At 35.3% G+C, this 72,089-nt stretch overlaps 4 protein-coding genes across 6 annotated transcripts in view; 1 reads left to right on the top strand and 3 right to left on the bottom strand.

Moving 5' to 3' along the window:
- Positions 1-1,782, bottom strand: part of LOC108991999 (probable methyltransferase PMT27) — a 4,031-nt gene extending 2,249 nt beyond the window's left edge. The window contains exons 1-2 of the mRNA XM_018966433.2: positions 263-1,782; positions 1-116 (exon numbers count right to left, since the gene is read on the bottom strand). The exon at positions 1-116 is cut by the window's left edge and continues 34 nt beyond it. Coding sequence (XP_018821978.1) covers positions 1-116; positions 263-1,585 — 1,439 coding nt within the window. The 5' untranslated portion in view covers positions 1,586-1,782. The remainder of the gene's footprint in view (positions 117-262) is intronic.
- Positions 1,783-29,503: 27,721 nt separating this feature from the next.
- On the top strand, positions 29,504-35,183 carry LOC108992063 (protein SHI RELATED SEQUENCE 1-like). 3 transcript variants are annotated; one of them, XM_018966514.2, is made up of 3 exons: positions 29,504-30,848; positions 31,339-31,692; positions 34,907-35,183. In XM_018966514.2, exons 1-3 carry the CDS (start codon positions 30,221-30,223, stop codon positions 34,921-34,923), a joined length of 999 nt encoding a protein of 332 aa, XP_018822059.1. In that variant the 5' UTR covers positions 29,504-30,220; the 3' UTR covers positions 34,924-35,183. The 3 variants fall into 3 exon arrangements, with proteins under 3 accessions (XP_018822059.1, XP_035551292.1, XP_018822058.1); XM_035695399.1 differs by lacking the exon at positions 34,907-35,183 and adding an exon at positions 31,993-32,620; XM_018966513.2 differs by lacking the exon at positions 34,907-35,183 and having other exon boundaries at positions 31,339-31,951.
- A 6,548-nt stretch (positions 35,184-41,731) lies between these two features.
- Positions 41,732-49,568, bottom strand: LOC108992033. The gene is made up of 13 exons (XM_018966475.2): positions 49,336-49,568; positions 49,008-49,166; positions 48,430-48,678; positions 48,222-48,341; positions 47,023-47,103; positions 46,259-46,354; positions 45,868-45,963; positions 45,598-45,651; positions 45,315-45,518; positions 43,878-44,003; positions 43,463-43,528; positions 42,834-43,133; positions 41,732-42,457 (listed from the first exon to the last, which is right to left on the bottom strand). The coding sequence occupies exons 1-13, from the start codon at positions 49,396-49,398 to the stop codon at positions 41,981-41,983; spliced, it is 2,091 nt and encodes a 696-aa protein (XP_018822020.1). The 5' UTR covers positions 49,399-49,568; the 3' UTR covers positions 41,732-41,980.
- Positions 49,569-64,870: 15,302 nt separating this feature from the next.
- LOC108992002 (purple acid phosphatase 5-like) lies at positions 64,871-68,718 on the bottom strand. Its single transcript, XM_018966436.2, has 8 exons — positions 68,417-68,718; positions 68,044-68,253; positions 67,833-67,944; positions 67,485-67,711; positions 66,072-66,210; positions 65,725-65,945; positions 65,491-65,612; positions 64,871-65,386 (listed from the first exon to the last, which is right to left on the bottom strand). The coding sequence occupies exons 1-8, from the start codon at positions 68,591-68,593 to the stop codon at positions 65,197-65,199; spliced, it is 1,398 nt and encodes a 465-aa protein (XP_018821981.2). The 5' UTR covers positions 68,594-68,718; the 3' UTR covers positions 64,871-65,196.
- Positions 68,719-72,089: the final 3,371 nt, after the last annotated feature.

The raw sequence follows: 72,089 nt of genomic DNA, 5'->3' as shown, positions 1-72,089 counted from the left end.
TGTATGAATTGGGTCCCACCACCTGGAAAAGTCAAGAACTCACCCATTACCTTAACCCAGTTTTGGTGCCCCTTTACCTCCGCAAGCTTCACATGTGGTACGTTGTGGTACCAAATCTGCTAGACCACGAGTATATAAAATAGAGTAACATTCCAACCAAAACAAAGAACTTTGAGAGAACAATCTCATTCTTCATGTTATTGAGAGGAAAACAAATTTTGATAAACCCAACCAAGCGGTTCAAATTCATTAATCACCATACCTTGTCTCTGCTTTTAGGCCACAAGATGGGCCTTTTGTACCCCTCCGGAAGTGTAACTAAGCACGTGGGTCCCTCCTCGGGACAGTGCCTCTCTCGATGCTCGAAGTGTCCAGTTGTGCGCAATTTTCTCAGAGCTTTCTCATTGTCCAAACAGGGTATGTAATCAGGACCGGCCGTGACGTTACATAGCTGCCACGTGTACCCGTAAATGCTCCCCATGACGCCCGATCCTTCCTTGCGTCTCTCTTTCTCGTTCTCCGACTGGGCTGCCTGAGTCGACCACGACTTCTTTGACTCCTTCGACTCTTGTGGAATCACTGTATTCCCCCCACCGGGGAATGAGTCGCCCGAGTTTGAATCTGCGGGCTTACCTTCAGTGTTATTCTCCTCTCTGGCTTCTTGGTTGGCGTCATTCCCTTGTTGTTGCTGATCTTCTTGAGTTCCTGCTTTGTTTTGTTGAGATTCTTGATCCTCTTCTGCTTCCTGGGATTGTGGGTGTTCATCATTAGTCACATCTTGAAATTCTTGCTGTTTTTGTTGTTTCTGTCGAGTCTCGGAGTTTTCTTCATTTTTTACAATTTCTTCTTCTTGTTGTTTTTGTAGTTGTTGATCTTCATCATTCTTAGAATCTTGGGTGTTTCCACGGTTTTCATCTTCACGTAGTTGTTGTTGTAGACGTGGTTCTTGATCTCGATTTGATATCCGACTCTGAAACTCCCGAGGATTTTCATCTTGGCTTACAACATATTGATGTTGTTGTTCCGTACCATGCTGTTGATCTTCACCTAGCTTTTGGTTCTCTGATTCTTGAGAATAAGCCTTAGCGTCCTCATCAACCTTTTGATTTTCTGCGTTTTCTTCATCACTAGTTTGCTGGCTTTCCTCAGATATCTGCTTCTCGTTTTCTTTTTGCCTTTCCTCATGCTCTTCAGCAGATTCTTTTACACGTGAAGTCTCTTCATGTTTATCATTTATACCATCATCACCATCCTCCATGTTCGGGTCCTTGGCATTCCCAATCAAGGAGGACTCTGACTTCTGATCTTGCTTAGACTTTCTATCATTGTTAGATTCCTCATCAAACTTGATGGCATCATCGGGGAGATCACCGGGATTATCTTCAAAAGCAGGGGGATCTTTTTTAACGTTGGATTTAGTGGTTGCAGTGCGACTGCTGGTTTGACGAGGAGCTACAGAGTTGGAGGTTAACATCCATATAGCCAAAACACACAGTGCTAAAAACACCACTGTTGTTATTGTCGATGCGTATGAAGTTGATGATGAGGATGAACGTTTGCTACTTCGAGACTTTCCTGGTGCCATAATCTCAGTTAGTGAGAGGCAGAGACAGAGAATGCAATTAAAGAGGGTGTTTTGGGCTCCACTCGTGAAGGAAGATGGAACGTCTACAAATGCAATGTTGAGAGAGAGAGAGAGAAGTTTGGGTTATGTCGGTTGAGGAACATTAATGGGAAATTCCTTTGTAGAGACGGGAGAAACATTCCAAGTTGGAATGTCTCAAGATCCACAGGAGTCGGAGAAGGGAATTTGTTAAAAGGAAAACCAGCTACGATGGTACTGTAGAATAAGAAAAGCATTTTTCTAAGCTTGACAGCCCACTTTCTTTTGCTGGGCGAGCCCAATAGCCCACATTCTTCAGCCTACTCAACCTAAGGCATGGGCTCAAAATTTTAATCTGAGCTAGAGCAGTTTCTTTTTTTTTTGTTTTGGTCCCCCTGGCTCTAGTTAGGACTTAGCTGCAAGAAGAACATCATGAATATTGGGCCTCCAATATTGATTTTGTTAACAAACAAAAAAAAGCTAACAATTCCCACTTGAATATAAAGAATTACTGAAAATCTTCCTAAACATTTCTGGAAGCTCTGAAGAATTCTGAATCTTTTCTATTCCTAAAGATTGAATCTAAATCCTATCTATCGCATAGCCTAAGTTGTTCCAACTCAATAAAGAATATAAAGCCAAGGTTCTTTAGACCATATGGCATATGACTTGGTATCCAAATGGGAGAATCAGGTTCGAACTCCATACTCGTATAAAAAATAAAAAATAAAAAGGAATATAAAAGTCTCACCAACCTTCATATTAATAATTCATTTTGGTTCCTTTTTCTTTCATTTTCAATTGATCAAGAGGTTATATTAGATTTTGAATCTACCTCCATAAATCCCACTTAACCTTAAAGGTTAGTCAAGTTTTCAACAACAAATTCAATTACTAATCATATAGAGTATGCGGGTTATAAGATTTAGAACATCGAGAGATATATTATTCTTCATTTTAGATTTTATCATCTCCGATCACACTTATCATGTAATAATTTTTTAAGTAACTATTACTTATGAGATTAACATATGAAGTCATTTAAAATATGTCCCGTCAACGAATATGATTAATAGTGAAAAACCTTAAAGACGAAATGTAGCATTATTCTTTAAATTATGACGAAAATTATAGATATATGGAGGGGAAAAAGGCATTTGTATTCTTCATGGTAGCTAGCATTATTGCGAGCATCTAATAAAATAATCAAAGGAGTTACATTTACAAAAGAAAAGTGTGATGATGTTGCCATATTACTATTTTGGGCGGTGCATCGCTTTCACCATGAGAAGAAACTTTGGTACATTTTGGGTGGTTATTTCTACTTTGCTTGTCCAATCGAGGCAGCTTCAAAATGATGAAAATTCCAAAGGAACACATCCACCATGTTACCCACACTACATTTTTACATTATCCTTTTCCTTTTATGCTTAAAATAATAATTTCTTTTTCGTGACAAGGAACATATAATAATACTCATAATATATATAGGAGTACTAGACATGATCTCAAGTTTTCTAGAGAAGAGTTGACATGTAGATAATAGCAAACATGAAAAGAAAAAAAAAATAAAAAATAAAGAGAAAAAGATCATCATTTTAGACCTTTAGTCATGAAATGATAGGAGCATTAAACTTTTAGAACTATAATAATCAACAATTTCCACAAAGTTATATTCTCTTGGGAAGAATTTTGGGGGGAGGGGGTAAATGTCAGTCCTTTTGTGTCTATATGGCTATATCTATGTTTGAGTGACCATTCTTTATATATATATATATATATATATATATATATATATGCTTTGTGACCGAATCATGAACTAAATTTATGGCAATGAAGATCATGTACGTAGATACTAAAGTTTGTGTTAGGTTTCAGTCTTGTTTAAGCATTTGGTCATGTCGAGGCTAGCTCTCTCCTCTCTCCTTTCTAGCTACTTGGCATCTGTCTCCCCTTTCATGTTAGAAGCGTGAGGAAAAGTAGCATGCATGTAGACAAGAAGAATATAGGCAAAAGTTCTTCCTTTCTTTGTTCCTTTCTCTTTTTTTTCCCCCCTCGTACTCCCTCTTCTTTAAAACAAAACCAATGGGAATTGCCACTCCAATGTTACAACATCATGTAATGTTCTTTTTTTTGGTCTAGAAAGAATAAAGTATGCTTGTATTTATTTATAGGTCTAAGATCCTCTTGGAGATATTTTAAATAGTATCAACTAAAACCCATTTAGTGTTACAGAAGACATGCACTCGATCGAGTCTTTCATAGCATTCAACATGCATGAGGCCTAGTAAATATGTTTTTTTAGAGCAAATATTATAGGTAGTACTATAGCCACACTCCAAAAATCCTTCCCTCCTCTTCCACAACTCTTATACTACTTGTCCAATGATAAGCCTACCAATTCATCGCTAGCTTAAAATTAGTTGATTTTAGGAAAGATATATTCAAATCTTCTGTGGATTCCATATCGCACTCTGGAAATCTATTTTCAAAAGAAAAATCATATTCACAACACTATCTACATTGCTAACATGGCTATACTTGATTTCTAAAAGAATTTACTTTGAACTTCTTTTGATCAAATCTTACCATGTTAGCAGTGTATCGGGTACGCCTTCTACGCCGACTAGCAAGTAAAATGATTTTTTTAAGAATGGATATAAATAGTTGTATTGTGGACACATCCTAACAAATAAGAAGCCAAGTATTTTTGTGTGTGAGAGAGATACACAACATTATATATAGCCTACAATTCATATTATTAAGAAAAGAGAAATGATACTTGCAGTCTTGAGTGTGCAAGTACCGTATAATCGTTTTGAAAAAAGTGAATAAATATGGAACCCACATGAAAAGAAATTAATTTTTTAATAGTAAATCTTACTCTTTTTCAAAACGACTGTACGGTATTTACGCATTCCACGACTATATGTAGCATTACTCTAAAAGAAAAACTCTAATTATAATTATAGATTAATTGACACTATACGGTGACCGGACTTTAATGTCCGATGACGAAGGAATCAACATTAATTTGGTATATATATATATATATATATATATATATATATTTGGAACCATTTTTGTGTGATAATACTGTAGCTTAGGCTCAATGCAATACGTCTATTTATCAATATTCTCCAATTAATTTAATTCCCATCCCCTCAATGTAATTTTAAAATGTTTTTACCTGAATGAATTATTTTTTGGCACGTGCTTTGACGACTGATTCCTGGGTTCTCAAATATCTTTTGAGAAAGTCAGAATATATGCGAGCTAACGTTAAATTCCCTAGAGCAATAACAAGATCATGATTAGCTTGGTTTGAACTTCAAATATTAATTAATTAGAATTACCTCTTTTTTTTTTTAGAGAAAGGTTACTTAATTTATGTTAATATCTCAGACGAGATGATTGTGAATACAATGAAGATAATCCTTTACATAAATTGAGTCATCAGACAGGTCTAGAGAACTCTTAGCCAGGCAGTGTGCCACTGCATTGGCTTTTCTAGATACATGACAAACAGACCAAGAAAGGTAAGTCACTCACCGTAAGTGCCTAGTAATTTCTTGATGTCTTGAAAAATCAACCCCACAGTACTCCAGTCTTCAGTTGAACCATTTATGTCACTTATCATTTGCTTTGAGTCCCCTTCGAAGATGACACTAGTAAGTCCAATCTCAATGCCAAATTGCATTGCTCTCAAGGCAACTAATGCTTCTCCCAGAAGCCAAGTTGCACTGTTACCTCTAAATGATATATGTTGTAAAAATCAATATGCATATATATATATTATATATAGAAGCCACTAAAATCTATGGTAATTTTCATTATAAAAATTTCTTCTCATCAGCCATTATTGATCACCACCCCACACTTCATATTCTATAAAAAAACTATAGGTGTGGGGTGTGTGAGTAAATAGTAGCTGATGCATAAGATTCCTCATTTCCAAACTATCTATTCTTATTTTTCTGATATTTTCCTTTCAGTTTTCTTTTTCTCCATTTCCTTAATTGTTCTAGACTGCAAATTGTCTTGATCCAACGTGGAGACAGACAATAATTTATGTACCTTCGATTCATGACTTGATGTTTTTATGAGATAATTAAAACGCTTTAGTAAATATTGAGCTAGTTTTCTCTGGTCTCATACACAATATATACACTTTACTATATATGTGAACCAAACATGTCAATCACTACAATAGAAGTGTTTTTACAAGACAAGATTTTTATTAATTTGTCGCAAAAAAAAAAAAAAAAGTTCATTTTAGCTGCGATCAACAATAAAAATATTTATGTGTTATCTAGTGTGTTCTAAATACTTGCGTTAATCGTACATCATATTCGTGTTGAGTTTTATATGGTTGTGGCAGAAATTTTGAGTCAAGTCATGCTAAAAGCGAGCTGGGAGCACATGATAATGAAGATCATGAAGATCTACAATAATGCATGACTAACATCATCAAAATTGATGGATAAACCTGCCCCCGAACCCCACCTTGAGCTAGCTAGCTAGCAGTCATGATCTGGTCCTCACAAAAATAATTAGACGAGAGAAAAATGAAGTCGGTTCCAAGTTATTATACCCATGTGCAGATCACTATTATTAAGGCATTATGGTAGAGCTATTATTAGTGAATTAGGTGCAAAGACGAGTAAGTCAATGCCACTAAATTAACCTTTTTAGTATATATATATATATATGAACACTAGCTAGTGTGGGGATTCATGAGAAGGGTCGAATGAATATCTACTTCTCATAAATCCCCACACCCATAACTCATGAATCTACACTCATAATTCATGAATATGCGGCTATTTAATATAATTAGATTATATGAGATGAGATAAGACGAGCTAAGAAGTCTTGTAAAAGTGAACGAGACTTATGTATATAAACACATTATATACTGTCTGATGTATTTAGTATAATACAAATATTTTTTCATACCACTTTGATGTGTTAGCTAGGTCTCCACATCAGTAAAACATTTAGCGTGAACAGAACGCATATAAATTTATTCTTTATAAAAATTATTTACACGTAGGTGACTAATTGTATGTATAATCAATGTGAGAAAAAGATCACTTAGGTATATAAATGATAAAGCTATACTATTCTTACACAACTTTTATACAATTATGCAATAAGTTAATAGTTTTCTTATTATTTTACTTGGACTTTGATTTTGATCATGTGTTTAAATTTTTTTTTTTTTTTAAATAGTTGTGAATTAATTGTAACGGTATAATTTCTATAGCTAGGGAACTGATGATAAGGTCACGTACCGCGTACATGCACCTAGCTAGTTAACTGATGACCAGTCATTTTGGTCCTTACACAGATCGTGACATTAAAGAGTAGTACTACATGATGAACCTTTAATCTATAGTGTACTTGCCTTCCCATGACATTATATATATATTCGTAGCCACATCCACTGAAGTTCTTTTGTTCATGACATGGACAAGTCAATGATTCCAATATTTTTATACAATCTTGATCTTAATATCGGGTCAATATCATTCACCGTTTGGTAGCGAGCTCTCTCTCTCTCTCTCAAATAAGGAAATACCAAAGATACAATTAATGGCTGCAAGTTCTTTTTTCTTTTCTTTGTTGGTGGGGTGGGGGAGGGCGGCGGGTTATTCTTGATGCAATTGTGTTAGATGTTAGTGAATTATCCCATAAAATTAAAAGAAATGATATTTACAGTTATAAGATATACAAGTCTTACATATTGCATTTAAAAAAAGTAAATAAATCTAAGATTCACATGGAAGAAATCATTTTTTTTAAGAGGAGTGCTACACCCACAAAAGGATTACCTAAAAGTAATCTCACAAATTGACGTGATTTCATGTGAGCCATCAGATCTGCAATACAATAAAAATAACTTTATAATTTGACAAATCATATCAAGACACGTCAGTTTGTAGGATTATTTTTGTGTAATTATTTTGTAGCTAGAATATTTCTCTTTTTTTAATGGTGAATCTCATTTTTTTTAAAAGAAGTATGTGGACCGAACTTGAGCACTAGCGAGGACTCTATCTATCTAGCATTATTCAAAAGTAAATCCTAATTAATGTGTGATTGCTTTTACAATATGGTAAGTAAACTATTATGCGCACATTATATGATCGCTAAACTATCACTTGCCTTTTGTTTAATATAATTAACATTATTCAATTAGTATTGTGTGACACAATTTTAAAGTATAAATTTTAAAAAATGTGCACAATATAATTTCTTAGTAGTTTAAGAATATATTGTGTCGAAAGTGATATTAATTTCTAAATACCATATTTCAAAATAGATGACATTTTGAAAACAAAAATTTTATGTACAGTCACTTTTACGTACTCTATACGTACTCTGCTAATGTGATTGGTAGCGTCATTTTTTTAATATAAAATAAATGTTGAGTTCCGCCATATTAATAGAGTACACAATAAATACACAAAAATAATTGTATATAACATAATCTTTTTGAAAAACGATACCATGAAAGCCATGGTCCTCTAAGAGAGCTACCATGTGGGCGAGGCTCCCTTCACTTGATGGCCATGAGAGACATGATCATATCTCCCAAGACCAATTTCTTTTTTTCTTTTTTTGAGTAGGTGATAATAATTATATTATATCTTTTTTATTTTATCATTTTACATATATTAAATGTGTTTGGGGTGTTAGATATTTTCCCTCTTTTATATATTTTGTTTACCTCTTTTAATTTTCTTTCTTTCCTTTTTGTAGGAGGAAATAAACTCAAAATTTTTCCTGATTTCTACGCATTCTAAAAGTCGAGGGCTCACAAGAAGAAGACACAATAAGGAGCCCGTTGACTAATGATATATATAGTTGTTATACAGTAAATAATGCAAAAAATAAACAATAATAATAATAATAATAATGACTTTGTGTAGGTATATTCTTACCCCACATCTGCAAGAATGTAGGATATGGGCCATTGTCGACGCTTAAAAAAACAGAACACTGGGTCCGCATACACTTTTTGGGCTCCATTTTAGGCAGAGGGAATAGGGATTCATCAAAAGCTGTTGCAAAGTACTTGCGTGTTGGACAACCTTCAACTTCATCATATAATTGGCACGCACTCAGCCTGGATCCTATGCAGGAAGAAGATACTTAATTAGACCGCTACGTTTAGATGTTAAGATGATTTTAAATGATCTGTAAATAATAATAAAAAAAATAATTTATAAATAATAATGAAATAATCTGAGACTACGTACCTCACTTAACAAACACAGCAGTAACAGCTTCCAATCTCTCCAACTGTTTAATCCTACCCCAGCTAGCTTCTTCTTCATAGACATTATTTACAGACTCTACGGTACTAAATAGTTTTTATAAACTGTGTGGATCCCAATATTAAATACAGTAAGAACAAATTGACAATGATTCTTCATGTCATAGGGGTGGGATGTAGCAGTAGTAATGCTTATTCACTTGCTTTACCCCCCATTTTTTAGGAAAATGATTTGTGCAGGGTATCTTTAGAGTGCGTAAAGTCTTTTGAAAAAAAAAATAAAAGTAAACCTGCATAAAATAATAATAAAAGAAATTCATTTTTTTTTTATATATAGTAGATATATCCCACATTTTTTAAAAGAATTTGCATGAAACTTACACACCAAAAATCTATATTCTCATTTGGATATAAAAACAGTTTTATCTCATCTCAACTTATTATTATAATTTTTTTAAATTTTTACATAAAATATAATAACTAATTTATTTTTTTTAAATATCAAAACAATAATAATATTATAAAATAATATTCTAATAATATTTTATTTAACTTTTAAATTTTATCTAAAATCATCTCATCTCATCTCGTCACACTTTTCAAACGGAAACTCTATTTTTATGTTGACGATATATGTAAGAATTCACGAGTCTCACAGTTTGGTCAATACTGGCCGCTATATGTGATAGAAACATTAATTGAAGTATGGGTTGGTAAGGGGGAATGAGTTTGAAGATAATATAAGCAAAGTGATCATAAAAAAGAGAAAAATGAATGTGATATTATGTGGGAATAGTTAGTCAAATAAGACGAGAATATAGGTGAGCAGACAAAGTTTGATTATTCAAATACAATTTGCTAAAAAACAAACTAGTGTTCAAAATTACCATAAAGCTGATTGAGTTTAATTTTTAAGCCTTCCCAACTTAAAACTCAATTTTCTTTGCTATTAACCTAAAAATATCGGAAGACTTGACTTGTTACATTAATTTTCCTGGCAAAGCTTATAAATTTGGAGCTCAAATTACTCCATTCCTTAGTATATAAAACAATAAAACATTAACTTTAAGAAACTATATATTATTTCAAGAGTGGGGGAATTTTTTCTTATTTAATTTTTAACAAATTGTCACTAAACCAGTGAAAAAAAAAGAAGAAAATTAGGACAAAAAAGAAAACACTGAAGACTGGTTTGACATGGTCCTACCTAAAAAATTTAAAAGAAAAGGACAAGGAAAGATGGGTCCAAAAATAACTACAGTGCATACGTGATCTTACTAAGTTCCAACTAATTTCCCTGCAGAGACCAGAGAATTGGGATCTCTTTATATCATCATGGATCCAGAATCCAGACACCAAAACAATTCTCTCTCTCTCTCCTCTCTCTCTCTCTCTCTCTCACTGCTCTGCTCTCTGGAACTAACTGATGAGAGGGGGAATGTAATCTGAGTTTTTGGCTTAGGTAGGAGGCAACCAAATCTTTTGCAACTTATGTTTGACTAACCCAACATCACATGCTTGCCTGCTTCTCCCCCCACATTTATTACCATGACAATGACTTCCCTTCGTCTTTTACGACAACTTCACACCCCCCCAATATATTATTCTCTCTCTGTCTCTCGTGGAAAAGAACATAGATCTCGTGTTAATGACCTAGTTGAGCACTCCATGAATTTTATCATCCTGTTGTGTGGACGGGCACCTTTTGCCCTAGCTCTGTATTAGGGTTTGCCAGATATAGAAGTTGATAACAACATGAAACTGTGAAGTAATTGGCAAAAAATAATATATGTATATATATATATAATATGTTCTCAATACTGCCTCTGCCCCTGTGTGAGTGAGGCTGTGACCCAAGATTGGGGAGTTAGTTAACGTTGGGATTTGTGGTTTCTTGGGGTTGCCCTAAATTCTAATCTCTCTCCCTGTTCAAGTTCACAGCTCTAAAGCAACCTAAAGCGGCCCATTCTTCAGAGTCACAGGTATATATAATATATATATATATATATGTAAAGACAATAAGAAAAAATAAAAGAAAAAGTAGCGTTGGTTCTTCAGTTCTCTCTCTTTTTCTCCCTTGTGAAAAAGTTATCATCACTCTGTGAACCATAAAAGCTGATATGAGGTGGTAGTCAACCATGGGAACAAACACAGGGCTCGAGAATGACAGACACAGGTACAACAATTATTGGGACTCGCACACATCATTCACTCACTCCTCTTTCTCTCAGCCAGCCATGAAAACGCAAAAAAACAAACAAGGAAACTGTAGCACTTTTTTCACTGTTTGGAGCCCTTGGCCGGGTTTTGTCTTCCAATTCTTCCTTAAAGCGCGTGGCAGAGAACTTTCACCATTGCAGACATCCAATCAGTTTTGTTCGTTTTCATTCATCCAAAAATACTACCAGTGATGGGTTATAGCAAAGGAAAATAATAGTAAAGTATTTATTCTGGTGGGACTGATTGGAACTTCAAAAAGTTTTCTCTACTCTCCTACTAAAATTATACACTCATCATCTTTTTCCTTCTAATAAAAAGCAATCGTGTTTGTTTTTATGACAATTATTCCGTACTTGTTGTAATTCTCACTAAACAAATGCATTAACAATGATCTCACATGTTGTTTATGCCCTACCATACCTCGATTATACCAGACATGTAACTTTTTAGAATTGTATTTTGTCGGATTTAGACTTGTTCAAAGAAATAAGAGTGAGATATTTTGTTTAACGAGAGTCTCGTTTATTTTTATAAATAAAATAAATTTAAAATAATTATAATAATTAAATAAAATAAATTATAAAAACAAATTACATCACTTAGAAGTATAGCGAGAATATTAATTCATTTCGAGCTGTCTTGTCGAGGCATTTACTGTGTGGCATTTGCTGAATGCATGACTACCATGTGCAAGTTTTTAAGCTCCCTGCAAAGATTCTATATTATTATACACATTTTTTTTTGTTTTATTCTTCTTCTTTAATAGCAAAAATGATCTACCAATTGATCAAAGTGGAAATTCTACCTGCTATAGCCTATAGTCTCCTTGTTCAAAGCTTTTAACTAAGATAAAAGATCATACCACGTAATAACGGAAAGGTCAACTATATATAGATATCTTATTATTGTTACAAGATCCAATGCAATGGTTGTTCATGAGTTGGTTATATATGCAAGTATATTATTGTTATGCTTAAGTAGAGTAAAATGGATTATCTTGCTAAACCTACATTAACTCACTCTCGTAACATTCCTATGTTTGACATAGACAGGAAACTTGATCTAGCCATATTTGGATATATATTTTAAAATGACTAATTAATGATATAATTGGAGTCATAATAACATTAGATGCTCGATTAGTTCATAGTACGAAAATTGAATACAAAACATTAAATAATGTTATTTTTAGATTCAATATATAGTTGAATCTCTCTGGCCTCATTAGACTTGGTTAAACTATGTCCGATCTCATCCTCCTCCCCTTTAAGTTGAATCTCTCGTCATTAAACTAGGTTAACTATATGTCTACCATCCTCCTCTACTTAGTTACGATAACATAGGGGTCACTTAATTAGCTAGAGATTTTTGGACCGAACTTTATAGTCTAAAGTAGGAGAGAGATAATCAAATAAAGTAAACTCTATAGTTTTTATAATTGTCTGATTGGGTTTCTAAAGACAACATGATTAAAATACTAAGAATTTTATTTTACGTGTGTATCTCTCTACCATTTTAATCCATAGAATTTGATCAAAAACTCAATTCCACTTACGTACCTATCCTCCAGTATGATCTGTCGTGAAAACATTAATATATAGAAATTTTTTTCATTTTCACTACAAGAAAAACGAGTATTTATGATTTTTCTTGTAATGAAAATGACTATTTACGAGAAAAACAGATTCATTTTAACCGAAAAAAAATCATTTTACTAAAAATAACTGATTGTAAATAAATAGTTTTTTGTGCGAGATCGGTTTAAATCAGCAAGTAGAAAAAAATAATCTCAAAGCAATATCTGACAAGTTAGTACGTCTTTTACTTTATATTTGTTGTCTTTCTTGTGTATATATTGTATCAAGACAGGTTTAATATATGGATCTCATCAGCAACCGAAAGTAAAAACTTGTGCAGCGAAGTAAATAACATATTTAATTCCATGTATCCATATAAGTTACATGCCCTTAATTTGACTTATCTTCGCGTTTAAACTTTAATTAACCACCTTATAACTAAGGTTACGTACGTATAAATAAAGAGACTCCGGTCCTCTCACATGTTTATCATTTTACTAGTCCTAGTAGCACATCGGACTCTCTGTGTAGATCATGCATGTACCGGTAATATTGATATTTGGAGGAGAAAAAGATCAGCGTGGATTTTCTAACAATCACAATTAAAGCGCGCGCACACATATTATATAACAATTAATAAATGAATAACATAAGAAATCTTTATTGATAAAATGAAAAATAAAACAATTTTAGGCCTTCGGCCTCTTCTAGAGTATATATATATAATCATCCATATGCATGGAAAGATCTTTAATTGATCATAAAAAATAAAATAAAAAAGAGAATATCTTCTTATCGATACATCTAATGTAGGGCGGAGAACAATCACCATTATACACCTGCCTCGTAACCCACCCATTACACCCAAGATGCGTCTGCATCACACCGCACCGCACCGATGTTTCTTCTCTCTCCCACCCTCGTCTATCGAAGCCAGTTCTAATTCCCCAGCCCTCACCCACCCTCGTCTCTCTCTCATCGAACCCACGAAGCCAGCTCCCTCCCCTCCCCACACCCATTATTGGAAAGATAGGTCTTGCTGTTGGAGTGCTAACCTTTTTAGTTTTGACCTCAAGATTTTTAGTCGAAAAATCACTACACAATAAGATCACAGATTGGTCTGCCAATGATGCACTCAAACTTCTAAATTACTTTGCTATTTCAGTGACTATACTAGTTGTTGCAGTTCCTGAGGGACTCCCTCTTGCAGTGACACAAGTATTGCCTTTGCAATAAAAAAACTCACGAGTGATAAGGCACTTGTGAGACATCTCTCTGTATGTGAGACAATGGGTTCTGCTAGTTGTATTTGCACGGACAAAACTGGAACATTGACAACAAATCATATGGTGGTGAATAAAATATGGATATGCGAAAAATCTGTTGAAATAAATAGTAGAGACAATGAGGATGTGCTGAAGACCTCAATATCTGAGAGAGTTTTTAACCTTGTAGAACATAGTTAGAGCATCTCAACCCAACAAAACCCGTGAACTGCAGCTGTTAATTTGCAACAAATTTGCAATGTAAAACAGGGGTTGGTCAATTTCAATCAGGCAAATAGAACCATGGAAGAATGACAAGGAAAGTTAACAAACCATGGAGGACGACGGTGGCGCCTACGTCGGACTGCGTGGTGGCGGTGGGTGGGTGGTTAGGTGGCGTCAAAAGCACTGCTGCGTGGTGGTTGTGGCTACTGCATCGGATTGGATGGCTGCCATTGGCATTGGTATGGTTGTGGCGTCGGGCTGCTGGTGTGGGAATGGCGGGGGGGCGATGGATGAGAGAGAGCAATGGGTAGCGAGAGAGAAGGGAAAAGACAAAGGGTATTTTGGGTGTTTTGATGTAGTCATCCTCATTGTGTTACAATGTACATTGATGGTGTGTCAATACCTTATTAGCTGCTAATCTAAAGGCAAAACCAATCATGACCGCTCCAAAGCAGTTCTCGATAAAAAAAATCCTTCACGACAATTGATTAGCAGAATCGATGGTCCATTAACAATAAATATTCAATATAATAACACCTTAAAATGTGATAATATTCCTAATTTGACTCTTTAATTGGATAGGGAAAAAACGATTCAAAAACCAGCTGTAACATTGAAAGTTGACAATGACACCTTAACCTTATTCTAAATACAAATAATTGAATCCCCCTCTCCATGTATAAAAAAAGAAAAATACAAAGGAAAATTCACCCTAAAGAGTTTACTTTCATTTCACCAAAAATCAAAAAGTTATTCTCCATATTGTCCTTTGTCAACCGATTCATATACATTTTTAATTTTAATTTCATTTTCCTCAAATTACAAGTAAACTCCTAATTTAATCTGATGTCGCCAATCAACTGTACAATTCGATATTCAAACAAGAAAAATACTATAGATACAAAGGAATCCCACAAACTAGAGTGGCACGCAAGTTTTTTTTTTTTTTCATTTTACTTCCCCCACCCCCTTTCCCCACCCCTTCAGCTGATTGAGAGAAGAGAGAGAGAGAGATCGATCTCGTACCTAAGACGGGGTGAAGGGCGGCAGCAGTGAAGACGGCGTTCTGACGGGGTGAAGAGCGAATTCGGCGAGGAGTGAGGAAGGTGATGGTTGTGGTGAGGGGCGAGGAAGGTGAAGGGTGCTATAGAGAGAGAGAGAGAGAGAGAGAGAGAGAGAGAGAGAGAGAGGAAGTTGACTGGGCTGCAGTGAAGAGTGACATTGGCAAGGGGGGGAGGAAGATTCGACTACGGTGTGGGGCTGTGATGGCGACATCGGTAAAGGGTTGGGAAAGGGATAGGGAAAGGGGAGGAAGGGAGAGGCACCGGGAGAAGGGGAGATGGGAGAAAAAGAGAGGGAAAAAATGGACACGTGGCATACTAACAGTGTGCAACATCAGTTTGTAAGATCCCTTTGTGTCTCTCTAGCAGCTCTCTTCAAACAAAGGTGCAAGAAATTGCACCGTCAAAATCAAACAAAATCTACCCGTTTTTAATATTTCACTGTTCGGTTTGTGGAGATTGTTTTAATTTTTATGGAGGTCCAATTTGATGATCCAACTCGACAAAAATTCATCACGATGTTTTGGTGGATTTTGAATGAGACTTGGGCCATGTTCGCTTCGGCTTGGTTTAATAAATGTTTTTTACCCGGTTTGTGTGTCAAGAAATACTAGATAGAAAGTTCGATTGGCACTCGCTCAACATGTCACTCGAGCAAAAATCAGGTAGAAAATTTGCAGCGAACATCATAATAGAGTTCATTTGAGCAAATAACCCATTTATCGTGAAATATGAATTTTTGACGTACAATCCTATAAATATGTAATAATGAATAGTATGACCTGTTTGGAATAATATATTTCGCTTCAAAGTGTATTTTGTCATTCTTTAAAATAATAAGATCCTTTGCAGGTTACGTACTATATCCATGTCTTGCATATATAACGTACGTAATCCATGTCTCTAAATTTCCAAAAGATAGGTTATTACTGGCAATATTGACAAGAACTCACTCCTGCTAGTCCTTTTATATTCTCCATTTTTTTTAAATGAACAAATCTGACATTAATTAATTAGTATGTCTTTGACAATAACCAACTGATGCGATGCCATGCCATGCGATTGAATTATTGAAAGAAGTACGTACCTTATAAATTTACTGTGCTGTGATGCCTTTTTTTGTTTCATTCTGATGAGGCAGTGAACCGACTTATTTAGGGTTTACGTGGAAGATGAGAGACCGCGCGCGACAATATATTAGTGACGCATTTGTTGTAGTTCTTATGGCTTGTCACCGTTTGTGAAAAGAAATTAGTGATTTGCTCATTCATTCATCATTCATCTGCTGAATTAACTCAAAGTTCATGTGACGCATGAATGAGAGCGATGGATTCATGAGTCCATTAGAGCGATCGATCGAGCTAGCTGCTCGACGCATGGATATTGATCATGATGATCTGTACGTAGGACCATCCTAGCTAGCTAGCTAGTTAGTGTAAGTTTTTTCTTGCTTAATTTATTAATATTGTTGAGATTAAAACCTTATATACTTGACTTTCAGCAACAGTAGTGTTGTACTCCTTTTTATTTTTGCTGCTGTTTCTCGTGACTCACTAATTGAGGCGTTTGGTGGTCCTAAAACTACTGTACTTTAGATGATCAACTGTAGTTTGATTGATCAACAGTAATTTGATTGTTATAACAGTAGTTTTAGGTCAAACATTGTTTGGCAAAACACACACCAACACCAATTATGGCAAGAGTGGGGTCATTATGCCGCCACATTCTTATAGTTGGCGGTTTGCCCAACAGTTTTTTTTTAAAAATTTTTTAAATTTTTTTAATATATTTAAATATTTTTAAAAAATAAAAAAAAATATATCAATACACTTAAAATTATTTTCTTAATCATTAAGTAAAAAAAATTTGACCAGCAGTCAAGTGGAGCGATCAAAGTGGGGCAGTAGAATAGTTTTTCCCTTATGGCAAACATAAAAAAGAAAGCAAGATCAAGCACACACGACACATAATATACGTAGTTCGACTCTTCCCATAGATATAGTCCTCAATCTGCATCTTCCATTACCTAAACTCAATTAAACGGATCAAAATTCTTGATTCCTGTGCTTTCACTTTGTCTCCAATCATCGTTCTCCTTCAGATCTGACCTTGGCTCTTGATACCAGGTGTTGGACAAAACACATGCCAATGATAGCAAACAAATAACAGCAAGCACGATCAAGCACATGCGAAACACAATATACGTGGTTCAGCAACTTGCATATGTCTACAAAGCTGCAAAAATCTTATTAACCAGAGGATATTACACTCACTCTCTCTAAACTCACCCTCTCTCAACTCACTCTCTCTAGGGATTTCACTCTCTCACACAATATGTACTCATTTGACTATTTTTCTCTCTAAAAATATGCAAAAAATCGTATGCAATAAGTTAAATATGATACATTTATAGTAAACGGTGCTAGAAACCCTAATATGGCACAAAATACATCATTCACTCAAATAGCATGTCGAGTGCATCTTGAGGAGCGAACAACCAATGAATATTAGCTCAAGCAGGGTGTCAATCGTGGCTTAAGCAAACATTAGGATTTGTGTCTCACTCGAGCACTAAGTTGAGTTATAGTCAAGCAAAATCACTATTTCTCAAGTTTTCAACTCGAAAACCAGTTTCCACCCCAACAAACATGAAAAAAAAAGAGTTATTTATGGTTGTTTTGATAATGGATTAATATTTTTTATTTAGTTATTGGCCTCTCAAGTGAGAGAGAGTGGCACATGAAGTGTGTCAGCTTACAACATTTAGTTATGCTTGTATAAATATTTTGGATATTGTTAAATAAATAATAAATTATGTAGGATTCAGTAGGTCGCTCTCAATGTGGGAATAACGTCTGGCCGGTCGATCTGCTATCCTCCAAATAACAGCTCTCCAATGGGTGAATTGCCAAGTTGGACCTCTCATATCAGCTCTCATGTGTCCGCACATCAGACGATAAAGAAACAAAAAAAACATTTCCCCTCCCCCCCTCTCCAGAAATCTCAAGAGCCCCTCTTACACGAAAACAAAAGACCCCTACGCCCAGGACCAGAACCTCGAATAGTCGTATTGAAAAGCACGAAGGGAAAATGAATAAGCTCACTGGACTTGAGTCTCGCTAGAAACCAAAAAAAATTAATGAAATAACTAAGTCCTCTTTGATGTCAAAGCTTCGTGGGAAAATGAAGACAGGGCCACAAAGACTTGGGAGAACAAGAATTGGAAGTGGTGCCTGTGAGGCATAGTGATCACAAAATTAAGTAATAATTGAATTCCTGATAGACATAGATGAAAGTAGGCATAAGTTTAATTCAATTCCAAATACCCATCAATCTTGATTGTCAATTTCAGAAAGGCCAAAGCTTCACAAAATCAACCAAAAATATCAAAATGGACCAAACCAAAACTACCTTCCTACCCCTTAAAAGAAATAAATGAAGTACTTTGATGAACAAAAAAATATGACGCCGAAGTTAAAAAATCCCTCACCGCAAAATCTCATTCCTTCGACCGATACCAGATGGTAAATTACCGTGAAAAAGAAGAAAAAAATATTGCCAAAGAGGGTGAAAAACTAAAGATTGCTGAGATGACAGAGAAAAAAAAAAGGTTTTGAAACCCTAAAATGAACACTTTCCCTTGTCTCTCTCGCTATCTCTCTCCCCCCTCTCCGCCAACACTGCAAAAACCAACTCAAACGATGCAACTTGGTGGCTAAATGACTGTTGTGTTCTCCTGCAGTACGAACCTTAGTGGGCAATAGAACTTGGTGTGGCGACACCGTTGTGCGGTTGTGGCAACGACGAAACTTGTGTCATGCGACGGTCTAGAATTTGCGAGGGGCTCCAAATTTCACAGATACGGAGAGGAACAAAGACAGACTGCATGACTCTTGATTCTATCCGGTGTGATGACTCTTATAATTTTTGTGTAAAATTGCTGACATGGCAGGATTTTATTAGAGGCTGTTAAAGCCTCTGTAACAGATAGACCGTTCCAAAACGTTTTTCTTCAACATTACTTAATATAGCATCTAATGATCGTGAAATAAGTGAAATATAATAAATAATTTTTTAATATCATTAAATATAATAATAAAATAATAAATAAAAAGATGATGGTAGAAAATATTAATATTCACTTATCAATTCATATAATTTGAAATCATCTCAATATACAAGTGGAGCGTAAAAATAATCATAATCTTTATTTTAGATTTTAGTTTTTTATTTATAAATAAATCTTTACATCAACTTATTGTTGGCTGCAGCCGCAACACACCTTACGTGTAAACCAGCTGATACGCTACGGACCTGCTCAGTGATGTGGTACAGTGAGCTGCTCGGTGTGTAGAAGAAAAAAAAAAGAAAACTATCATACAGAGGAAAAAAAAAATCAGCTCAAGTTTACTACGGCTGATGTGTTACAATAGACTATTCTATAGCTTTACTCTTTATTTATTGACATAATCTATTTTAAATTAAATAAATCAACTTATCATCCTCCAAACATCCGAAGGTAACAAAAGGATTCGTCGAATTCTTACAGGCGATATGGTCTTTTTCTCATTTGATCTGCAGTGATTTGGGTTTTTTTTTTTAATATAAAAGAAGAAAATGCCACCTACAGCATGTTGTCGTGTCATGACGTGACTGGGTGCAATTACTAAACAGAAGCCCAGACATGAACTTGGCTGTGCGCCAGTGTTTTCCAGGCATAGATGTGTAGGTTTCTCACGCGCTTTTGAAATGCAGAATTTCGTCGATCGAAATGCAGTCAGGAAAAGCAAGTAGGCTAAGAAGAAAAGAATGGGAGAATGAAAGAAGGGAGGATTTAGGGATTATTTGCAAAATCTCTTGCGAGTATTCTTTGGGGTTTTGTATTTGGTACATAAATTTTAGCGAAGTTACAATTAGGTGTCTTGATTCCTTTACCTATGCTTTGTTTGGTTAACAAGGTGTTTATCATATGTTTTCAAAATTTATTATAATTTTTTTTTCCAAAAATACTCAAATAGAAAATATTTTTTAATTTTAAATATTCAAAATTTTCATTTAATCCTTACTTAATCATTATCCAAACACAAAATTTAATACAATTTTCTCCCACAAAAAATTATACAATTTTTATAAATTTTAAAATAAAAATAATATTAAAAAGTTATATTCAAACAATTTTTTAACTTTATAATATTTTTATTCAACTTTTCTCTCTCATTTTTCAAAACCTAATAAAATATTATAATTCCAACAATTTCCACTACTATTCACAAACTATTTTAATATTGTTCACGTAATTCTGAAATATTCTAAGCAAGGGTGTAATTGATTTGGTCTGGTCAGTCTTGGAGGAGAATCTCAGACCGGACCAATTTTTTCAGTCCACCAAAAGGCCAGACCGGACAAGTCCCAGAAGGACTTTGGACTGCTTTGATTCGGTCTGATCAATCTTATCAGGGTATTTCGATTCGAGTCATTTTTCTTTTTTCTTTTTTCTTTTTTTCTTTTATCCAGTTTTTGGATAAAAAAAGACTATATGAAATGATAAAAAAAAAAAAAAAAAAAAATCAAATGAGGGATGTAATCTAAGTTGTATATTTAAGTATAATAAATCAATAATGCTAATAGTATGTGTCCTATCAGCAATTAATAGTTAATACTTTGTCTTAAAATTCTTAACCTTTGATTTTTATATAATCTAAGTATAAACAATTAGGTTGGAATAGAATTAAATAATTACTTATAATTAGTTAGAAAAAAATCACATAATTACTTGCTTTTAATGTATATAACTACCTAAGAAAATTATAAATATCATATAAAAAATTATTTAAAAACTTACATATTAAATTTTGTCATGTCCGGGGTGAAAAATTCTTACTCCAAGACCGGATCAAAACTGATTAGTCCGATTGATTTTCTCAGTCCTAAGGAGAAATTTTACACCCTTAGTTCTAAGTGTCAAAATGGGATAATGATATATCTACAACTACTTTACAATTAGTTTATAATTCATTTTAAATCAACTAATGTAATTGTGACACTTCATTAAAAGATCATTTTAATTTTACTTAACTACCATTCATTTTAAATATAATAGTAAACTAGTTGTAGACTAATTATAGGCTTATCATTTTTCGTCAAAATGAGTCCTACTTCTTACCATAAAATTATTATATGTCTCGCGCGAAGGACTCAAAACTCTTGCATGTAGTATTTTATTTTCACATCAGTACCCATAAAAAAATGATAATAACTTGATAATTTTTATTAGATCTTTAAAAAAATAAAACCCACCCCTTCATACGTTGGTAGCGGTGGCTCTCCTAAAGGATTGGTGGATGTGTATGCCCAATGATGAAACTTGTCAAATAGTTGTTCTCAAAGCATCACACTAAGAGTAATGTTACATACAGTTATAGAGTGCGTAAGTATCGCGTAATCATTTTGAAAAAAAAGTGAGATTCACTATTAAAAAATTAAACTTTTTTTTTTTCATGTAAGTGTTTACTCATTTTTTTAAAAGGATTACGCGACGTTTATGCAATTCACGATATCATTTCTCTCCCATTAATAATACCACCCCATTAAAATGTGGCTCAAGACACCGTACCGGCTATAGGCGTGGCTATTAGGGCTGTACAACAAATCGAAAAACCGACCTAGACCGACTCAGACCGGTCGCCGGAGCTCGGAACTGGCCGAAACCGGTGAAGAATAGGTCGGCGTGTGGCAGAAAATAGTGTAAATCGATATCGGCCTGTTCGGCGTCGGTTCGAACCTGGTTCAAACCGCTGAATTGGCCGATTAAATAAATGTTATTTTTTTTTATATATTTTGTATTCAAAATGACGCCGTTCCACTTAAGTTTAATTGGAACTTCATCGTTTTAAGTCTGTAGTTGTGTTTTAACATAACTGAAACGACGCCGTTTAGTATTAAACCAAACGGCGTCGTTTTATTCATAACGTATTAAAAAAAAATTAAGTAGAATGACGCATTTTGGTCTTAAACGGCGTCGTTTTGAAATTAGGTCGTCTTCTTCCTCGGGCGTATTCTTCCCAGTAACGCGATCACATTTTTCATCCCCTCTCTCTCTCTCTCTCTCTCTCTCTCTCTCTCTCTCTCTCTCTCTCTCCTATGCAACACTCTCTCTCTCTCTCTACTCTCTCAGGCGAAACTCTCCGATGAACCGACCGTGAACTGCCAGAGAATTTCCGGTGTCGAGACAGCCGGTGTTTCTTCTTCCCATCGATCGGCTTCGGCCGGTTTCCTCCCCCAAAAATAAACTATCAGTCAGCGTCGGTTTTATCCCAAAACCCCGCCGATGGGGTCGGTTTTCACCCCTAGTGACTGTGAACCACCCTTATTGGATGGCTTTGGTCATCTCTAAAGGGATGGCTTTATTGACTCAATTTTTTGTTAATGCCTTAATTTGCAATACAGACCAGAAGGGAGGAAATAATTATCTTCGACCCACGAGATGATTCGGGTTTTGATACGATGCTCTTCGCGTACATTCATATGATAAATAACAAATAAACATAAATAAAGATAGATACAAAAATTTACGTGGTTCTGCATAATATCTACGTTCACAAGTTATTTGGAGGCGTAATCCACAATAATTAGTGCTTTTACAATCTCTCATGATCTCACACATCTCATAATACAATAGAAAAATTTAGAGAAAATCCTTTAAAGTTGTAGCGGAGTTTGGCATAGGGAGTTTCTGTGGAGAGATATTGTGTGTAGAGAGCTAACTCGTATTCGTATCCTGTTAAATTATGAGTATTAATAGACTATATGGATAAACTTAAACATGGCCCGTTTAGTTAAAAGGGTCAAATCCTAGATTTCTAACATGATTCATATAAATAAAAGATGGCACAACACAACCTATTTAATCCGTTTAGTAATAATTTTTATTGAGTTAATCTGGGCACAACCTATTTAACTTGTTTATAACCCATTTAACTCGTTTCATATAAATGAGTTGAGACGACCTGTATAATCATTTTTTAACCTATTAATATAATTTCATATATAATATCATGAGGATTAGTATATAAATTATTCACAATTACAAAAGGATTCGTGATAAAATATTTTATTATCATATCCAAGTTAATAATATATAAGAACTTTAATATTTTCATAAAATAAAATTACATATTAACAACAAAAGTTTAATAGTTTAAGATATTAAGTAGTCAAATACTAATATTAATATTATTACGTATTCCAAACAACAAAAATACATATAAGACTGAATATTTATAAAATTTGAAAATAGAATTTATTCGTATTATCCGAGTTGATTGCGGGCTAACCTGCAATTGACTCACTCATATCTTATCGAGTTAATTTATTTTGATCCAAACCCATTTATATCACGTCTAAATTTGCTTATTTTATATGGTGTTCATATCGAATTATACATCATAGTATATATTGTCACTTCTAGCTCCAACAAGATCCCAATCGAAAGGCAATTAAGGAGACATGAAAGGCAACAAGGATGACTTGCTTTCGTGGCCTTACTATCTAGATGTCGATTTTTGCCCCGAACAATTTGTTTATAAATAAATAAAACTTGACATTCAAAGCCAAATATGCTGATTTCCCCTCGCCTTTCCTCTCTAGAATATCCTAGCCTTCTGTCAAAGTCAGCTTAATTAAGCATATACCTTAGAGTCTAGAGAGAGGAGTTATGACACTTGAATAGGCCGACTTTTTCCTACAAATGGTCTGTCTTATGCAAGATCATTTTGCTTTATTTATTTTTAAAAATGAGATGAAATAAATTGAAAATTTTAAAAAAATTGAATTGTTTATTTTATTTTATATAAAAATTAGAAAGTTATAATAATGAGATGAAAGATTTTTAAAAATTTTTAAAATTTAAAATTTTAATTTTAAAAGTAAATCAGGCCGAATGACACTTTATAAAAGAAAACACATTTTTCTCTATATAAATCAATAGCCATGTAGAAACTTGATATTTCTATATATATATATATATAACTATAACATTCGAGTCTTAATTAGAGCATAGCAAATTTTTAGATCAAAGTAGGTCAAAACTCGAGATTTATACAAAAACGATTAAGATGATGTTCGACAAAGGTCTCAAACGTTGAAAGAGATACCTGCAGCAAGAATATTTTAGTTTGAGCCAACACCAAGCAAGCATCGAGCCAACTTTTTATTTTACAAATTTTGAATCTATTTTGCTGTGAACTCACTCCAATCTTAAGTACACTTCATTACAATTCTAATGACAGAATGCCTTTGCATTAACAACTTCCATATATTGATTGAAAATCTCATTCATTTTATTGTGTTCGATCCAAATTAATCTTATTTACTCTAAATGTTGAGCATTTTATTGGGTCAAAACTGAGTCGCTGCAAAAAAAAAAAAAGAAAAAAAAGAAAGAAAGGGCGGTCGCAAACGGCAAAAGGTCTTTTTTCTGGTAGTGCCTATATACAATATTAGTATAAGTTGACAGAGGGATCCCACACATAAATATTGAAGGAAACAAATGGTAATGTAGAGGCTGTGCAAAGTTAAGACACTGTTTGGAGTTAGACAAAACTTTGACCAAAATACTACACGCAATTACATATATATATATATATATATATATATATATACTCTCAGGAAAATATTATATATCAATCAGCATTCACTCTATATCTATAATTTTTTTTCATAATATATGGGGGTGTGTTTTCATAGGATGTAGGGTATGAGATAGTGAATAGTAACTGATGAAAAGAATTATTCATATTCTCAAATGGGGCCTAGGTTTTAATGGAGCATTATAATCTAGATATCTTGTAAGACACCATGCATGGACTTCATCTAACCCTAGCAAGAGAAATTCTAGTCTGTTAATAAATCAATATATATGCATTTACATGCTCCATTCTCAATATCAATTTCTTTGCAGATGTGAGTAATTCTTGCATGTGTCCCAACTCCAAGTGTCAAAAGGACAAGAAATTGATGAAAAGGAAAGACACTAGTGTTTGTCACTAAAATATCTCAATGTCACTAAACCCTTTGAGGATGTATTCTGGTCCCCAACTACAATCATGTAATATATATATATATATATATATATATATATATAGCAAAAATAATTACAACATAGAATAAAGGAATATAGTTTTTAGATCAGGTGACCAACAAATTAAATAGAGATAGGTATAACTATGTGAGACTAGTGTTGCAAAGACTTCAGTATTTGTCACTAAAAAATCTATGATTATTATATACCAAATCGAACCAAAAATATTGGCAAAAAATAAAAATAAAAAAGGTTAAGAAAATAATTCAAAACAGCAACAAAAATTCACATAACAGGTGAAATAAGTTTTTCTTTTTTTCGTGTCATCTTCAAATGAGCTAATACATTGCATTTATTTTGTCAAAAGTTTTATAGCCCAAAACACGGAAAAAAATTCTTTTTTTAATCGTTAGCTTTTGTTTTCAAAATATTAAAAAAAATACACACAAATTTATGGTGGTAATTTTTTTTAATATTTAAAAAAAAATCAAAATGCGGATAAATTGGGATTCGCATTTTACAAAGAGAAATTTTACTCATTAGTTACTATTCATTCTCACACTCACACCTACAACTTCTTTTTTTAATAGGATATAGTAGTATTTTTCATACAGTGTGACCGAGATAATGAATAATGATCGATAAAAAGAAATTTTCTTTTAAAAATGGTTTTTATAACACATGCAAGAGAGTTGGGACTCCCTCCATTTCCAAAGCCTCACCTCCCTCTTATCTTAGGGACAAGAATGGAGTGCCAGTTAGCCAACATGAATAAATAAACTGACAAAAGGGAAAATCAAAAGAGCAAAAGAGCTGAAGAACAGCAGGTTGCAGGGGTGTACCGAATAGACGCATATATAATGCATTCATTCGCTTTTGGCAAATTCCTAGTCCAGATCTTAGGTTTTGAGGTTTAAACTTTGGGGGGAGGAGTCTATGATGGATGGATGGATGGCCACAAAAATCTTGGGTCTCTTAGATCCAGCTTTCATTTACTGTTGTCCCCCATATGTTTCTTTCCTTAAATGTCGATGTTAAATGCAAGGGTTTCAAAGGCTAAAAATGGTCATAAATTATAAACATGTGAGCTTGAAATGACAACTCTTCAAGTCCTTTCAAATCGATGGAGTACATATATCAAGGAATTCCAACTTTTAAATAATTTGTACAAGTACCCACGTTTTGCGTATTAACTCCTCTTTGGATCTTCATTTTATTTTAATTAAATGGTTGAGATTTTTTTTTTAAATTCAATAATTATTATTTTTTATGAGCAACATAACATTAAATTGAAATAAATGTACCAAATCAAGTGAGTAGGGACCCAACAAGCATCCAGCCATCACATTATAAATGTTTTTATGCTACTTCTATTTTTCTTTTTGTTACTTTTTTATGGTAGAACTTTGAAGAACGGTTCTTTTTCATGTTGAATTTTTTTATGGTATATTTTTAATAGATAGATAGATTGAAAAATGATTTGTAGAAATTTTAAATAGACAAATTTCGTATAAATCTTTGTAAAAAAAATAGACCACATCTTGAAAAATAGTGAAAAAAATTATTTTTTATTAGTAAAATCTACTTTTTTATAAAGTACTTGTACAAGATTTGTATCTAGCATTACTCAGATTGAAAAATAATTTGTACAAGTCTCAAATATATCACTCCCAATAATTTTACTTAGTTTTTAAACATTTTATGTCAATTCATACGAGTGATAAGTATAGTTTATGTGATAGCAATGCTATTTTTATTTTAAGTTTTATCGTTTATAATTACGCAAGTTATTTAAAATATTTGAAGCCATTTTATGAATAAATGACTTAAATAAAAAAAAATTTAAAACATGACAGAGAATATAATTTCTTCAAATTTTTTTTAATCAAGAGAGACATATAATCAAGTGATGTTACACCAATAATTAATATTATGTATAAATATTTAAATTTTTATTATTACTCATATAATAATTTCGAATAATATTAAGTAATCAATAAATATTATTATTATTATTATTTCAAAAAATCCTGAAACCATGTTTGTATGCAGTATGCAGAGTTTGGTTTGGTTGCTAACCGGCTTGGTTTCCTCCGTGAAAACACAAACTGCAAGTGAGAATCACGCGCCGCAGTTGCGAAAGTTGAACAAAGACCAAAAAAAAAAAAGAAAACCCGTACGGCCAACAATCCCTGTCATAGGGCCTCATCCACCGGTATTGCAGGCCGGCGGAGTCCGTAGCCACATTTATCAGCAATATTTGTCGACGTTATGTGCATCATAATTATTATTATTATTAATAAAGAAAGACAAAAGTAAATTTTACACTCGAGAGGACGAAAACACCCTCCCTCCTTCCCTCCAAATAGTCAACTCCAACATCTAAATTAAATTAAATTAAATTAAATTAAATTAATAACTGAAGAGCTAGGGTTCGCGAAGCCCAGCCAAGCCAAACCAAAAAAAAAAAACAAAACAAAAATTGTGGAAAAAAGTACGAGGAGGTGGCGCTGTGTTCCCTCTCTGCTGCACAACATGCAATGCAAAGATATGATTATCTTGTAGAAATTCGATAAAAATACTACCTGCCTCTTTTTCACTGCCCAAATCTCTCTACCTCGTTAAACTATTCCTATTTATTTATTTTAAAATATTATTTTTTAATATTATTATTATTTTAAAATTTAAAAAAATTAAAATTTTTATTATATTTTATATAAAAATTTAAAAAAATTATAATAATGATATGAGATGAGATGAAATTATTTTTATATCTAAACGAATCTTAAATACGAAGGTATATACATGAAATGATTTTATTTTTATAAATTATTTATAATTTAAAACATAATTATAATTTATGTAAAGGATAAAAAAAATTTTCTATCTACAAATTAAAATAGTGATTTAAAAAAAATGCCCTCCATGCACACAAATTATGATTTTATCATTTAAATATTCCAACATCATTTAATGCTTTTGGGTATTTGATTATGTCATGCAAGCATGGTATTAATAATCAAGAGTCTAGTTTACTACCGTATGGAGTACGTTATTACAAGAGGGAGTAATTAGGTCATTTTTGTGGACTTGTTGAGGTTATTGGTGCAATGCATTATGTCCCCACTTTCAATTATGAAAGAAAAATTAGAAATCACCATCAGTTAACTTACCAATATACATTATATATACATATACGACCCTAATGCCATTTTCTGGTGTTATAAATGTTCATAAAGTCTTTAAGCGTCAGCTTTTATCTACATTGTGGAATTAAGATACAGCTTCAAACCTTAATATATAAGTTTGAGTTGTTTGATAGATGAAGTAATCTTAAACTATTTCATTATTATTTATAAACAGTCTATTATTTTTATATTATTATTTATTTATTACTATTAACAGATTATCTAAAATTATTTAATCATCCAAACGTGCCTTATAATCTCAATTAATTGTTCACATCTTGTAACTATTATTCAGATTTTAAGCGGACCAATTGACGATAATGTGTGTATATATATATTTATATGTATATTAATATTTGGATAATGGTATAAATAGAATTTGAAAGGAGGAATAATTTACTGTAAGGATTAAAGGTGCGTAAATTTTTTTTTAAAAAATGTAATTTTCTAAATTTTAAAATATAAAATGAAATTAAAAGTACTTTTGCCTTTTGGATGAATTATAAGACTTGTTTAAATTTAGAAATGAAATAAATTTATTTTAGATAAAATATAAAAATTGAAAAAAATATTATTTTTTAATATTATGATTGTTTTGAGATTTGAAAATGTTAAATCGTAATTTAAAAAAATTAAATTATTTATTATATTTTATATAAAATTTTTTAAAAAATTATAATAATAAAATGAAATGAAATAATTTATTTAATTAGAACTGATTTTATGTATCTGTTTTATTTTATAAATTTTAGATATTTGAAATTGTAACCAACTTGTTCATTAATAGGCATAAAAAAATAATAAACCAAAAAAGAAAATGTTCATTAAAGAGAGGGAGTCACGAAAAAGTAGCGGGTTTTCCGGTGCAAAGGACGAATAAGGAAAAGCTGGTGCGGCGACACGTGGCTGGTCTTTGACCGTTAGATGGAGCGTGCAAATTTATGATTCAGTCGATTTTTAAAGATTAGATAATAAAATCCATAGCAGAGAGAGATGTTTTGTTTTACGGACACAAGAGGAACTGCTCAGAGCTAAAAAGCTCAGCACCTGCAAATTAATCAGAGAGAGAAAGAGATAGAGAGAGAGAGAGAGAGGAGGCAAAGGGATGGATTGGGAGACTTAAATTGAGGCAGCTGCTCGGTGCAGAGAGAACATGGCGGCGTTGCAGAGATAGAGAGAGAGAGACACAGAGATACTAGCTGTTGATTTCCGCGGCGTTCTTTAAATGCTTCCTAAATTCACTCTGTAGAGGAAGAAGAAGAAGATGGAAAGAGACTGAATTCAAGGCAGCGATTAACAACTGCCAAACGCAGACCGACGCCTGTCTCTATACCCCAAGTCTCTAGGGCTGCCTGCCTGTAATTAACCCCTCCCCCAACTACCCCGCAATTACCAGAACCACCACTACACAAACTCACACAAGCACACTCTTTGAGAACAAAAAGAAAAAAAAAAAAAAAAAGAGAAAAAAGGGGAGAAATATTACACGCCCTTGTATGCAACACACACAGAACGAGAGAATTCTGAGGAAATACGAGAAGTTAGCACCACACCCACGGATCCAACTCTCCCTTGTTCAAGGCGCGGGACCCAGAAAATACAGATACTCGAGAATTATACCCATTTCGTTGTTGGGTACTGAACTTGGGTGAGAGTGGAGCTTCTGATATGGATTGTCTGTCACAATTGAGGTGCGGGTCAGGCTTAGAGGAGGAGCAATGGCTGGGTTTTTCCCATTAGGTGGAGGAAGATCAGGTACTCCGAGCAGCCAGGAAGATCATCGTCAGCAAAGCGGCAACAACCCGCCAACGGAAATCCCGCCGGAGAACTTGTTTTGGTACAAAAATGAGGAAGTGGCGTACAAGCAGGGTTTCGAGCTATGGCAACAGCAGGAACAAGTACTTCTACAACAGCAAGAACAACAGCAACGGCACCAGCAGCAACAGCTACAGCAAGATCTCTACGCTTCAGCGGCTGGGTTAGGGGTGGGGCCCAGCAGGAGCTCAATCAACGTCTCTGATCATGACTCGCCGTCGAGATCGGCGTTCATGATGATGAGGTCCGCAGGTGGAGGGATAAGCTGCCAGGACTGCGGGAACCAAGCCAAGAAGGACTGCGTTCACATGCGGTGCAGGACTTGTTGTAAAAGCCGAGGGTTAGAGTGTCCAACCCATGTCAAAAGCACTTGGGTCCCAGCTTCTAAGCGCCGCGAGCGTCAACAACAACTCGCTTCTATGCAGCAACAGCACCATGAACTTCAGCTCCGCGGAGAGAATCCCAAAAGACAGAGAGAGAATCCAACCACTTCCTCTCTCGCCTGCACTCGTTTGCCCACCAGCGCGTCAGGTACCTTCGTTTATTTATTTTTTCTAAATATATATAATATCTCAGACACACACTCACAGTTCTACTGATTGACTCTTCGCAAGAATTCCTTTGACGCATCCAAAGAATTCTGAAAAGAGAGAATGTGAGAGAGAGAGAGAGACAGATAGACAGATGGAGGGTTTTGGATGTATACCCAAATAAGACCGTGGGTATCGATTGCGTGTGATGGAAATCGATCTCCATCGTAATTCATCAACTTTTCTTTCTTTTCCTTTTCTTTGTACGCAACACTATTATTTAGTAATTCTGACGAATAGATTGACAGGCCAGGAAGAGATTATTTTTCTTGTCTGTGTCTGATCACTCCTTTGTGCGGATATATATCTGTGTGTGCAGCTAGGGTGTGTGCTTGCTTTATAAACACATAATTGTATTTCATTTCTTTCTTCCAAGTTGACATGTTTATTGTCTAAACTAACATCCCAATGGCTAATGGGTTATATTGTAGGGTTAGAAGTCGGACATTTTCCAGCAGAACTGCGCTCTGCCACTGTTTTCCGTTGCGTACGAGTGAGCTCCATTGACGATGCAGACGATCAATATGCGTATCAGACGGCTGTGAACATAGGAGGCCATGTTTTTAAGGGTATCCTCTATGACCAAGGCCCCGAAACTAACTACTCGGCTGCCGGGGAGAGCTCCTCAGGCGGTGGTGGAGTTCAACCTCTTAACCTCATTGCCAGCGCCACAACTGCCAGCGCCACCACTGCTAGTGGTGGTGGTGCAGACGTGGGTTCTTCTGCTATGACACTCCTCGATCCTACTTCTCTATACCCAGCTCCGCTTAACACCTTCATAGCTGGTACGCAATTCTTCCCACCCCCAAGATCTTGAAAAAAAAAAGACCCGCATTCTTCCCCACCTCTCTCTCTCTCTCTCTGACCAACTTTTCACTTCGCCAGCAATATTTTGATATCGTTGTAGCAGTAAATTTGATAACCATTGATCAAGTAGGAGTAAAGGAAAAAAAAAAAAAAAAAAAGAAAGGACGAGAGCAAACGCGGAAAGCTGTTTGTTTTTTTGTGCGAATCTGAAGTTCTCAATGCAAGTTAAATTATTGATAATGTTCTTCACTTCCTTAAAATGGGAATTTGTTCCGCAGTTTCTGTACGAGATTAGGTGTGCAGTCCAGCGTAGTGCAGTCGTGTCTGTATGTTGTTTCTATTTTGTATCTATTTTTCTCCACTGGGTTGAATTTTACTACATTTTCTGGTTGGTTTTGATATTTGTATCTGCTCTTTTCCTGTTTACCCGCACGCTTGCCGGTTTGAAATTGGGACGGCTTTAATTAGTTTTGTCTATGGCTGGACAAACTACGACGAAAACATCTTTTATCCATTTCGGTATTGGCGGTCCAGCCATGCATAAGCATTCAAGTTCAAAAGGTGAAGGATATTTCCCTCTCCTTCGCCCTCTCTCTATCTCTCTCTCTCCCTCTCACACACACACACTCTATATGTGCAAATTGATCATTGCTTGAATAAGCATGCACGAGATGTGGCTTTGAGCCTCTGATGGGAAAATGAGTAGCGTTTCTTAACATCTGGCTATTGTTTAAGCACATATTGAAGATGTTTATGTATGTTGAGAGTGTACAGTAGATAAATATGAGATACTGTTTCTTCTCCAGTGAAAACTTTCACATGTAAACGAGATAGAAAGATTGGGGGTTTGGGTCACTTTCTATCAGTTTGTAAACATTAATCTGACATCTAGTATGATATTTCATTTTTCATAATTAATGTCCTCGGCAAGAATATATAATTAATTTTCACACTTCCAAATAGAGCGTACTTATATTGTGCTAACTGTTCATTTATTTTATTTTTTACTATTATTGTTATTATTAATATTATTATTACAACTTAGGGTTGCTTATAATGTGGTATATAATTTAGTCAGTGGGGACACATCATGAGACTGAGCTGGCTAGCTTTCTTCTTCCTACTGAGCTATGCTCTCCTCCCAAGGAGGAAATAAATCATATATATTCCAATATTGTTGCTTCACTTAGGTTAACTAATTTGTTAAAATGTGTCTTGTAATTATTTGTGCTTCTCCCTAAGCATTGAGCATGTTAGTCATTTTTGGCCCCTATTCATAGTGAACGCAGGACTTGACACTCCTAGATAGAGTGTATGAGAAATCACCACTTGTCCCAAAAGTTTAAGCTGATGGAAAAATGTAGATTTTATTATTTATTTTATATTTTAACAGTGTATACTTTGGGATTGAATTTAGAGGCCCCAGGAAATGTAAACAAAAAGTGAACTAATTATCGGTTTCCATACTTCTCTATTTTATATATTTTAATTTTGTACACTTTAGGCCCCAAGATCATCACTCCAAATTAAGCCTTAAGGAAAAGGCTTTACATTTTTGTGCTCAATGTTACTAAGTGAAATTGATTTGAATTTTTGCTTGACTAGTTATATTTTTCTCAAGATATATAAGTTTGTGCTACAATAAGAAAATGTTTTGATTTGGGACTTCAATTAGCCTCCAATTTTGATCACTTGCTGAACCTAGTGATGTATTTTGAAATTGATCTAATTGCTATAGAACATACCTTTAGTGGAAAAAATAGGAGCAAGTTATGTTGATCAGTTCAAGGAAGGTATTTAGAATATGTCAAGTCTGGCCTGTTGTGTTATGTAGTTTGCAATCAGGAAAACCATCAGGTTTAAGGTATATCTGGTTTCTTATTAATCTCCTTATAGTTGAATTGATGTAAATGAATTCATTAATAATTAAGCAATTAAAATGTATGTATACATATATATTTATATTGTATATGTGTGTGTGTGTGTGTGTGTGTTATCTTTTAAGTAGAAGAACTCCATTTATCTTTCTCTTACTTTCTCTGGTTCAAAAAGTAAGTATAGGATTACATAAGTAACAATATTGAATCTTACATGAAAACATTGATATAAGGATAAGAGGAGGAGATGTTTCCCTTTTTAGTCAGGGCAAGCTGGAATGTTCTAGTGAAGGATCATAGAGCTAAGACCAAGCTGAACGGTTAAAAATAATCAGCGGGCCTGTTGTTGTAATGCTTTATAGAATTTGCATCATAATATTTTCGATATATGCATGTAAAAATTTATATTTCCAAGTAATTGATATATTTATGTGGTTGTTGACCCAGATATATGTAAAACTGCGGTATTGATCCATTTAAAGTAACATGACCATCATAAACAATCTTGAATTTATGTTGGTACATCCTGGTTGGTAATATGTTTCTCCCATTTCTCTATCTACATAAGCATACGGCAATTTGTTATATGAGAATCTCTATATGTACAAGAACAGATCAAATGACTGAGAGAGGAATTACATATATATTAGACTGTTACTAGAAGCTAGCTATTTCCTCTAGCACCCATTAATTCCTTGCATGCATGTCTGCCCATAGTTGATCTTCCATGTGACTTGTTTTCTTCTAAATGGTTCAGGCACTTGGAAGTTTTCTAATCCCAGTGAGTTATTGATTTTTTATTTTATTTTTATATATGTAGCAATCATTTTACATAAACATATATGAAACTAATATATTATTCTCTAACCATGCACAATTGTTTATCAAGAGGGTGACTGAACTCTTAACAGTGATAAAACCGAGATGAATTTTTCCCAGACTTGCATAAAACAGAATAGCTCAATTCTCTTTAAAGGATTTAATGGTTTTCTTCCGAATTTCTGCTTGCATTACACAGCTTGTTGGAAGTCAATATTCATAAGATTTTGGGTGATGTACTTTTCCTTTATGAATGGAACTTGAGGCAGTGTGCATGATTGTGAGGAAATTCTCTTTGCAGAGGAGAGATCAGAACAAGTTATTTTTCAGTAGCACATTCTAGAACGACTAAAATCTTAGAATGTGTGGACTTTGGTTGTTTGTGTGAGATTTTATATTTGTGCCATGACTGAGAATAATCTCCAGTTGCAATTCGTTTATGCTGTCATTTCCTTTTTGTCGTGTGCTGCTTCACCATGGGTTCCTTTTGTTCTAGTGCAAGTCTCATCCTGACATAAAGCTGGAGACAAATTCATTTTGGCTAACAATTTAGAGAAGAGAATATGCTATCCATGGCTATCTGATCAGACCCTCCATCCTCAGCAGACTTACTTTATTATAGGAATCATCGCAATTACCCCACACACACATACATATTATATATATATATAGTGCTGAATTAGAAGAAAGCTGTCCTGAAAAATGGTCTGAGTTTGTACGTACCATATATGCAGATGTTTATTATATATATATGAGTTATTTTGTCTGGCAAAGACTCGTATAGATCACCAGAAAGGACTCGGATATATATATATATATATAAATATAAATAACGTCCCCATTTTCCAATGCATATATAATTGAAACCGCTTTACAGAGATGATGATGATGATGAGAATGACTCCCGTGTTAATTTTCTGCTCAAAAAGCTTTCACTTTTTATCAGATTCTCATTAGATTCATGCACAATGAGGTGTTACTATTCCCGCTTACGCTAACCCGCATGCAAGCACTACACTACTTCATTAAATTGTCCGCTTCTGGTATGGAAAGCTTCTCGTTAATTTGTTAACAACTGTTTGATGGAAAGAATACGAATCTTTCCTCGGCCCCACCCTTTCCGGCCAGAAAACTTCATTTTTATTTTCTCAAAATTATCACTCATTTTGTAACAAGCAGCTTAGCTGGAGGCTCATATATATATATATATATATATAAAGTTATCATTTTGACCATTAATGTAAAAATAAGTTGTATTTTATATACTTAATTTCATAAGATCTGACGTCCTTAATTAATTTATAGATGCATAAAGTAGGTAGATCATAAGGTAAATACAAAATCTCAATGATTGCCTGCTAATATTTAAAGTCATCGATCATGTTACGTAATAAATGTGTGTGTATTTGTCCCGGCTATTGAAACCCTAGCAGTTATATAGTTTGTTTGCTAATTATTTATACACATGCTAAAACCCACTTAATTGGGTACTTTCTATTTTGGATGAAACGACGTTGTATCTTAATATATAATCAATAGCGAGAATAATGAAAGAATGCATGGAACTTTATACATCATGAGCTACATATATATATATATGGTAATTAATTAAAAAAACTAATTAGTGGAAATAATGTACTCATATATACCTGGATGTCACGAGTCTCTCCTTGGGTACGGACACTTTCGATTCTTTTGTGGAGAGCCCGCAACCCAACATGCAGCTCCAATGACAGCCATTATATATCAGTGTCAAGACTGATCATCTCATGCAGTTCGGTCGTTATCCAAGCTCAAAATCATGCCTTTGCCTCACACACCAGCCGAATATATATATATATATATATAGCTATTCCAGCTTTCTTCATTTACGTATTTCTCGATCTCTTTGGTGGCTCCGTTTGTGACGTACTCGCCATTGTTAGCTAGCCAGAGTTTCGGGTGCCATTTACAACCCCAGACCTGTGTTATTTGGCAGTACTCTAAATGCACAGGAGGGAGGAGGTTCTCTTTAAATGCCCGAAATATACATCAAGGCACTTAATTTAGTCTTTTATGAGGGATCAATGAGAGAGAGAGAAATCATTAAAGCATGTGAAAAGGTTTCTGCCTTTCCTTTCATGATCGGAAGCCATTGCAGAAGGCAAAACCATAGAAAAGAATGCTAGGGTTTTTATGGTATTGGGGCAGTATTAATATAGGTGTTGGGTTAGCTGCAGATTGAGAGTACTATATAGGAGTCTGATGCACCATAATGCAGTTTGTTTTTGTTTGTGGGCATTATTGGTGTGGTCCCGACTCCCAACACCAACAAAGCCGTGAGAGAGAGAGAGAGAGAGAGAGAGAGAGAGAGAGAGAGATATGTAGAACTCTCGGGCTCTGCTGCTGCTGCAAAAAGGGTAGCTTTAATCTACTCTACTACAGTTGCTGTTCTCTAATTTTGCTTCTGATCAAGTAGGAGAGACAGCTGCCTGCAGCCTCTATGAGAGAGCAAACTGTACTACACACTGCACTGCAAAATGGTGCATGTTTTTTGTACGTTGCAGCACGAAATTGGATTTCAGAGCTACCTCTCTCTGTGTGTGTTTACTGTATAGCAAAGAAAACGAAGGTGCAATTGTGTATTATATGGTGTAAAAATTGAGGAAGGTTGCTGTGACCTTGAGGCTTATATTTTTTTTAATAATACAAGATACAGTTTGAGTTGTAAAATCGTCTTTAAAATGGGTGTTTAGAGTTTAAAATTCTTCTAAAAAATATATATATAAAAAAAAAAAAGTTGTAGAATTGCAACAATTTTTTTTTTTTAAAATGAAATTTAATATTAAAAAATTTATTTTATAAATAAATATTATATTTATTCCATTAAAAAAAAAAAAAAAAAAAGCGAAACTTAGACGTTAAATATCATCAGCAGCATATTTTGTGGGTTTGGTTGGGTTGGAATTGGAGGACAAAGCGTGTTCTGATTGCATTGTCGCTTCGAATGGGCCAGCATTTATATGCTTTCTTTTGTTTGCACGTGCTATCTGTACTATGACCCTTTTTCTCTTCTCTAGCGTATTTCTCGAGGGATATTGGCCCACTTTACTTATCCTCATCAACTTCCCCAAACTTTTCTCTCTTCATCATAAAAATTATATTTGTCAGTATACATTATGCAAGCGATCATATTCATTTTTAAAAAATATATAATTTATATGAGAAAAATAATATGTAGTGTTTGCATAATTCGTAATTATATTTCATATTATTCGATAATCATGACTCTATTTATGTGTCTATTTATATTCTATTTCAAGCAATTAAATTCGAGAAAACTTGAGGAGATCTTTTTTTACACACTAATCCTTATTATATTTATTTATTTATAGAAACATAAAATCCCTTCACCAAAATAGTAACATAAAAGTTCCTTAAACCAAATAGAATTGAACAAAAAAATAGTATCCTATAATCATATTTGTTGTGAGATCCATAATTTTCATATATTTTAATTTCCTATTATTGTGTTATTTATTTTTTTATTTTATTTATGATATTTTTAATTTATTTTAGTGTGTTTTTGTTTTGGGCTTCTTAACTTGTACTGTATTTATGGACTATATGTATTGTGTGTCTGTGTTTTAAATTGGGCCATGTGTTTTAAAATTGATCCAGCCCGTGTGTGTATTATGTTTCGGCCCAGCCCTTGTGGCTTGAAGAGCCCAGTCCGTGCATTTAAGTGAACCCAACCCCTTAGCTTGTAATATGGCGCCGTTTTGTTGAAGGGGCTCCATCACTTTCTCCTTTGCGTTGTGCACTGCTTTTCTTCTTCCTTCTTCTTCTTCTTTTCTTCCTTTTCATTCTGGTTTCTTCTTCTGCTAGCTACTGTCAAGCCGATTTCTTCCTCCAATCTTAGCACAGCATCACAGAAAATTTCTTTCTCTCATCACCAGCCACTACCAACTTACTTTCCACCTCCTCATTTCACTTTCTTTTCAGTGTCTTTCGGCAGTGGACTTCGGGAGGTAGCAATCAAGACGCCGCTCCACTCAGCCACCTCCTTCTTCTGTGAGCAGCTTTGTGTTGACCGGAAGTGAACTCCAAGTTGCGCTGTCAGCCGCCGCGCCACACGTCCGCGCCTTAGCCTCCCTCTCCTCCACGGCTTGCGTTGCCGATTTCGTTTTCTCTACCCGAGTGACACACTACCACCTGCTACCGCCTTACTTGGCCATAGGCCACGGGTTCTACAAATAAAATCTTCCGAGTTCTTCACCTTCCCTCTCTTGTTTAAGCCTTTTTCCTCTCATGTGTTTAATGTGTTGTTCTGAGAATTTTGGTTGTTAATCCAAGAGCATGTGAAGTTTTGCCGTGTTGTGTTTTGTTCTAAAGTTGAATTTCACTCGGTTTCTTGGTGAAATTATTGGGCTATCAGTGAGTTGAGTTTTCCATCCACTTTTCACCTAGCCCGATTTGTCTTTGAGAGAACTCACCAAAAAGGCCAATATCTTGCCCTTGAATCACTATTGTTGCCGCCACCACTTTTGACAACATCCATTTCGCACGATCTTTCAGAAAATTTTCATTTTCGTGTATGTAATTTTTAAACGCAATCCATGAGCCGTTGAAGTGTTGAGATTTTAATTGGAGTTGTTGGAATTGAGCCTTGGGTCGGATTTGGAGGATGATATTACGCGTGTAGTTGTGAAATTGTATATTTGTAAATAGTTGAGATTTTATGTAAATGAGATATCTCATATGTCATCCAATAAATTGTTGTCATGCACATTTATCATCTTAAATAAATTGTATTATGAAGTCACGTTGTCAGTTTTGAAAATTGAGACTGATTATGTGGATGCGTGTGTATCACGACCCCAAGTCGAGATGAGATATTATCTCGGTGGAACTCTTCTGGTCACTCGGGAGCATATCAGATTGACGTGACGTCCCTTGAGTTGTCACAAGGCAACGACGGGAACGGACAAGATGGTAACGCTCTTATACCGATTTCGTGACATTTTGGCTGGCGAGATTAAAGGATGCTTGATCATGTACGCGCTGGGCGTGGAACTGGGCATCGCTCGTTACGAAGTCTCATGCACGGACGTTACCCGTGGTGTGGCGATGAGAGCTAGGGCGTGCGGACGGTCTATATGAGAGATCTTGGTGCATGCATAATAAAATAATGATTATGATTGGGCCAAAATGAGATTTTTGGAGTGAGTTATTAAAAGTGTGTTTTTGGAAAAAATAATGTGGTTTTGTTTTCTACATATTTGTCCGTATGGAGACGTGTGATTATATTATTGTGTTTTAAATCTCTTGGATGTTGTTTTGATTAATTATTTGTTGAGATGTCATAATTTCATTGTGATGTTTTACCCTACGGTTCCGTCTTATGGTGCTGTAGAGTCTAACGCAGAGCTCGAGTATGAACCTGAGGGGCCGACTCTGCCAGAAGCTTAAGTTGTTGATATGTTGTTCAACATTTTGGGATTTATTTCCCTTATGTTATTTGTTTTCTTTAAATTTTCTGTCGGATGATTGTATAATTCTTGTAAAGATATTTTATTGTTTTTAAAAAATTTTAGTACTTAATAAAGAAAAACTTTTTTATTTCTCGACTGCGAATATTATTTTTATACACTTATTGTATGTTGTACACATTCTGAGTACTGATCATTAGGGTGTGTGATCCGTATGGTCATCATCCCGGTATCACAAATTTTACAAAAATAATACGTAGGGATTGAGGGCGTCACATATAGTATCAGAGCGGTCTGACTCTAGGTAAAAACCGTAAAAATATCTAAGTGTAATACCAGAAAATTTTACATTTGTAGCTACCAGCTCGTAAAGAAAAAATAATAAAAATTATATGTATTATTTATAAGTGAAATCATATAAATAAGTTATATATGTAAATTTGGATTCGGTCAATCGCAGCAACAGATTCTTCAAAGATATTTCGCATCAAAGTTCAAGCTGGACGTAAATCTGGATGTGACATTACTGAAATAGCATGAAAGGGATTAGACACATTTAAAGAAAGTTATGACCCTCATCAATATTATTAGGGTAGTGATAGGCTTACTACCTATCTACTACCCATCTATTATTTGTAGTGTTTTTATTTTTTTATCATTTTATTTTAAGTATTTTTTTAACATCCTTAATCATTAAGAAAAAATTAAAAAAATATATAAATTTACTAATTATCACTTCCTTAACTATTAAGTAAAATAAAAAATTATAAAAAAAATCAAATATAAAAAAAATAGTAAATGAGTAGTAAGAGGATAGTAACCCTATCATTTTCCATATTATTAACAAGGAATCTCTATATATATATATATATATATATATATATATATTTTTTTTAGAAATTTTATTTGTTGTTAAGAATCTGAATGCATGTTACTCTAGATTTTATCAATAAATAGATAACAAGATTGTCACCCCCTTTTAATACACAAAAGCAGTGTCAGAAGTTCATAACGTATAATCATCTGAGACACGCAGGCTGAGACAGGGTATTAATATGACATGCCATCCATCCGGAAAGCCTATCTAATAAACAGAAAAGGGAAAAGCTTCTTTTTCTTTGTTCATTTGATTTGTCCATTTTATTTGACTGTTGGTATTTTTTATTTATTTTTAATAATTAAGTAAGTGATTTTAAATATATTGTTGTATTTTTTTAGTTTAAAAAAATAAAAATATATTAAAAAAATGTGTAAAGAAAAAGCAAAAAAAAAAAAAAAAAAAAGACTGGGCGGCAGAGTAGCCGTGCCCAACTGAAAATATATTGATTGCTCACATGAGAAGTCTACATGCAGACACAGACCTGTTTATTAAAATTGTTTATATAATCACTACTTTTTAATGTCATAAAATGAGTATCAAGTTCTCACATATCTCTTCTCCACGACTTTAACATTTCATTTTGGCTTGTCAAGAAGTAATAAAAAAAAGAAAGAAAAATCAAGGGGAATAAAATAACACGTATTACTAGCCCAGTAGTCAGTAATGCGTGGGTATAAATAATCTCATAGAAGGTATCAGTTTATTTATAGGGTGATTCTACCATGTATATACTTGGACGTAATCTAACTACCCCGCAACCTTAGAGAAGATCCGACAGTACTGAAGCACTGCTAATCGAATAGGTCCAGTTGCTACTCAAGCGAGTTCCAGAGCTTAATTGCTTACCCTGACAGAGGAAGACAAAACATGCTACGTTCTGACACAACTCGCGCACACAGAGACATCCAATACCAATAATCACAGCAAGTAAAACATATCACAAATGCAGCTGGTTGTAGTAGTCAGTCTATGTATGATCCATGGAAGATATTCATTAATTATATTTGGAGCCAGGCAACGGTATACAAAGGGAAATAGTACATTTTTAAAAAACCCAAAATTTTCTACCTTCAGGGGACTCTTAACTACATGAAAACTCAATCCCAAAGTCCTCCCCACGCCATAGGATTTAGAAATTGTACAAGCAAATTGCTCTAACAAAGTGAAAGATGTAGCTTCTTTAATCAACGCTGGCAAGCAAATTTCATATTTCATTCAGTCACCGGGGACCAGATGAAGCACGAGGTTTCCCCTTCATGGAATTCAAGTGTTGGGTGACAAATATGACCCCCATCACAAGTATAAGGCAACCTACCAGTGTGCTGAAGAACAGGGCACCAGGCTGCCTTGTTTGGACAAAGCCATACACCCCACTCGAAGTCACAAGAATAATGTCATTGAGTCCATCATTTGAAAAGTCCTCACAGATTAGGGCATGCGTTGGTGCCCCGGGAAGATCAATTGATGTTAATGGACTTCCTCCTGGAGATATCACCACAGCTTCTTGATCTCCTGCTGCTAGGATCACTTCTTGATTGTCATGCATGCGCAAGGAAAATGCCTTCAGTGTGGGGACTACCATAGTAGCTTCCATCATACCAGATGGGGATGGAAGATTTGACCATGTAGCACCAGTTGAGAGATGCCATTGCCAATCAGCACCATGCTCATGCGAGAGAGGGGAGTATGAAGTTACCTAAAAGGAATATAAAATTTGAGCTTCCAATACAGTTGAAACAGTTATACAGATACAATAAGAATCCTTCTGTTGATCATATCAGAGGTGTTCAAATATCACTCTGAATGCTATTATCCCATTCTGACAATCATGATGAGCATATTTCCCTTGTAGAGCATAATTCATAAGATTCGCTTTTATGCTGACAATTCTTAGATGCAATCAAATTTTAGGTGCAGCCTCTCTGCCATGGAGGTCATATTTCTGCCCCCAATGCGATAATGAGCAAAAACAGAAAACTTATTTTGGTTTGTTGCCTGAACTAGAGCCCCTCAATCCAATGTCAAGGTATCCATCCATAAGAGATTGCAATGGATCAAAATTAATAGCATACCTCCCCTCGATTTGTCAAGAAGATAACATCACCATGGCTTCCCTTACGATGCCTATGACCATCACTTCTTGGGATTAGAATAGGTGTTGCCACCTCTAAAGAAGTAACATCTGGTGTACGACCATAGTATCTGGAGAAATCTCCATGCTGGAAAAAGTTAGAGTGGCTATACTGACAGATTGAAGCATTGAAGAGTTGCTCTCGTGCTGGTACACCAGAGGTTGCAACAGCCCAACATGGTCGCAAAACTTCCATGGATCCACTAACAACAGTCTGCTCAGCACCATTTCCTCCAACAGCCTGAAGACAGGAAAGATTTGACATTTATTGGATCAATATACAGCCAGAAGTTTCTAATAAATGGTTGTATGCATTTCTCATTATCACTGCAGTTACTAAACAAAACAGACATCATCTCTTTGTACTTTGGCTGAATTCAACAACATGGTTTTGGGAGAAAGCTAACCACATCCAAGGTACAGAGCAAAACATAGGGCAATACATGCGTACTTCGAAAAGGGGTACTTGAACAAGATACAACTACAGCCACCATGGATCAGATACATAGGGTTTGAAGAGCCTATTGAAATAGTGACAAGACCAGAGAATGAAAAGAAACAAATATGCACCTGGACATGGTCTAGGACTCCGTCACCATTGATATCAGCATGAAGGCCACCTTCTTGAAGATGAAGCTGCATAGATCATCACTATCAATGATGAAGCGTGTTAAAGTAAAAATAACGACAAATACAACATAGCTCAAATGTAATGAAACCAGAATGTTAACACTTGTTAACTGAAGCTTGTTAAATATAATACAAATATGCATATGGTCTAGATATGCTGCTTTAATAAACAAGTTCCTTGGCTTTCCAGATGTGAATAACTTCCGTGTTGTACTGCAGCATTTACAACTACTGTAGCAAGTTTAACATCTCTTAAGAGAACTTCACATTAGCAAATGTCATTAATACAAAATTTTCAATCCATCCATTGACTTTCTAAATGAACAAAGCTTGATAGAATGTGTGGGCTAATAACCTTACACATGGTGCGGCCTGATGCCAAATGAATAACTATTATCCCTTCCTTCTGATGAGCCACGACAACATTTGGAACCCACCAAATCTTTGTGTAGGTTGTTATGGTAGGAATATAAGGGGGTGTCTGCATCCGGAAGCAAAACAGGTTATAACAAGGCAGTTTATAAAATAGAAGTTTCTTCTGTAGTCCTGATAGGCAAGACATAAAGTTATAGATTAACCTTCCCAGAGGAAAGTTAGTGATCACTACTTTCACAAAAATGTAGCACAGCATCTCAAGGGATGCAAGCAGCAAAAGCAATTGAGGGAACATAGTTGAGAAACTTTCAGTTCATGCTAACTTACCAAGTCATCATCCTTCAATTCAAGACCTAATGCTATCAGATTTCATGAAACTGCTGTAAATTGTCTCAAATCCCATAAACTTTGACAAATTAATTCTGCTGTCCCAAATCCCATAAACTTTGACAAACTAATTCTGCTCTCAGATGAAAGCATCATCCATATTCTTAAAAAATCATTTCAATCAGTAACAGAGAAAACTGGAACTCTCATGCAGAAGAACTTTGCAGTTTACCGTATACACAGTATGCCACAATGTGTTTACAAATTTTAGGAACCAGAAAAAATGTTTACATAGTTGACTATTAATTGTACATAACTGAGTATATGTAAGTATATAATATTAACATAAACATAAAATAATAAATACAAAATTTTCTAAAATTTAGAAATATAATAAGATAAAAAAATAAGTGCATGTAATGTAAAACTAATGAAATAGAACTTTTCATCATTCTACATGAAATCTATAGATATGTATGATAATCTCCTTTTTTTCGGCAGTGTTTATTTCATGCATGCACTAAAAGAACATTTAGTAAACATAGAACACTAGATAGTGCACAAGTTACTGGTATGGAATCAAATAATCAATGAGATGAGACAGGTCATGAGATAACTCCCCGCAGGACTGCAGAAGCCATGCTTCTATTCACCCCCGATGACGGACCATGATATTTTAGGTGACACAGTTTCACCAGGAAAGGGGTAGAAAGCTTTTGGATGACAATAATGATCATCATCAACAACTCAAAATTCTAACAAGGAAAGCAAATACAAATACTTTTGTTTTATCGGTAAGTGAACAAAAATGTGATGTGTCTTGAATCCACGACCTCAATATCTACCCATTTCTTGTGGGGGCAGGAGGTGCCACTTGGGTTAGGCAAAGTGGATGAGGAGCAATGTTAGATGCCTATTGAAAAGAATCTAAGAAAGATGCTATTACTGGTCATATGTATTTCTACAATGAACCAAGTTAACAACTCCAGCATATTCTGTTGATGGGTTTGCTAACCAACAAAATAAGTGAATGAGTGAACCTGAAAATATGTTTAATGAAGTGCATACAGAAATGAATAGCGAATTTAACCTTCTTAGACTTTGCTGAACTAGCATAATCTGCAGCCTTTCCAATCAGGTTTGAAATTTTTTTTCTTGTGTCTTTCCCTGGAGGATGGTTTTCCTCAGGCTTGTGAAAAGGGTAGTTTGTGGTCTTTCCAGATGTTTTCTTCAAAGTTTTCCTTTTGTGCCGCCTGAAGTGTGCCAGCTTCAACACAGTATCTTCTCTCCTATCCTGAATAGAAATAATATCAATGCTGTCATCACTTCCAACTATTTAAGGATGAATACATCTATTTTTCTTACATACTTACCCAGTGATGTGGCATTACTCCAAGAATTGACTCTCTGAATTCCCTACACTCAAACTATCACATGAAAAAATTAGGAACAATGCACGTCTCTAAATGAATGAAACCATCCAACAATAAATCCCACAAGATGTGGGAAACACCAAAAGAAACCATCCAACTGGTATCAATTTTTTTTTTTTTTTTTTTTTTTTTTTTTTTAAATTTTGTAAGTAGGTAATGACTGGTATTATGAAACATATTAACAGTAACAAACCAAGCTTAAAAAGATACCTCTCCAGGATGACGACTATTCAGAGTATGAACATCAAGCTTATAGTTATGCTGCGGAATTAACTCTGACGCATCGGAAGAACGTTCTTCAGTACTCTAAACCACAAAAAGATGAAATAAGTAGTTGGATGAGAAAAAAAAGCTGATGGAAGTAACACACCATTAATAACCACCAGATGCCATCAAGCCACACCAACAGCACTAAATTATGACCCTACAAGAATTTGCTACAACTTAAACGTGAATGAAACAAAATTTGAATTCAATATAATCAAAGAGATGTGATTGGAGTAACAATCTCTCAAGGAAGAACTATTGAATCAGAGTTTGAGATATGATAATGCGTTGGATGCTGAGAAATAACATACAATAAACAATAAAAATAGATCACCTCATTCTTACTACTCCATCGGTGTTCACCAGATCGACCAGCAAATGCGAAAAATACAAAATGGCGTAAATCAACAGTTCCGGGGTTATCAGAAGCCTATGCAAGACAAACAAAACACAGAATTGATATCATGTCTTCACTACCGAAACCGAAGATAAAATTTTTCATACACCTATTAGGTCTTGTGTCAAATGAATCATACATAAAAAAGAAAAAAGTAGGACACTCAACTGAGTAAACTGAAATTCGAAGAAAGCATGGGTTTCATTGTAGGAATTGAGTTGAAGTTACATTTATGTTGGAAGGGATAAGTTGTATATGTATGGAGGAAGGGTATTATGCATTGAAGTTGATTTCATTGTGTAGTTTGGATGGGATTGTGAAGCTTAGAGAGATGCATTGTACATCTTTCCTGAAAATATAAGGCGAGATGCTGAAAACATCTGTAACAATTTTAAAAACACTTTAGACACATGTTTACATAACAAAAAATAGCTTTTTAATCGTAAAACTTTTTAACCAAGCTCTATTGATAAAAGCTCTACAATTCAAAACTCTATTACCCACGGCAATCCCAAATTGGTCTTTGATATTGGAAAACCATAAAGCTCCAATGCATTTTAATTTTGATATGATAGTTTGATGATGCTTTTGTCCAAGGATTGAACTAGTGAGGACTAGAATTACAATGGCCGTGAGGGGATTTGTGAATTGCTCGTCAAAACGATGTCATACAAATTCCTTGGTGAGAAAAATGTCAATACCTCTTTTTCACTGGCACTTCTTCTATGTTGCTCAGCATTTTTTTCAGGCATCCCAATTTCTTCAAAAGGATCCATGGCAATCTGAAAGGGTAAGAAAGATAGTTGCAAGCACACCAATAAGGAAAGATATAGTGAGTCTACAATTTTGCACATCATAGAGCATCCATATTTGCAAGTGCACCGATAAGGAAAGAAATTAATAGGTAAGAGTATATTTGGCTTTCATTTTCTGGAAGAGATGAGTTCTCAAAACAAGGACTAAAGGAACAACAATCTACAATCTCATTAGCATGCACAAATCAAAAGAGTAATAGGCAATCAAATTTATCAGTATAAAAAAGCAACGACTAACACTTGGATACATGCCTAACAAAAATAAGCCTAACAGCGTCCCAACAACCCCTAGGGGTTGGCTCAAGTGGTAAAGGCTTTGGGCTTGGAGATATGCTCCTCCCAGGTCTAAGATTCAAATCCCCTTGGGTGCAAACAATCTCTAGGGGCCATCGGACTGGGGGATTTTCCCCTTGAACTACCTGAGGTGCACTTGCGGAAAAATCCTTGCCGAGGGCCCGTGCACCCCTAGGATTAGTCAGGATGCTGTTCCTGGACAACCGATGCCGATCAAAAAACAAAAAAAACAAAAAGCCCAAAAGCCTAACGTTTGCCAAAACCCAAAAATTTATATCCATCTCCATGAATAAATAAAGACCAATCAGGTGAAGCAGCACTAGTGTTCAACTCCCAACAGTACAATTTCCTCACTTTTCTTTTTGATAAGTTTCTTTTTTAAAATTTTTGATAAGAAATTTCCTCAATTTTCATGATGTATAAGTTAAAAAAGACAGTAGCTGCCAATCATATCTTTTAATGATTCTTCTGAAAAAGAGAGAAAAAATTGCCCTTGTAAACTAGGACAATCTTCTCAGCGGGTGTATTGATGAGGCCGTGCATGTATTTGTCGCTTCTTAACTCTTTGGTTCACATTTCTTGTTCTTTAATCAACTGATAAGTGGAAGGTTGACCAGATTGACTGCAATTCCTTTAATCCTCAAAGCATATTACACGTGGCTCATAATAAAGTGTGGAAAGAAAATTTTATAACTTGATCTACTAATTTCTCAGCACGTCAACAAAAGTGTAATACCATACATACTACATCCTCTAAAAACAAATAAATAAATAACTAAACAAAAACATACATGAGGTTGCATTTCCATTCTCCCACCAACAATCACTAATCCAGCATCCCCATGCTTAATGGTGTAATTGCTTATCAAGATTGAGATCTCCCTATGATGAGCATTATGCGGGAAATCTTCCTGCCAATAAGTAACAAGAATCAGCACTGACAAGAGACCATTGGTGGTTGATCCTTACAAATAATTGAATTAAAACAGTACCACTAACCTGCAAATTGTTTTCCCACAGCTTTTTGAGGTTGTGATCAAAGCACATAACAGACCAACCTGAAGTAACAACAACCAGGACCTGCTTCGGCTTCTGTCCGGGTTTACCTCGATCAACAAGGCCTGCAGCCATTGCTACAGGACGCCTCCCAGAAGAAATCCTGATTTTGTCAGGCAACAAGCTCACCTCTGCGAGCACACGCACATCACTGAACCCTTCATCCACACGCCTGGAGTGTGGCTCCAAAACCTAATAAAAATTCAACATAATTCAAGATCCCAATAGCTAACAATGACAGTGGAGACCATGACATATAAATATTCCATAAAGCAGCTTAAAATTACTATTAAATAACATTGCTATCTTTAATATTAAAAACTTTACCAGTAACAGATTAATATAAAAGATCGCGATCATTATGAAGCACCAACAGCATTCTAGAATAAGAAGAAAGATTTCGATTCATAGATAATGAAATACATACTCTAGAATACCGAAGAATAAGTCCTGTAAATGTCCTCACCTGAACTTTTAAAGGTGCTGAAATCAAAGCAAGCGGTAAGAGAGTTCAAAATCACCTGAATTTTGGCGTCGTGGGTGGCCACGAGGACTTCTTTCTTTCCGTCGCCGTTTAAGTCGCATACGATTGGTGGAGGGAGGCGCTCGGCTTCGTATTTAAGAGGGTACTCATCGGATAGATGCATCCATGCCTCTCTGAATGAGAAATCGCCCTCGTGCTGGAAAATTCAGAAATCAAATGAAAAGAATTTCAATCAGAAAAATCAATGTCCACGAAAGAAAGAAATTGAAATTGTTAGGGTTTGGGGTTTATGAGAAATAGAAAATGGGTCTGCTCGTGATTGAGGTGTTGGGAAGTAAGTAGTGTGATGGTGAAATGTGAAGGACCTGAAGAGAGAAGAAGATAGCAAAAGCGGAGAGCATGAGAATGGCCAAGTCTCGCTTCCTCATCTTCGATTTTCTTCTTCTTCAGGCGGTGGAAGATCAATTTCTCGCAGTGTCTTAGGCTCAGCAGCCGCAAGAGAGAGATCGGGACGGAGGGCTGGGTTCGGTTGGTTCCATAAATATTGACACAAACTCGCGAGCCAGTCGAGGACTTTCGTTGCTTTTCTTCGGACCTATGTTATTTCACACCGACCTCTTTGTCACGCTAAATTATAGCAAAACTCTTTAAAAATTTGATATTTAGAGGAATGGTATATATCACATTTTTATTTTATTTTAATTATATTAAAGAGTGATTTGAATTTAAAGATGTGTTAAGATGATTTATAAATAGTAGAATAAAAATTAAATTATTTATTATATTTTATGTAGAAATTTGAAAAAATTATTTTAAAATTTAAAAAAGTTGAATTCTTTATTATATTTTATGTGAGAATTTAAAAAAATTGTAATGATGAGATAAGAAGAGTTTAGGTGGATTAAGATGAATTACGAATACAAACAAATAAAGTAGTATGTGGCATAATTATCACCCATTAAATGATAAAAAAGTATGCAATAAATAATTATTTAATAATAATAAATATATCACATCATATTTAGTGAGAAGAAAGTGAAATGGTAATATGATGTATAAAATTTTCTTTTTATATTTATGCAGTTTAAAAGTAAATAAAAAGCTTCTATTTTACAAATTAGTGCGAAGATTGATTATACGCCAAGATTTAATTTATAAATTAAATTGTGTTTAACAGCGTAAAATAAGTATTTCCTATGTCAATTCGTAAAGAAAAATATTTTAACAATTTAATATAATTTGTTTTAATAAAATAAAATCACAAACTGAGATATTTTAATATAATACATAAATTTTTTAATTTACTTTCACGAAACATCTTTGCAGACGTACCACTTCTTGAATGGAAGTTGTAGAATAATTACTTGTTTTTTTTTTAATCTAATTCAAGTAAAATAATCTCTAATGCTTGTATGGTGGATGCCCACGTACATCATGAACTCACTACAAAGAAATCAGACATTTTCCACGTACACTATGACTGCGTGAGAGTCAACTCAATTATATAAACTCTACTTCTTATGTAATGCTCCGGTCCCGCACGGGTCGGAGAGTTACTTTCTAACACTTAAACTCACATTTCAACAATATAAAAAAAATACTCTAAATTCTCAATATCATATAAAAAATTCGATTAAATCTAATTTCCTCAATATAACCAATTTTCTAAAATACCAAGTCATTATAACACAATAAAACTTCTTAATAAAATCGACAATACTCATAAAAAAACTTCCTATGCTTGAACCACCACACCTAAAACATCTCACCCAATGCCTCATAATTTTGATCCTTAACTGAACCATCATAATATCTGAAAAATATTGTGGAGATAAGGGGATGAGTTATCAGCAACTCAGTAAGCAGAGAGCATATACTAGCATGTAAACATGAGCATTTATAACATTTGATAAGCCGAACAAAACATTTACTTTCAGAATGCAAAAACAAAACTTGTACAAAAATATTAGAGCGAAATTTTTAAAAAAATATACTTATTCCAAAAAGAGAATTCGTTGGCATTTCTAAACTGAAACATTATAATCTTATCATCGCTTAATATCACATCGGGACGATACCATGTTTAACCCCCGTGGTAGGGTTATAAACCACCATTATACTCGTGGCTGGGCCATTTTCCATGTTTCACTCCCGTGGTAGGGTTATAAACCACAATTATACCCATGGCTGGGCTTTAACAGAAACAGAACGGATTTCATCGAAAATCCGGTTACAAACATATACAGAATCAGAACTTCATGCCAAGATTTTCAGATGATACATCATGTCTAAACAAAACACTGAAAAGTTTCAGATCATTTCACATGTTCGATATAAACATAAATAAAATATTCTCATTTGTTCATAACAAAACTTTTAGAATTTCTTATTCGCTCTTTTACATAGTTCAGAAATAAAGTGCACAAAACTAGCTCATGTCTATACCAGTTATGACAGAAAAATACTTTCTCTTATAGAATTTATGCATATGCAGAACAAATATCTGAGGTCGTTTTTAGATTTCTTTTAAAAAATAAACATGAATATTTTCAAAGTCAACCTCATTTCATTTCTTTTATGCAAAACTCGTATATGAACCCCGCTTACCTGGGCAACTTAGCTTTTCAGAAATTTCTTCAAAAAATGTCGAGTCGACTATAAATCGTCACCTATAAAAAATAATCACACAATTTCCATAAGTTTTCAACCAATCACGGATTTCCATATTTAAGCCTAAGCTTCTAAAATAATCTATCTTAATTTCTCAAAACTTAAAATCCTCATAATTCCAAAATATATCACCACTTCCTAAAAAATCACTAATATCCACCATGACCAACGTCAAACTCAAAACACCAATATTTAAATCTCCAACAGCCAACAAATTTCATAGTATAAACCAATCTCACACAAACAACTCCATCAAATCCAACCGACCCCCTTCCTCATCGGACTCAGTCCGGCACAACCAACAAATTCACAGTAAATATGAATTAGCGCAGAAATACATTTAAATCTCAAAAGTTTTTTTGGAAAAAATACTTACAATGCTATAATATAATTTTTGAAAGATCACGGAGGTGCTGGAAGCGGCAACGTAGCAACAAAACAGTGTAAAATGCACTATGGCCGTGGGTCTCAGAAACCCACTTTTGAACGGGTGTAAACGAAGACCTGAGATTGATAGGGTAGGACCTAGGGATGTCGGTGAAGTTAGTGGTGGTGGTGGTTGGCCGTGGGTGGCGGCGTGGGCGGCAGTTGAAGGCCAAAAAGCACGAATCGGAGATGGAGATGGATGGGCTTCACCGGTGATAGATCGAAGCCAAGGATGGGTGCATTAGGTTGCTAGGAGGTTGATGATGAAGTGGTGAAGAGATGGTGGCCGATGGTGGCGCGACGGCGGCGCTGGAGTGAAGAGAACGTCGCGGCTTGGTATGGTGCGTGGGGGCTATTGGCGGCGAGTTAGAGGCTGAGATTGGTGGGGGGGTGTCGCCGGCCGGTGGGGGAGGCAATGGGCTAGGCGGATGAAAAAGACGCACGGGAGAGGGGAGGGGGGCTGGGTCGCGCGGGAGGAGCGGGTCCTGAAAAAGGAAAAAGAAGAGAAAAAAAAAGAAAGAAGAAAAAAAAAAAAGAGAAAAAGAAAGGGGAAAAAGAAAAATGAAGGGAAAATAAATGAGGTCTAAAACTCACAACTTGGGTCACAAAATTCCAACGAAAATTATTTCAACACAACAGCTTTAAATAAAATAAATTTAAACACAGTGACTAAGTAAAATAAAATAATTAAATCCAACAATACAATAATTTTGAAACCCACAAACTAATTTAAATTAAGAGAAATTTAAATGCATAACAATTATTAATATTAAGGAAACATGTCAAATTTAATTTTCACAAATTAAAAATCATAAAAAAAAATAAACCCAATAAAATCTGAAAATTTAAAACAAGATAATCAAATTTTAAATTAATAACAAATAATCCTTCAATTAAAAAAAATACACTAAATAAAAAAAAATACGGGGTGTTACATCTTAGGAGAGGTTTGTACTCATTTCATATCATTTTATTTAATAATTAACATCTTTTTAAATGTTCATACAAAATATAATAAATAATTTAATTTTTTTAAATTTTAAAATAATAATAATATTAAAAAATAATATCTAAATAATATTTTATTCAATTTTTATATAACTTACTCTCCAAACCTCCATTTACACAACTCTTCTGCCTGAGCTTGAGGTGATATCTGTTTCCATTTTGATGTCTGCTTATGAATCAATGGCGGAAGTTGGTTCAGTTTCTGCTAATAGGATTTGTATGGTGACTGAACGTGCCAAGCTGCTCTTGGCCATGACTGTCTGCATGTTAGGTTATAATCTTGAAACCAGTGCTTAACATGGGAACAAACATGATTGTTTTTCTGCTCCCCTTCGCATATTTCTAAGACAAGTAATTAAGCGGTTAGGTTGTATTATATCTGAAGTATTTCATTGTTTCTTTTGTGTTTTTCAACTACACATAGGACTAAAAATCTTTTTGCTGCTTAAACTCCTTTTGCAATGCTTATTCTTCTCTATTTATATAAAAGAGACAGACAACACCATTAACGTATTTCTATTTTGGTGCAGTTCTTCTTTCTGGGTTTAATTGAGTATGTGCTTTTTCCTTTCCTCCTCTTTCAAAGTAACTATGTTCAATATATTATTTGAGAATTTATCAAACTTGCAATTTTGGTTCTCATTTTCTGCAGGACAACGAGTAATCAAGGATTGTATCTTTTGTAAAATATGAAAAAGGTTGGAGAACTGTTTTGGTACTCAATGCCAAAACAGAGTAATATATTGCAATATATATAAACCTTTCTGTTACAGTAGTGTTTATCCATAGTTACATTCAAAACTAAATTTAAAATTTAAACTAGTATCGTCTAGCTATGTACAGCATTTGAATTTTGAATTATGCTAGATATCCTCCTTCTGTTGTCGATAACCTTTGAGAGCTGAAGACTCGGTCTTGCTGACTGAGTTAGGAGAGGTAATTCTAACAGCCCCTGCAAGCTGATGGGAGGTAAAAGCACATGAAGCTTGTCACGAAGTACAGCAAACCGAGATGCAGTGAGACCCTTTGTGAAAATGTCCGCGACTTGATCAATAGTTGAAATAAATCGAACGATAATGTCCTTATTAAGCACTTTTTCACGTATGAAATGAAAATCGATTTCAATGTGTTTAGTGCGTGCGTGATACACAGGATTAGAAGCCAGTGAAATAGCACTAATGTTGTCACACCAAATAGTTGGTGGAGAGGACAAAGGAAGACATAATTCCTTCAAAAGCATCCGTAGCCAGTAAGCTTCAGCAGTTGCATAGGAGAGAGCCCTGTATTCGGCTTCAGTACTAGAGCGAGCCACGACAGATTGCTTTTTGGCGCACCATGAGATGAGACTTGAACCAAAAAATACTGCATATCCTGTGGTGGATCTACGGCTGTCCAGGTCACCAGCCCAGTCAAAATCGCAATATATATTCAGTTGAGAAGCTCCCTTGCGATAGTACAGACCATGATCAACACTTCCCTTAAGATACTGTAAGACTCGCTTAACAGCAACCCAATGGGACGTGGTAGGAGAGTGCATAAATTGACAAAGTTGATTCACCGAGTAGGCGATATCTGGTCTAGTAAGAGTGCAGTATTGGAGCTCACCTACTAGTTGCCGATAGGTAGTGATTTCGGTTTCAGATAATGCAGAGCCATCATGACTGGAAAGTTTTGTACCACATACGGATGGAGCAGAATATGGCTTAGCACCAATCATACCAGCACGATGTAGTAAATCCAAAATATATTTGGATTGGCGCAAATGTAAACCAGCAGAGGTACGGTGAGCTTCCATACCTAAGAAATATCCAAGGTCACCAAGATCCTTCATGGCAAAGGACTGTTGCAGCTGTTGGATAGTAGAGAGTATAACAGATTTGTCTGTACCTGTGATTAGAATATCATCTACATACACAAGAACATAGATGGTAGCTGCAGGTGTTGACAAGATAAATAGAGATGAATCAACAACAGATGTGCAAAACCCAATGTCAAGAAGAGCTTGAGAAAGACGATAATACCAAGCACGCGGTGCTTGTTTCAAACCATACAAAACTTTGTGTAGGCGACATACATGATCTGAAAATTGAGGGTCAATAAAGCCACGAGGCTGTTCCATAAACATTGTTTCATCTAAATGACCATGCAAGAATGCATTAGATACGTCCAACTGACAAATACACCAATCAAAGTTTACTGCCAAAGCCAATATTAATTGAATAGTAGAGCTTTTAACAACCGGACTAAAAGTCTCGGTAAAATCAACTCCACATTTTTTATCATACCCTTTAGCAACCAACCTCGCCTTGAATCGGTCTATTGAACCATCTGGTTTACGTTTAATTTTGTAGACCCACTTGTTGCGAACAATGTTATGGCTAGTGGGTTTGGGACATAGTGTCCAAGTGCCATTTGAGAGAAGAGCATCAAACTCTTGACCCATAGCAGCTCACCATTCAGGAGAAGTAGAAGCTTGTGAATAGCAGGTGGGTTCTGTAGGTTGAATGACGCTACTGAGTGCTTGGAGAGGATGTTTTGTAGAGTATAAGTCCTGGTAGTCAGGGAAGGACTTGGGGCAAAGGGAACCAGTGCGAGAACGAGTAACCATGGGATGACATGGGTTCGGGGAGGGTGTAGATGCAGGTATGACGGAAGGAATGGGCAGCGTAGGAACCAAAGAAGAGTGGGGAGAGGAAGGGGGAGTAGAGTCAGAAACAAGAGAAGGAAGTGGTATAGACATACCTAAGCTAGAAGAGGTCGTTGGAGTTAACGTGGGAAATGCATCAGCAGGGAGAAAAACAGGCACACGAGCAGCACTTGATGGAGAAGTAGAGATGGCATCCTGAGAGGTACCTGGAAAAACAGTTTCATCGAACACTACATGACGAGTAACAATGATTTTATGAGAGACGGGATCAAAGCATCGATATCCTTTATGATGATAACCATATCCAAGAAATATGCAATGTTTACTACGATACATTAATTTATGAGTGTTGTATGGACGTAGTAAGGGAAAGCATAGGCAACCAAACGTACGGAAAGAAGAATAGTCTGGTGGTGTTTGAAAGAGAAGAAAATGAGGACTTGAATGATGAAGAATCGGAGTTGGTAGACTATTGATTATATAGACAGTGGTGAGAAATGATTCAACCCAAAATTTGTGAGATAATTTAGAGTGAGCAAGCATTGAGAGACCCATCTCCACAATGTGGCGATGTTTTTTCTCCGCAAGCCCATTTTGTTGAGCTGTGTAGGGACAACTTATGCGATGAAAAATACCATGGGAATATACGAAATTGTTGTGATGTAAATTCCCCCCCACCATCGGATTGTAATTGTTTAATGGAAAAAGAGAATTGCTTTTCAACTAAAGCTTTGAATTTAACAAATGAAAGGAAAACATTTGATTTATGAAATAGGGGTACATCCAAGTGTATCTGGAAAAATCATCTATATAAATAACATAATAACGAAATCCTCCAAGAGAGACAACTGGGGAGCACCACACTTCTGTATGAATGAGTTGAATAGGGGTGGTGGAGACTCGAATAGATGACTTGAAAGGAAGTTGTTTGCTCTTGCCTAGTTGACAGGAGGCACAGACTTCAGTAGTCCTAGACGACCCAAGAAGAGGTAGATGATGGTTGGACACAGTACGAGAAACAATAGAAAAAGATGCATGACCGAGGCGTGAGTGCCACACATTGACAGGGGCTTTGACACCGAACATGGCAGTGAGCAAAGATGACTTATTGATTTTATTTTGGTTGATGGGATAGAGGCCATCCTTACTCCTTCCTTGTAGCAGAATGCGACCCGTGTGCTTGTCCTTGACATAAAAAGAAGAATCAGTTAGTATAAAGAAACAAAAATTGTCTTTACAAAACTGATTTATAGACAAAAGATTAGCCGATGCAGATGGACAATGAAGAACACGAGACAATTTGAAAGGAGTATGGGATGTATGTAACATAAGGGAACCAATATTGTGGATCGCCAAACCTGTACCGTTACCAACAGTAATGTTCTCATTTCCTTTATAAGGTTCATGAAGACTTAAGTTCTTAAGCTCAAGAGTGAGATGTGCATTAGCACAACTGTCCGCAAACCAAGTATCATCATTAGAGAAAGAGTTGGACTGTGCAACCATGGCTGCTAACTGAGCTGGGGGATGACGCCCTTGGTAGGCATAATCCATTCGATGATAGCAGTCAAGAGTACGATGACTAGACTTGCCGCAAATTTGACAAGGAGATAGAGGTGTAGGAGATGGATTGGGGTTGCGGAAAGGCTTAGGAGCAGCAGAGTTGGAAGGTTTTGGAGGTGCAGATTTCTGAGAAGAGTGTTTATATTTCTTAGGAAATGAGTGTGAAGTGTGGCGAGATAAAAATGCCATAGTGGACTCAGGAGCAACCTGTTGATGTTGGTTGTCTAAGAGGAGTTCAAATGAAAGAAGTTCAGTAGTGAAATCTGCCAAGGAAAGACTTGATTCACTAGAGGCAAACGAGTAAGAGGTGATGAATGGATTAAAGGGAGGATTGAGGCCACCAATGATGTAGGACACAAGATCATCATCATCTACTGGACGACCAGTAGCAACAAGTTGAGCAGCAAAAGACTTGGCCAGATTGATAAAATCAATACAGGATTTAGACCCTTGATGAAGAGTTTGAAGTTAGCGTTTTAGTTGAGTGATGCACGAGCGAGAATGAGAGGCAAACTTGAGTTCAAGAGCCTACCAAACTTCATAAGAAGTATGGAGACCATAGAGGGTAGACAAAACAGACTCAGATAAAGAGGCATTAAGCCAACTTAAGATGAATTGATCCTTCTTAACCCAAAGTGAATAAGCAGGATTAATATCAGAAGTTGAGGGCAGAAGCTTGGGAGGGCATCGATCAGCTCCATCGACGATGCCCATCAAGTCATAGCTGCAAAGAACAGGAACAATAAGGGATAACCAACTAAGATAGTTGGAACCATCAAGTTTAATAGTTCCGAGATGAGCAACATTAGGAAAAAGAAAATGGGCAGAAGTAGAAGAGGTAGCCATTAGGATCAATGAAAATAGGCATTAGCGTATGGCTTAACTGATACCATGTAAAATATGAAAAAGGTTGGAGAATTGTTTTGGTACTCAATGCCAAAACAGAGTAATATATTGCAGTATATATAAACCTTTCTGTTACAGTAGTGTTTATCCATAGTTACATTCAAAACTAAATTTAAAATTTAAACTAGTATCGTCTAGCTATGTACAGCATTTGAATTTTGAATTATGCTAGATATCCTCTTGTTGTAGATAACCTTTGAGAGCTGAAGACTCGGTCTTGCTGACTGAGTTAGGAGAGGTAATTCTAACATCTTTTGGGTTTGAATGACATACCAGCCACCTTTGCTTTTGCTAGAGAGAATGTTGTTCCTTTCCTACTATTACCTTTCTCATGGCCGCCGCCATCCTTGGGCAAGAATTCATCAATCATTTGTTCTCCTCCAAGTCTAAGACCCCTCTGTTACCACGGACCAATATAAAATTAATTATTGATAAAGTAGATATTTTTTAAAAAAGATTTTGGCAGACGAGAGCAAATGCACTTGAACTGGAAGATGGTATAGCTAAATTCTTTCTTATGTTGCTGGAGCTTTCATTACCCTTGAAAGGGGCCAACCATTTATGAGCTAAATTCAAATCTACAGCAAACATCTTTGTTGTGAAAAACGATGGCAAAAGATTAAAAGTAGATGCGAAAAGAACAATTAAACAATCACACGACACAAGATTTACGTGGTTCGGCAAATTGCCTACATCCACGGGAGCTGCAAAAGATTTTTATTACTTAAGGAATCACAATACAATATTGGGCAACTATTGTGCACGCACTGTACGACCACAGTGACAGAACATATCATATGTATAGTGTAAACGGCAAAAAACCCTCGAGCGGCGTGTTGAGCGCACATTGAGCGAATATGTTTCTCGCAATTGCTAGAGTCATGTGTTGAGCGGCTCACGAGCAAACTCTCTGACTTGCATCCGCTTGAGCTCACTATCAAGTGAGTGTCGAGCGAAGTCTCTGTGACGTCTCTGCTCGAGCGGCTAAAGACTTCGCTTGAGCAGTGTGGACCAGACTCCACAGTACTCAACAATTCTCCTACTTGGAGACTAGTATATCCACTGTATTGCCTTCTGCCTCAAACATGATATTCTCCATCTCTGCAACTCACTGCTCATGTCTTTATGCTAGAAGACCAACTGAAGTTGCGCACAACTTCAGTTTCTCAAGTGTAACACCCTTCGTCAACATATCAGCAACGTTCTTACTTCCACAAATTTTCTCAAGTAACAACTGTCCATTATTTAGCAATAATCGTATAAAATGATACCTAATCTGAATGTGCTCTGTCCTGGAATGAAATGTTGGATTCTTGGCAAGGAATATGGCACTCTGACTATCGTTGTAAAGAGTGCCATTCTGATTCTGTTGACCCAATTCCTCCAAGAAACCTTATAACCAAATCATCTTATTTGACGCTTCTGACACTGCAATATACTCAGCTTCTGTAGTAGACAAAGAAATTATTTTTTGCAAATTAGAACCCCATGACACAGCAGTACCACCAAGAGTGTAAACAAAACCTATGGTACTCTTTCTATTATCAGTATCTCCAGTTAAATCAACATCAACATAGTCCTACACCTTTAAACTCTCTTGAGAAACACAAGCACGTATCTGAGGAGCCTTTCAGGTACCTCAGAATCCACTTCATAGCTTTTCAATGTTGTTTTCCTGGGTTACTCATGTATCTGCTCACAACTCTCACTGCATGAGCAATATTTGGTCTTGTGCAAACCATAACATACATAAATGAACCAATAGCTGAGGCATAAGGAACCTTACTCATGTAGTCTTGTTCCTCCTCTAATAGTTGAGGCATAAGGAACTTTACTCATATAGTCTTGTTCCTCTTCTGACTTTGATGACTGATCCTTGCTGAGTCTAAAGTGACTACCCAATAGTGTGCCAACTGGTTTGGTCTGGTCCATATTGAACCTGCTGAGTACCTTTTTCACATACTCATTCTGCAATAGTCTCAAAGTGCCTCTAACTTAGTCTTTGACAATTCGCATGCCAATGATTTGTTTTGTATCTCTCAAATCCTTCATTGCAAAGTGCTCTGACATCTGCTTCTTCATATTATTGATCTCATTAATACTAGCACCTGCAATAAGCATGTCATCCACATACAACAATAAAATAATGTAAGAATTGTCAAAATTCCTGACTTAGTAGCAGTAATCTGCCTGGCATCTGATGTACCCTACATTGCACATAAGCTATCAAATTTCTTGTACCACTGTCTAGGAGCTTGCTTCAGGCCATACAAGCTTTTCTTTAGTTTGCAAACTGAACCTTCATTTCCCTATACTACAAACCCCTAAGGTTGATGCATGTAGATATCTTCTTCTAGGTCTCCATGAAGGAAAGTTGTTTTGACATCTAACTGCTCAAGAAATAAAATTTCAGTAGCAACCATAGCCAACACTAACCTGATAGTTGTGATCTTCACCACAGGAGAAAAAATCTTAGAATAGTCAGTATCCTATTTATGCTGAAAGCCTTTTATAACAAGTTTGACCTTATACCTCTGACTGCCATCATGCTCAATCTTCACCTGATATACCCACTTGTTGTGCAATACCTTCTTTCCTGATGGAAGTTCTGTCAACTCTCATGTTTGATTCCCCAACAAGGAATCTATCTCATCTTTCATGGCCAGCTCCCACTTGCTAAAATTTTCATCTTACAAAGTTTCCTCGTAACTCTGCAGTTCTCCACCACTGTCAACAGAATGTAATTCAAAGTAGGTGAGAAATGTTGTTGGGGACGAATAGTCCTAACTAACCTGTGAACTGCAACTACAGGTGTGAACGACTCTGGATCTGACTGCGGAATAATGAGAATGGATACACTAGACCCACTCTCTCCATCACTCACATCTCTGCACTACACTGAGGCCTTTAGTCTCACAAATTCAAACTCCTGAGGAACTGCTTTAACAACTATACTGGACTTGTCCTTGTACATAATCTTCTCATTGAATATCACATTACTGCTCCTTATGATCTTCTGACTCTGCTCATTCTAGAAACAATAGCTAAATGCTTCGTCTCCATAGCCATTGAAATATCATTTTTTTTTTTACTTAGCCTCAAGTTTACTCCGAGCATCAAAATCAACAAGAACATAAGAAAGATTGGTAAAAGTTTTAAGGTGAGAAAATTTGACTTCTTTCCCGCTCCAAGCTTCCTCAGGCAATTCACGATCTAACGGAACTAATGACCCTCTATTCATTAGGTAGACGGTAGTGTTGACTGCGTTTGCCCAGAAAGTATGTAGTAATCCAACATGCAGCCTCATGCTTCTAGCATGTTCATTAATAGTTCTATTCATATGATCATCAACTTCATTTTGCTATGGTGTCCTATGAATAGTCTTCTCCATTCTGATACAGTGAGCTGCGCAGTACTCCTTGAACCCTCCATCAATATATTCTCCACAATTGTTGGACCTCAAGTATTTCAGCTTTAAGTCTGTCTCTGTCTCAACCAGGGCATTCCAATTTTTGAACACATTAAATATATCAGATATATGTTTCAAAAAATAAACTCATATCTTCCTGCTGTGGTCATTAATGAACGTGATGCAGTACCGAGAACCTCCAAGAGATGCCATTGGAGAAGGTCTCCACACGTCAGTATGCACAAGATCCAGCTTTCCTGTTTTTAGTGCCCTGCCACTCTTCAAGAAACTGACATTTTTCTACTTCTCCAAAATACAACTCTCACACATACTGAGATCAACTGACTTCAATTCTGGTAGCTTGCCTTTAGATAGCAGTTCTTTCATTCCCTTCTGACTCATATGACCAAGCCTACAATACTATAAATCTATTGTGCTCTCTGCAACGGTAGTAGTAACAGTATTATTCAAACCAATAGTCATATAGAGAGTACCAGTTTTCTTACCTCGAGCTAGTACTAATGCTCCTTTAGTGACTTTCCATGTGCTATTTGAGAACACTACTAAATGACCACAATCATCAAGCTGCCCAACAGAGATGAGGTTTTTCTTCAACTCAGAAATGTGTCTGACCTTCTACAAAGTCCACTTGTTCTTGTTAGAGAGTGCAATATCAATGTCTCTCATTCCCACCACGTTCAATGTCTCTCCATTAGTCAGGTACACATTTCCAAAATCATTAGAAACATAGTTCTGCATTATCTCCCGATGGGAAGATGTGTAGAAAGATGCCCCTGAATCCAATATTCAATCATCAATTGGACTATAAATTGCAAGTAATAGTGCATCTTGCACTTCTTCAGTTATAACATTAGCACTATCATTCTTCGTCTTCTTCAGATTTCTACAGATCAACATATAGTGTTGAACTTGAACCCGAGGTCTCGCCTGAATCCTTCATGCGCACCTCCTCAGACAAAATCAAATAACGTATATCATTATATTTCAATTTAGTTTTCCTAGCAAAATTACTGACAATCATTCTCATGGCTTCCCAATTATTTGGCAGCGAGGCCAATAGTATCAATGCACGTATCTCATCATTAAACTCAATTTCAAGAGACGATAATTGATCTGTGATAGTATTAAAATCATTCAGATATTGTGCAACAGACGAACTGTCTGCCTTCTTCAAATTGAATAACTTTTTCATCACAAATACCTTGTTATTCGCTGATAGATTTTCATACATACCTGACAAAGCTGCTATGAGATCTGCAGACGTCTTCTCCTTGATGACGTTGTTTGCAACGGATCTCGACAGGGTTAGCCGAATAACCCTCGTCCGGCTTCTTCCCCAACAATGGAAGATGGAGTCTCTTCCCATAGAGGTAGTCATCTATTTGCATCCTCCAGTAAACATAATATGTGCTATTGAACTTCTCGATCCCATATACCTTAACTTTTTCTCTAGCCATCATTTTTCCTTAGACTCGAATATAGCTCTAATACCAATTGTTGTGAAAAATGATAACAAAAGATTGAAAGTAAATGCGAAAAGAACAATCAAACAATCATACAACACAAGATTTACGTGGTTCGGCAAATTGCCTATGTTCACCGGAGCTGCAGAGGATTTTTATTACTTGAAGAATCACAATACAATGTTGGACGACCACTGTGCACGCACTGTATGGCCACAGTGATAGAACATATCATATATATAGTGTGAACGGCGAAAAACCCTAAAATCTCAATAATAGTGATGTTTGCTTCGCTTGAGCAACGTGTCAAGCGCGTATCGAGTGAACCTTTTTCCCACAATTGCTCGAGCCATGTGTCAAGCAACTCACGAGCGAACTCTCTAACTTCAATTCTGCTCGAGTGGTATGTCGAGCGAGTGTCAAGCGAACTTTCTGACTTGCATCCAGTATAGCTCACTGTCTATTAGGTCTTGAGCGAAGTCTCTGTGACGTCTCCGCTCGAGCGGTGTGGACCAGACTCTACAGTACTCAACAACTTTCGTTAGGGGATGTCAAGGGGAAGAATTGGACCTTGGGTGCATTTATCTCATTGGACATTGCCTTTGTTGTTGGTCTGGTTGGATTGTCTTTCAAAAACCAGTCTTGAAGAAATATCGAGCTCGGTTTACAGTCACCTCATAGCTTCTTCAATTTCTGACAATATCATCAATTTTTGTGACAGACTCCCAAGCCTGGCAGGTTAAATCCACCGGAGAATTCTTCAATATTTTCTACTCGGCTGGTAATTAGTCATACTATATGAATAGATTTATGGATTGATAAATAAGCCACATATTTTTCACCACTTCGAAGAGAAGCCTCATTTCATTATGTCACTGTGCTACGAGGTCCTGATCTATTTAGGCAGAGTCAGTTCGACTCAATAACCCGGTTACTTGATTATAAGTGCTATCATATTCAACATTTTCAAGAACAGCATGGGCATATTCCCTGATGATCACAATGTTATTCTAGTAAGATTTTTCATTCTCCATTTATGTTAAGTCACCTATTGTTTCAACAGTTCATGCCAATAAGGAGAGGTTTGGTACTCATTTATTCACACTAATGTCATTGATTTGTTATTTGAATAACTTAATGGAATGAAAAATCAACCACAAGTTTTGCCAATGTAAAGAGAAGCTTCACTTTACTGCATTGTTGTCCTTCAAGCTCATGATCTAAGTCACTTTAGGATCATCTCGGTAAATTCAACTCGGCTCGATTGCCTGGTTACTTGATTACAGGTCCTCTCTCAATTCTCCATTTACAATTGGTGATTACAGGGATGGGTGGCTTCGGAAAATGACATTACTGGTAGCTCTAATGGAATCTATTGCGTTAGGCAAAAAAATCTACTTAGGAGGGTAGGTCTCCAAAACCGAGCTACCAATCATTTTTTCTTTGAACTCTCCTCTGCAAAAATTTTACCATCTCTTAATACAGTTAATAGAGGCCAGGCTTCAAGCTTAGGGACAATTAGCTTAACCAGTAGGCTCCGGACTGGCACTTCAAATGCTTGGTTAAAGTATAGTAGACTTAAACAAAGTCAAGAGCATACTACACTAATGTTTGATGATATTCTTTTCATGCGCACAATCAAACCAGAGTTTTTAGTAACTTGGCATACAGACTACTTTTAGAAATCTTTAAAGTGATAAATGCCATATCATTGGTAAACATCAATCACAAATGTTTTGCAGGATTATTGTAGCAGTGTTAATGTAGGCGGACTATACATTGTTGTGTGGGGGAAAAGCAAAGAGAGAAAGATTGGCATAGAAAAGTCTGAGATTCCCAGTGTCTGAAAACAAAGATGGAGAAAGTTCTGGCAATGCCACTCTCGATCAACCATTACTTCCTACCTCTAACAGTTAATTTTATGATAAGGAGCAATTAAAAGTATGCCCTACAGTGCATCCCACTTTCTAACAAACTTTGAAATAGGTACTACTACCCAGCAAAACTCAACTTAACAATAATTAAAACCGAGCCAACTAAACATGAAAAACCAAGCTGTGCACCAAATTGGCAGTCAAAATGAAAAATGGACTAGGACTTTAGTGCTTCCTAATTAATGGCTAAGCTCTTCAACTGGATAATAGTGCCTGTTGTATAACCAAAGAGAATCAGCAGCAACAGCATTACTATCTTGGTTACGGTGCCAAGTATAGTGGGCATGGGTCCTATTCTTTATAGCGAGAGTTGCATGCCCAAAGCTTGCTTCCCGGAATGCAGAATAACTTGGTTGTGGGTCAGTGAAACTGCAGAAACAATAGAGACATAAAAGAGTAAGGGAGTAGCAGATCGATACGGATAATTGTCCAATTTTACTATATATATAGCAACTAAAATGAATGAACCACACCTGTTAGCAATGCCCTCAATATTACCACCATCACCAATTGTTATGTATATTGGTGCAGATTGGTCTTTTATTGGCGTGCTGAGTCCATCTGTTATATTGTACCTCACATTCGATATTCGCTCCTGAAGTAATACATTAGAAAAATGATTTTATTAGAGGGTTAGTTCTATTGATTTATTCACCATTTGACATATCATGTTCTAATGTAATAAAAGAAGAAAGGAGGCAGCTTACAGAACGCTCATAGGCATGAACATGACCGGCTAACACAATGTCAACTTTGCTTTCAACAAACCAGGATTCAAAAGCCACTCTCATGCTTTCTCCTTCCATAAAATGGTAGTTGTTGCTGTTATACCATGGTGAGTGAAGAAGAACTATAAGCCATGGAGTTTCAGCTCGATTAACTTTGGTGAGCTCCTGTTTGAGCCAAGTGTATTGAGGAGTGTATTTACCTGTACAAAAACACAAAGTACTGTACGTCATGATCATGAGGCCAGGCCACTTTGCTACTACAGATACCATTCTGTATTGCAATAATGATATCATTGAGAGAAAGAGAGAAGTTTCAGTATTCATACCATATGCTGAGTAAGAAGAGAGGACAATGATGTGTGCAGATGCACGCTTAATGGAATACCAAAGTGGGGATGTACTTTGCGATGATCTGTAGGGCACGTGGTATCTGTTCATATAGGGCTTGAAAGGAACATATTCTTGCTGATATTACATAAATACAAACACGTTAATGTGGTGAAAACGGCACTTACTAGATTCAGAAAATACTGTTCAACAACCAACATGTCCCTTTAATCCTGCTCTGTCTCTCCGGCCTCTTGGCCTAGAGGTCCAGTGATTGTACATTGAATAATAGTAATATTCATATAATATTTTTTTACAACCAACCAATATGGTAAAAACAGATCTAAAAGTTTTTTTAATTTGCTTTTCAAATTGTATACTACCAGCTCGTCCCTCCCTCCATTTAAACCAAGTGTACTCATGAGGAAAAGGGTGTAGATGATCTGTAAAATCTAATTAAGTTTTTGACTCACAAAATTATATAGGCTCGATTCATTTATATAGAAACTTTGTACAGTTACACGCGCGAGTTTGAATTTCGAATGACAGATTACATGAAGAGATCACGATAATTTACAAGAAATAAAGATAAAACTTAGGCTCCGTTTGGATTGAAAAACCATCTCATCTCAACTCATATCATATTATCTTATCATTACAACTTTATCAAATTCTCACACAAAATATAATAAATAATTTAACTTTTTCAAATATCAAAACAATAATAATATTAAAAAAAATATTCTAACAATATTTTATTCAACTTAATTTTTATTAATTAAAATAACTCATCTCATTATTCAAACGGGACTTAATCTAAACTAATTAGTTTATCCTAATTAACTACCTCGTAATTGGGGTTTGAGTTACTTATCCTTATTGATAAATCTTGAGGAGTAATCGAAATATTCTTGACAAGATCAAAAAAATATTCTCGCTTTGAATATCAACCACCGAAGCAACGAGGATAGTATATGAAAGACGTTTTGAACTACATACTTGAGGTTAGTGAAGATCCTGCTCTCAAGTTTTACATTTTCAGTGATTGCATCAGCTAAAAAGGCCTTATAAGGAAGAGAATAGTCAGAAATTCCTTCAGCCAAATGTTGCTACTTCAAATAAATTATACCAGATCAGGCCTAGACATGTGCTCTCATGCATCTCAAATTCCATATCTGGAATACTCGAAGGAAAAATCCACCTTGTCAACTAGAGTTTCGCTTCATTAATACATTACGTACAACCCATGCAGTAAGCAACTCTATAGGAAAAGGCAAGCTAGGCTAGGGAAAATAAAATGAAAAAATGACACTCATTTTTCTTTTGAAATGTTAAGCAAAATACCATAAGGACGCATGTCATTGTGGTAAATTAATTAGGTTCTTAATTCCTGAAGGCAGAAGAAGTCTTACAATTTCTGGAGCAAAATCAAGTTCATGATTGCCAGCAGTCCAAATCCATGGCTGATACGCAGCACTCTTCTCAATAAACCGCCCCCATGTGTCCCATCTCTCATTGTCATGATATGGGTGATCATCTGCATAAGAAAGATCACCCGCAAACAACATAGTTTGCGCAGTCGGGTTGGAAATATAATGCTCAAGCGTCTCATTAGAATTAATTGTCTGTCCCAAATCACCTGCAGATTAGGCAGATTGCTTCATTAATATATGTGTATATATATATATATCTACTGCTAAAAGAACCAAACAAAACAAAAAGATTTCTTTTGTTTCTGAGATGCAATCCTCGGTACTGACCCATAATACCAAATGTGTATGGAACATCTGGCCCTACTTTGGGAGGAGTTCTGAAATGGAACAGACGGGCACACACGCCAATCCCAATCTCATAAAAGTATTTAGTGTCATACTGAGCATACAAAACGAGGAAAAAGAATCATGTCAAATAGGGCCTAAAATGAGATTCAAAGACGAACTAGAAACTATATAAAAAAACCAATTACTTAACCTCTAGTCTTTTAATGGTGGCATGATGAATGTAACCAGAAGTATAATTAAAGTATCTGTACGAGGTGATTTTGGCGGGAGCAGTAAGCTTATAATTCTTGAGCTTGCCCTCTGCAGCCCAATAGGGCACAAAATTCGGATGCCGCATTAATGGTGTAACCCATGAAATAATCACACCCCGTCCTCCACGATCTCCTTGGGTTATATGAACCTGCACATATAGCAAATTTCAGAGTTTTAGAATGCTTTTTATTAGACCTAGTGAAGTGGTTTTTGATGATTTCTCAAGGCGGCCGGGGAGATGCATGCAGACTCATTAACAGAACAACATTGAGATTAATGCAACACGTACGTATATGGTAAAGGGTTAATACCTGCTCTGGTGCATTGAATCCTGGAGGAGGAGGAAAAGCTTCTTTCGGCAAGTCAGAAGATCCCTCAGCTTTCCTAACATAACTACTGGTAACACCACCATGACAGAAACCAACAACGCTCAGAAGAAGAAATAGGACTGTTAGCAAGCACGATGCAGTACTCATATTGAACTGCATGCACGTAGAGATCAAGAGAAGGCAGTTTTCTGAGGGGAATGGATGTACGTGAACAATGCGTTTAAATAAAGGAAAGAGTGGCGGAGATCATCAGTTTAGAGATCCGATAAAGGAGAGATGTACGTAGTAGTGTTTGATGATGATAAGGATTCTCTTTCAGGATAGAAATTAATAACTAAATAGTAATTAATTGTAATCCAGAAAAATCATAATTTGAGAAAAATTCTGAAGGCAGTTGAGAGTTCGAATTCCATTTTATTTCTAATTATCCATTTACGTTTACACAAGAGTAATGATACGAGAAATGATATTTATAATTATAGAATATGCAACTGCCGACACTCATTTAAAAAAAAGGTGAATAAAGATGAAATTTACATAAAAAAAAATTGATTTTTTTATAATGAATTTCACTCTTTTTTTTAAAGGAGTGCACAATATTTGTACAAGACAAGATTGTATTTAATATTACTCAACAAGCACAATTCTCCTTACTGTACGTTCAACACATGTGAGCCGTCACGTTGGAGGGGTATGCTAGTCGTTCACCTTTTCATTTTTTTACAATTTCTATTGTTTTGGAGTTGAATATAAGTATAGAGCTATAGAAATTTTATAAAATTTGATAAGGAACGTACGATTTAATAAAGTTGAAAATAGAGTACTACGTACGAGGAATATATAGTAAATACGAAAATATTCGATTTTGTACAAACTAATATTCTAGGATTCGTGAGTCTGCCCGCTTGGGGTAGGCGAAAGACAAGACAGCAATAGTTGTCCCATAAGCTTGGGGTAGGCCAAAGACAAGACGGCAATAATTGTCCAAAGATGTTAATGAATTCATGGGAGCAATGAAGCTTGGGATAGGCCTATATATAATATATTCAGGTGTGAACTTTGGACGTGACGGCCAGGATATGGGACGAAAAGTGGTGGCCGACACACTTGATCCTTTCCTTTCTTCAACCTACTCATTCCATTTAGATCCAGTCATGGTGTCATCATGTTATATATGAAAACCTAACATGATGTCATGGTGTAGTGTAGCCATATATAACACGATTCGTCACTATAATATTTTTATCTAATTACGTGACAGTTTATAATTTGTGGCGGAAATAAATCACCCATTAAAAGTGTCTTTTGTGATCGATATGATTAGGAGTGTAACTGGTCTGGTTCAATTTTGGACAAAATTTAAAATCAAATCTGTATATATCGATTTTTCATTTTCGAAAATCGATTACGCACCAGTTATCCACCTAAACCGGTACCTTCGATTTTACTGATTTGGATCTTATTCGGTCCGATTTTTCAATTTTAATAAAATACAAATTTGTCATAATAAAATGCTAATATACTTTGGCTAGTGCTTGTTAATTCAATCGTTTCATTCATAAATCCCATGATCACTCCATTGTGTTCATTAACAGATGCGAGTTAAAGGTAAACAAATCACTGATTCACAAATCTATATTATGGGAATGGGATCATAAATGAAGCAATATCAAAAGAAAAGAAGAGATGAAACTAATGGCAACTTATCGGAAGTGATTTAACAAAATATCAGTGGTTTAAGTCTAATATCACAAGATGAATACAGTGATCCAGTGCTTTGGTCATCAATTTCCTCCAAGACTCCTAGTAATCGTATCGGTTGTCAAACTAGAGTGCTTGGAAATTAAACACTCACAGTGGGATGGGCATGAACTGAAATTACAGCTTAAGCAAAGAACAGCAACTAGAGGCAACACAAGCACAGTGGCATTACACGGTGTAAATTGATAAAAGACAAGTGCCGCATGCATGCTCCCCGATTAACAATACTGCTCCAGACTTGTATGCACAAATACTACAAGTTAATTTGTGCGTGTACTAGTTTATCAAGGAACAAGCTAAGGAAATGTAATTAATATACTAATGTATTATGTATTTATCAAAAAGAATATGTTGAGAATTTATTATGTCATAAAATATTATTAATATATATATTAATTTATGTTTAAAGCATATAATCATCAAATCAATTTTCATGTTTAAGATTAAAATTTTATGTTATAAATTATAATAACATTATCTTATATATAATTATAATTTATATTATTATATATAATATATATAATATTAAAAATATTATATATAATATTAAAAAAATTAATTTAAAATATATAATATAGTGAACCGGTCCGGTCCTAAAAAGCATAGAACCAGAATTAGACCGGTATCGGCCGGTTTTGGAACTAAGAGAATTGGTCCTGAACCGGTTCCACATGTTCAGGCCGGTCCGGACCGGTTTTCCAGTTTCGAGATTAATTTTTACACCCCTAGATATCATAAAACATTTAAACAATAATTTTTGTGACACTTTTTCCATGACAAAAAAAAAAAAAAAACTCATTTTTCTACATAAAAATGTCAAATTCGTTTGAATCTAATATCATTAGCATTCCAATGTTTTACCATTAACACTCGAATGAAGCCTATTAAAATTCAAATGTAATTCACATTCGAATGTATTATAAGTTAAGTTCAGTGTGTTTTAGTTTACGTTCAAATGTATTGCAATTCATGCTCGAACATGTTTTAACTTACATTCAAACATATTCATTTTAATTTATGTTCAAATGTATTCTAATTCACATTCACGGTTGAACGTACTCTAATTCAGACCCAACCGTACCATTGATCCAAAAATTCTAGAACTGTTGGATACTAATTTAATTAAACTTTTAATTCTCAGGATTATAACATTCCACCACACTTCTGAATTTGACGTCCATGGCGGTCCACTCTATCGACACTAACCTAGTGGTAGCACTTTCCCTTTTGGCAGCTTCATTTATCTATCAGTATTCAATGACTTAACACCATGCACATACATAGTACCAAGACATTTCAATCCAGCCTATAGGTTGTCTGATACCAATTGTGATGCGGGGTTCCTGCTCTGATACCAATTGTTAAAAACCTATGCATTGATTCAAAAGTCTTACGACTCTTGGATACTAATTTGGTTAAACTTTTAACTCTCAAATCATAACTAAGGGTGAAAAAAAATGGGTGAACCGGTAAACCAGACCGGACTGAACCGAACCAATGGGTTTGGTCCGGTACCGGGTTTGGTTCAGTTCGGTACTGGTTTCATTTTTCTCAAAATCAGTCAAAATGGATCCGGTTCTGGTTTTTCTTTTTTTAACACCAAACCGGATCCGTTCATATATACATTTTAATTTTTTTATATTGTATAAAATATTTTTATATGATTTTTTATATTATATATAATTTTTATATATAATATATCAATAATACAATTCTAATATATGTTATAATATACTACAATATATTATTACTATATTATTATGTTCTATATAATATACTGAAAAAATCAGACTAAACCGAACCTGAATCGGTAAAATTGGAAGTACCGGTTTAGGGGTGTAACTGATACAGTATCGGTTATTCAAATCTCAAAACTGGTATATACCAATTCGGT

Source organism: Juglans regia, chromosome 11, assembly GCF_001411555.2.
Source record: "Juglans regia cultivar Chandler chromosome 11, Walnut 2.0, whole genome shotgun sequence".
NCBI lineage: Eukaryota > Viridiplantae > Streptophyta > Magnoliopsida > Fagales > Juglandaceae > Juglans > Juglans regia.
The sequence above is the reverse complement of the archived record's forward strand: the minus strand, read 5'-3'. Positions and strand labels throughout refer to the sequence as shown.

Coding starts and splice junctions, on each gene's coding strand:
- LOC108992063 (XM_018966513.2), top strand. CDS start 30,221: ATGGCTGGGTTTTTCCCATTAGGTGGAGGAAGATCAGGTACTCCGAGC. Junction 30,849..31,338: donor TTTGCCCACCAGCGCGTCAG/GTACCTTCGTTT, acceptor GTTATATTGTAG/GGTTAGAAGTCGGACATTTT.
- LOC108992033 (XM_018966475.2), bottom strand. CDS start 49,398: ATGAGGAAGCGAGACTTGGCCATTCTCATGCTCTCCGCTTTTGCTATC. Junction 46,355..47,022: donor GAAGTGCCAGTGAAAAAGAG/GTATTGACATTT, acceptor TGTCTTGCATAG/GCTTCTGATAACCCCGGAAC. Junction 45,652..45,867: donor ATAGTCGTCATCCTGGAGAG/GTATCTTTTTAA, acceptor TTCATGTGATAG/TTTGAGTGTAGGGAATTCAG.
- LOC108992002 (XM_018966436.2), bottom strand. CDS start 68,593: ATGCAGTTCAATATGAGTACTGCATCGTGCTTGCTAACAGTCCTATTT. Junction 68,254..68,416: donor GATTCAATGCACCAGAGCAG/GTATTAACCCTT, acceptor CTATATGTGCAG/GTTCATATAACCCAAGGAGA. Junction 67,712..67,832: donor ATACACATTTGGTATTATGG/GTCAGTACCGAG, acceptor CCTAATCTGCAG/GTGATTTGGGACAGACAATT.